This window comes from Eublepharis macularius, chromosome 11, assembly GCF_028583425.1.
Source record: "Eublepharis macularius isolate TG4126 chromosome 11, MPM_Emac_v1.0, whole genome shotgun sequence".
Classification (NCBI taxonomy): domain Eukaryota; kingdom Metazoa; phylum Chordata; class Lepidosauria; order Squamata; family Eublepharidae; genus Eublepharis; species Eublepharis macularius.
Genome location: NC_072800.1, coordinates 64,461,483 through 64,530,664, shown reverse-complemented (window position 1 = coordinate 64,530,664; position 69,182 = coordinate 64,461,483). Strand labels below are relative to the sequence as shown.

The window sequence follows — 69,182 nt, the reverse complement described above, 5'->3', positions numbered from 1 at the left end:
ATGCAGATAAGGATTGCTTAACTGTCTTTATGTGACGTTTATTAGAGTAATTAAATGAGTGAAATAAAGCAATAAATCATACCACTCCGCTCTCCCATAAACAAAATATTCATGATGACCCCACCCTCCTTTAAATATTTAGATAAGTTAACTGTTCATCTTGCAACACAAAAATGTTGTAGTCAGTGTCATCAGTGAAAAATGATGTGCCACAAAAAGACTTACAGTGCAATCCTAAGAACAGATACTCCAGTCCCAATGGGCTTAGACTGGAATAACTCTTTTTAGGATTGTGCAGTTACTTTATTGTTGCAAGTGTTTGTTACGCTTAGTTCTATTGCATAGGTACAGAGACTATACACTTAAGTATTTCATCTCTCAAAGACTTTGCTACATTGTTCTGGATATCAACATAAATAGGAGAACACTAAGTAGTGAAACACATTCTGATTTCTAACTGCTGTATGTTAACTAGATGTACTTGCATCTGTCCGACATCAAGAACAATTTTATGTATTATCTAAAATATTTATATAGCTGCCTTTCTCTTGAGCGTCTCAGGACCCCGGGCAATTAAACCCTGTGATTCTGCGCTTGATTTCAAGGGAACTTATTTTCCTTTTCTCTAAAATCCTTCATTTATTCCTACTTTCCTCTGAGCATCTGGGACTGTTGGAGGAGCAAAATGGAACAAAATGGCAGGAATCAACCTCTAGGGTTTGCTCCATGTTCAGGATCCAAACAACCATCATACTTGGAATTGGACAGAATGTGTTTCTCTCTGTCAGATGTAATTGTTTGCTTGAGACATTGTCTTCTCTTATTTTATTCTTTTATTTAAGCATCAAGCAAACAGTTGTTTACATCCATGAAGATGGAAATCCCATGTGCGTCTATTCTGTCCCATTCAGACTTTTTAAGTTCTTGACTCCCATTTCAAAGTGCAGTGTTGGCAAGAGAGCAAATGTTTGCTAACATTGCATGCACAGTAGCTAAGGGCTCCTTTTAAATGATGTGCTGGGCTTAAACTGTGACACAGATAAGTTCTATTCCAAATGTATTGTATTGAAATCAGAGCGTAGTGTCTGAAGGGGGCATGCAACTTTCCATGCCTAATGTTCTGACCTTTGTGCTTCGGCTTACTCTGTGCTGGATACTTTTGTGATGCAAGCTTTTTATGTCACGGCTTTCAAGGGACAAAGGTGCAAAAGTCCCATTTTGGTATGTTAAATTTACACATGCACTGAATATCAACATGGTGTTAATATTTATAAGATTTATTTATTACACATTAAAGATTTATATTCCATCTTTCCATTCCAGAGAATCCCCCCTCCCTCTCTCACTCTCTCTCGCACACACACACTCTCCATGAATCTACTAAAACATTTAACTCCTAAGACAGTCAGACCCAGTTTTAAGAAGGATCAGTAAAACAATCAGAATCTAGAATCTACTGCAATAAATTATAGCAGTATTTGTTTTGAAGTTTTAAGATGTGTGAAACAGTCTCCATACTGGAAGATTTGGCTTATGTTATGATGATAATTTCAGCAATCTAATACTATTACTGGGCTCAAACACTAGAAATGTGCATTTTTCAGTGCTTTTTGCTATTATTATCTTTGTGGACCACTCTGTCCTCTTACGAGAATGACCTAGTCATTCTACAGGGTCTACCTCAGCTAGCCTCCTGACTATTGCTGCCTGACTGTCACTGTTGTCTACTTCAGTTGATGCCAGACTAAAAGAAAGCAGATCCTCCTACACAGGGGTCATTTAGTAGAAAAAGAGCTGCAGGAACTTATTAGCATAACTCATTAGCATATGTCATGCCCCCTTGCCATCACCGGAAGTGTGTCATTAGCATAAATGATTTGCATATGTCACCCCCCCTGACCTCACCTATCCTGGCTGCTTTGGACCCAATCCTGGCCATTCAGAGCCGAAATTGGGCCCAAAATGGCAAAAAGGGGCTGAAAATGGCTGAAAAGGGGCCCAAAATGATCAGAATTGGGCCACTGCTGAGCGGGAGAGTGATCCACCACCCGTAAGAGGCCCGATCCTGGCCATTTTGGGACCAATCCTGGCTGTTTTAGGCCCAATCCTGGCCATTTTGGGCCTAATCCAGGCCAAAATCGGCCCCAAATGGCCAAAAATCAGGTGGGCGGGGCCACTTGACATGTGACCTCTTTGGAGAACTACCGGAACTGCATTCCTGCGCGTTCCTCCTCAAAATGAGCCCTGCTCCTACACCTATTCCTGGGAATGTCAGACAGAATGTGCAAATACCCTGGCATACTCTCAGAAACTCCCAGGGTTCCTGGATCCCAGTTTGAGAAATGCTCTTATGCAACTTTTCATGTGGCACAGTCTTGAAGGCATGTCATCTGATACTAGGCTTATTATGCAAACAGTGATTTCAAATGGTTTAGACTGGAGTAACTGCTTAGGATTACACTGAGAATCAAGTTCTGCTGAGTGTAGTTGGATTTAATACATGTAGGGGGCGTAGGACTGCAGTCTTCTTTTAGGTTACTTTTACAGCTCTGATACTGGACTCTGTGTGGTATACAAATTCTTTAGTTAAGAAATGGCCTCACATAATGTAGGGCTAGTCATTATTTATTTATTATTTATTTATTAGGCTTCTATCCCGTCCTTCCCACAAGTGGGCTCAGGGCGGGTTACAGCAATAAAACATATAGTCTACATTAAAACTACAGCATTTCCATAAAACATCACCCCCAGACAGCAACTTTATAACCCACCCCTGCCAGTAATACAGGGGGGGGGGTGGTAGGAGAAAGAAGGGGGAACAGGCCAATCAGTTTGAGTTGCAACTCATGGGGGGGGGCTCGATTATGAATTTCAAAGAAAAATGCAATAACTTACCATGCTGTTCTTTGGTTGTAATTGCATGCTTTATATTTCTTGCTTAGCTAGCAACCTAGGCAAGGGTTTCTATTTCACCTATAGAAAAAGTTTAGAGGAAGAGAGGAGACAGTTAACAGTTTTAAGGTATGGTCAGTAGGAGTATTACTAAGTATGATATGAAACGGACTATATAAGCTGGAATCTCACCTTTGCAGTGTGTTGATTTGCTTTCCGCTGACTGAGTGTAGGTGTGTACAGGTAGGGTGTGTGCAAAAAAAAAAAAGACCTTGATGAACAAATTCAAGTCCAGTCTGCCACTTCATTTGCAAGGTAAATATTTCCCTGCTTTTGATATATTTGAAGAAATGCTTGTTGTTTGGCTTAATGTGTTTAGTTCTCTTTTTGTTTGCCTTGATCTCAACTTATATTTGTGCTCCTTTCTGTTTACCTTAGTTGGCAAAACCTTCTACTTAAAAAAGGAATCTTTTTGCATAGTCAATGAAAACTTTCTGGTAAATGACATGAAACACTTGTGTCTCTTGCAGACAGAAAGATTTTGCAGTTGGACAAAGGAGAAAGTATTCTTAGGAAGTTTTTTCCCCTTAGCTTTCCACAAAACTTTGTTGTGAATTAGAGCTTGATCAAACTAGAAAATTTGGAACTACACTCTGCGTATCAAGGAAGGAAGGAGTGGGAGGAGTTGAGAGGGTGTAGGAACAAACTGCAAAAAAGCCCCCCTGCTTTAGTGTCTGTCACAGACAGAGGTTTGTCTTGATATGTGTATGCAGCCGGAGTTTAATTTCAACATATTTTCTCAGAGTGGTGAATTTGAAACTTGCAGCATATTCTTATTTCACCACACCTTTTAATTATGTAGTTTCATTTTGACAGTGTTTTTTTTAACAGCACAGTGGTTCCAAATGTATGTGAATGTTTTGTCTAGAGAGATTGTGAAGATTAGGGTTATAAACATCACTTAAAAAGAGGTAGCGTGGTGAGTAGTTTAACCAATGTTTTCTCTACTCCAGCCTCTACTGTCCAAACAGGCCCTAAGTGGCTTCTGAAAGCAGTAATTCCCAGATGAGGCTTGAGGTAAAAGAGGAAAAAATAGTAACTATTTGTCTGGGGTCTGAGGCTCAGCTCCCAGACTTACCGGAAGAAGGGTATGAGAGGCGGTTGGGGGACAGCCACCCAGCCACCCCAACTGGCACCCAGGATCAGAGCAGACCAACAACAGAAGGGGGGAAGGAGGCATCCCTGCCACAGGAGGGCAAAGAAGCGCCCAAGCCTCAGAGAGTCAGGCAAGGCAGGTGGAAGCCAGTTAGCCCCACCCTCTGGTGGGAAGGCAGGGGGCCGGGCAGGGAGAGTGAGGACCCCCAGGAGAGGAGTGGTGGATGGATGACTGCAGTGGATGACTGCGACCCCCACTGGACAAAGTAGCCTCAGTGAGTGATATTCCCTGGCCTCGCACCAAGAAGCAGATCTGGCGCTTCCTAGGGATACTGGGCTACTGTGGAAGGTTCGTCCCCCACTTTGTCTCCAAGGCTGCACCACTGACTGACTGAGGAGAGGGACTTCCAACATAGTGGGGTGGACGCTGGAGTGGGAAGCCGCCTTCCAGGAGGTACTGCCTCAGTGAGAACACCGTCCTCTGGAACCCAGACTTTGAACAGCCCTTTCAGCTCCATACAGATGCCTCAGAAACGGGCCTCGGAGTTGTCTTGACCCAGGAACAAGAGGAGGAGGAAGTCCTGATCCTTTTCCTTAGCCAGAAGCTACAGCCCCCAGAATGGTGCTACGCCACAGTGGAGAGGGAGGCACTGGCGGTCAAATGGGCTGTAGGGGCCCTGCAGTATTATCTGGCCAATAATCCATTCACGCTGTTGACCGACCACGCCTCCTTGCAGTGGATGCACAGGATGAAGGATCACAACCCAAGGGTCCTGAGATGGTACCTCTCACTCCTTCCCTTCAAGTTCTCCATCAAATATTGGGCAGGCATGCAGCACCTGGGTGCAGACTTTATGTCTAGACTCTTTGAGCCGGACCCCACAGACCCGAAGCTCACTCGCAGTGTGTGTGGGGGGGGTGTCTGGTGTCTGAGGCTCAGCTCTCGGACTTACCAGGAGAAGGGGATGAGAAACAGTTGGGGGACAGCCACCCAGCCACCCCACTGGCACCCAGGATCAGAGCAGACCAACAACAGAAGGGGGGAAGGAGGCATCCCCGCCACAGGACAGCAAAGAAGCGCCCAATCTTCAGAGAGTCAGGCAAGGAAGGTGGCAGCCAGCTATCCCCACCCTCTGGTGGGAAGGCCCTTGCCTGCTGGGCAGGGAGAGTGAGGACCCCCAGGAGGGGAGTAGACCTGAGAGAAGAAACGCAGGAAGCAAAAGCAGTCAGCCAGCAGCCTTACCAGACAGGGAGAAGAAGCAGCCAAGGCAGCACAGAGCCAGCCTGCAGACCAGCTAGAAGGCAGTAGCCTGGTCCAGCAGAAGCCAGGAGCAAAACAATCCCAGGTGAAACCGCCTGAGGCAATCTGCAAGAAAAGCTTGGCAGCCAGCCAAGGAGGCACAGGTGTACCTGCCCCAATCAGCCAGCAGAGCAAGTCCAGATGCAACTGCCTGAGTCAGCCAGGGCTGTGGATAGAGTGCAGGAGGTGGGTGTGGCTGACAGGTGGAGCAGGGAAGAGATGAAGGGCTAAAAGGGAAGTCCACCCACAGGGCATGGTGGGTTGTGTAGGAGCATGGTGGAGTTTGGAGAGAGTGAGAGAAAGAAGCTGGAAGAAGTAGGAGTGAGAGAGATGAAGAATAGGAGGCTGCACTGTCCCTGACGGCTTCCCAGAATCAAGGTCAGGCGTTCCAGCACCCAGCATAAAAGGGAAGTCCACCCACAGGGTGTGGTGGGTTGTGTAGGAGTATGGTGGCGACTGATGCTATTATTAACTTTCTAGGATAGAATAAGTTTGTAAGAGGCTTGAAATTATATTTTATGTATTCATTTAAAGCATTTCTTTGCTGCCTTTCCACCCAAATAGGGTCCTCAAGGTGGTGAACATCAAATCTTAGAACCCTTCAACAATAAAAACATTTAAAATAAAATATATAGGCAATTGTTCAATGAAAACATATAGTGAGAGAGAGAGCATTTGCTGGGATTAGAAAGTTATAAAGTTCCAGTTAACAAGGCAAGCAGCTTTCAGCCAAGCTTTTATCCCTGAGGTAAATCTATCGCCTTTCTACAACATTAGGATTCTCGCAGTTTAAGTGTGAACTCCTTCTAGGAGTACCAATTACTTAGCCTGCTTCCCAGAAAACCAGACTCTTATACAGGGCATTCTCCTCTTTTAAGTATTCACTGAAATTAGCATGCTTTGTTCCAAAAGCCAGGCTTGGAACATACAAAGTCTCATGAGAAAGGATTCCCCCCCTCATACTCTTCTAAAGGTACAATCCTTCGCTGAAAACATTCATTGTTTTATTCTGCTTAAATCAGGCTCTGAGACATAGAAAGTCTCCTGAGATAGAATGTCTCCAACCTGACACTCTGGAGATGCAAACCGTATCTGACAAGAGCTGACAGTGTAACAGATCTTCCTCTTTTGCTCCCCCCTTCTCATCTGGATCCTCATTGGGCCATCCATGGGCCTGGATCAGCTGTTGTTACCCACCCTGCTCCCCTGTGAAACAGACATGCAGGGGCTGGTGACTGACAGAAAGGAGCAGAATCTTTGCCCATCCATCTCATATACAATATAGCCACCTGATTCAGTGGGTTGAATCCAGTCAGCTTTTCCACTCAATCTCACTCAATTCTCATCCATACTATAGCCCTCATCTCACGTGGTTTTTGTAAATGCAGATTCCATGATTCTCAGTATAGCTTTTTAGGGTGGCCCAAGAGGATGCTGTTTTCTTTTTTCTGCTAGCAGATAAGTAGTTGGAGTAACAGAGTTAGGCAGGTCTATGTACTTTCCAGGCTCTTTGCCCTGATAGTTACTGCGTATGTGGTTGGCTTGTGTCAGTGTTGCCTTTCAAGGCTACAATAAGACCCCATGATCCAGAGTTTTCCAAGTAAGGAGACCAGAAGGTCACCAGTTTCATTTTCCTCCAGAGCCATGTAACTGGATTTGCATAGCACAATAGGAAGGTCAGGAGTGCTGATAGTTAATTTTCTGCTAGTGGTGCCCCTGGGATTCTAGTATAAGATCCCATTAGGTGCTTTGCTCACAGAGCTGTCAGACTCATGGAATTAGCCTGCAAGACTAAATAGAAAAACTGCCTACAGCAATGCAGTTTGTAAGGGTTTGTCTGTACTAATAGTTTATCTTGGAGCAGTGTTGTATGAAAAGCAATTTAAGCCACGACAGACCTGCAACGCAGACAGTGAAAACATTCTGGGAAATGACATATATAATTTGTCTCTCATGCAAACAGGAAAACTTTGCAGCAGTGCAAAAGTGTGGGTAGATGGAAATTCCAAATTAGAAACCATGTTGGTGGTTGAGCACTGTCACTCAGTTGGCCTGTCAAGATGATGCTCCTTGCATTTTGTGGTACCGTCTTTCTGAATTCACCCTGGCACAGAAAGTAGAGCATGATGTGTCTAGGTTAGTCCAATCACCTGGCTTCTTTCTGCATATTTCTAACAGTTTTTGCAACTGTACTAATCTAAAGCAAGTCTTCATTGTCTTATTTCAGTATGAGAGAAATGTAGAGATTTTCATTTGTCCAAAGAGACTACTCTTTATCAAATATCTTAGTGACAGTGGGCCAGATGTTATCCCTGTGTTCTTTGCACAGCTCACTTTACCCTGGTGGAAGCGGAAATGTGGATGAGGTTCAAGACAGATGTCCAAATATGTTGTAATCAGAGAAATAAAATTATGCCAGTATCAAGTGAGGTCGCCTTCAATATTTGGCTATAAACCTTAGGAAATAGTTACAGCTGCTCACCATTTTATTAAGGGAACAGGGATGTGGTAAAATGGAATTGTACAGAAAGGGTGCTTTTTATAAGGGAAATGGGACTGTAATTTTAATAGCCCATGAAAATTTGGGACAGTTTTTCCTCCTTCATGCTGGTTAACAGATGTATTATACTGTATTACATTGTTCTCTAATTGTGAAATCCAGTTTATTGTACATATTATACTGTCTGTATTTCTCTGTTCTTTAATTGCGTAATCTACATTATTTATTGTATATACTACAATGGTCTCTATTGCAATGTAGGGGTGTGCGTTTAGGGTTTCCTATTCAGATTTTTAACAGAAATCAAGCTGATTTGGAAAGATTCGGGGTTCCCAAATTAGCCCCAGCATTGCTGAGCCAATTTGGAAATCCCGAAGCAAAGCTTCCCGAAGCAATTGTATTGCTTCGGGAAGTTTCAGGCAAAGAGCAACACTTTTCTTGCTGCTTGCTGCTTGCTGATGGGAGGGGATTCCCCACTCATCAGCTGAAAAAAGCTCTTTAAATGCTGGCTGCTTTGGTCAGGAGAAGGATTCCCCTTTCATCAGCTGAAAAAAGCCCCTTAAATGCCAGAATTTAAAAGGCTGATGAGAGGGAATCCCCCTCCTGTCAGCTGAAAAAAGCGGCTGGCATTTGAAAGCAACACTTTTCTTCCTGTTTGCAAAGGGCAAGAAAAGTGCTGCTTTGAGCTTTGGGATTGCCGCTTCAGGATTTCAGTTATTCTGAATTGTTTTCCTGTTTCGGGTAAACCCAAAGCAGGAAACCTGAATATTTTTTGGGTGCACACCCCTATTGCAGTGTTTTTACAATTCTGCAGTCTACCTTGTGTCTCAATGAGAAATATGGATGATAAATGAAGAAAATAAATAAAACAATTGAGAATGTTTAGTTGAGTTTTCATGAAAATTAAAAAAAAGACCAACAACAGTTTTCTAGAGCCTGTTATATTTTTTCACACAACATGCTTCGTTGCTAGTAGGGAATAATGGAAAAATTGCCGATCTCAATCTTTACTTTGTTAAAACAAGAAAGTATGGCAAACAGATAGTTTTCAGTGGAAAGGTAAACGTTTTTTATTTTCAGTCAGTCATTGTGAGGGCAGGGAAATTAAATGAATGCAAATGGGGAGGTTATGCTGAATGCCCAGTTTGGACTCTCCTGCTAGGTTGCCACTATTTCAGAAACCAGTAGAGAGAAGAGCAGCTATGCAGAGAGACCTACTTTGGGAGTCTGTAAAATTGACCCCCTTTGTTCAATCTGCTTGAAACTTAGGTCTTTAGATTAGAGGAAGGACTGTGTTCTGTGCAAATGTAGCTCCATTGCCTTTATAAACAGCTGCCCCAGACCCTTGAACAGATTTCCCATCAAAAATAATGGTTCTGAAGCAAGTGGGACATGGATTTGACTTCTAAACTGGTAATATCCTATCTGGAAATAAGTGGCCATGATCTAAATTTCCCTCCGAAGTCTGGATCAGAAAGACTGAGAGGGAAAGAGACCTTGGGGTCATAGTGGATATTCCAAAAAAAGTGCAGAGGTAATAACTGTCTGGATACCAGTGCCAGGAGGCCACTTCAGGGGAAGGCCTCGGCTTCTCTGCCATGTTCGCAACTGGTTGGCCACAGTGTGAGACAGTATGCTGGACTACTGGTCTGATCAAGCAGGGCTGTTCTTAAGTTTATTCTCTTGCTTTCCCTAATACAAGGTGGATAGCCAGATCCCTTCATTTCATTACTTTCTTCCCACCTTAGTTCAACACTTCTTCATCAGCAAAGGAGGAAAAGAAAACAAGAAATCTGATGGCGTTACTGCCATCATACGAGCAACAAAGACAAAGGGAAACTGGTTCCTAAAACAGATTTTCTTTATAATGTTAAAAATATACATGGTATAAATTTTGGATGAACAGTGTTTGTACATAGTGATTTCCAGCAGTAAATATATTGTTCCATATGGGGAAAGAATCCAATACTACATGCAATAGTAAGCCATAGTGTGTAACACCAGTGAGTGGAACTATTAGCCTATTATTGATTTAGCTTGTGAGGATGAGTGTTTAAAAAACGTATATCCTACTTTTGTCCCTAATCAAGCCCCATCACAGCTTATTATATTTATCTCCCCTCTTCCGTTCTCACAACAACAATCTTGTGAAGCAGGTTAGGTTGAGAGATTGTGATGGGCCTAGGGTCACCTGGCAATTTTCCATGGTAGAGTGGAGATTCAAACCTAGTTGTCCCATGTTCTAGGTCTGACACTACGGCTATGCTATGCCAGATGACTTTATCATAACCTCATTAACTGGCTTTTCTCCACTGAAGTGCTCTCTAGCCTAAACCAAGGATTATGCTGTAATAAATTGATCATGTTGCAATCCTAAGCAGAGTTGCTCATCTCTAAGACAATTAAAGTGGACTTTTAAGGTGCCAAAAGCCTTCCTTTTTGTTTTGGCTTTTCTCTAGTTCCAGAGTTATTGTAACAAATACGCACAGAGAATTCTCTTATGGATTTATTGGAAATGGGAAGTTAGAAGTTCTACTTTCATCTGCAGCTGTGGATTGCATTTGTCATGAAAATCATATTCCACTGGCTGTCCATTTACTAGACCCCTATTTACTAGCCCCCCCCCCAAACACCACAAAGCTATAGCCAGCTTCAAATGTGACAAAATTTCTTCATAAAAAAGGGCTTTTATGCATGTGTAGATATTTCATATTTACATATTTTTGGATGCCATTGCCTGTAATGTAATGTTTGAAGTGCTTTTAATATTAATACAAAAATATACATCTGAAAAGGAACAGAACAGGGAGGGAAGTAATAATTCAAAATAATTGTTGCTATGGCCTGTTGGTTCATACTCATTCAGAGTTGACATACTTAATTTGAAAATCTGATGTTCAATTTCAAGACAGGGACAGGGACTTCCATAGTAACATATAATTAATTGAAAAAAACAATATGACCTTATACTAAAATTCATTTAAAATTAATAGTGTTTGATAATATTAAGATCACTTTATTGCTCTGGCACCTAGTGGTTTGGTTTAGAGTTCATGTTGGTCAGAAAGAATGAGGAGATCATTCAAATATCAGGGAAATGTTTATCTACCCCCACCAATTTGACTGGGGCTATTGTGTTTACCACTGTTGCAGCCCAGGAGGAGAGGACTATTGTGGGGAGAGTATCTCCCTCCCCTGACCCTTAAAACTCCTTTTGGCATATCGGAGATGCTGTGTATTGGTGTATTCTGGGAAAAGTAGTCCCAGGAGGCCTGACCGATAATGGCAGGCATGTGGTTGCCAGGCTGCAGACAGCAACCCCTAAGAGGAAATGCAGGACATCACCACACCATTCTTACATCAATTCCAGAAAAAAACAGGAAGTGACATGGCAGATATTCTAGCATTCTGCAAAAACTCTATAGTAAAACCATACAGTGGCTGCCATGTCATGTCAGGTTTTTACCAGAAGCAATGTAAGTGTTCCAGCATGCCACTGGTGCCCCATTTCCTCCCGCTGGTGCCACAAAGCGGGAGTCCTGGCAACCTTAAGGCACTGTGGAACTACATTGCTCAGCTTGCAGCAAGGTACAGTGCCCTGGATATATCAGAAAGTGGTGCCAGAGAAAAGAGATAACATTTCCCTACCTATATTGAGCAAACAGCCCCAGCCAAAACAGTAGGTGTGGGGAAGAGGGGGAAGAGATAATAACAAAAATAACCAAAAGGAATTGGATTAATAACAAATATAATGAAAATAAATACCTTTTGAAAAAATTTTAAAAAACTAAAAAAAAATTGTGCAAGATAGGTTTCTATGTTACCCAGAGCAGGTCAGAAATAGTTTATAATTGTTTTCTCCAACCCCAGAAATAGGAAGGAATATACATCCTCTGAGGCAGAATGGGAATTAGATGATAACAATTTAATTGATGCCGAGAATGGTGGTCTTTACAGAGTAATTATATAGTACATAGTTCTGAGTCATTTTTAAATGCGCCTCAGTTGGTCATTTTTAGCTATTTGCAATTATATACAAGTCACAGTACATTGACTAAAAGTTTACACAGAAGACCTGCTTAGGTTGTTGTATGGCTCGCAGACGTGTTTGGGTTTCCTCTCCCATCCCTGTCGAATTGCGGTGAGTGGTCTGTCTATACACGGAAGTATCAGAACAAACTTTATGACCAACACAATGCAAGGGATAATGAGAGAGAGGATGTAAGCAGCAGGAAGTCCCCATGGATACGAACGAACGTGCAAAAATCTCTTTCCACCATAGACGAGCGTATGGGCAGTGCACAAAACAAGTGTAAGATAGCCCAGATAAGACTGTGGGATGAAAAAGAGAAGAAATAGTTGTAAAATAGCCATTTATTTATTCATTATATTTTTCCTGCCTTCCTCCAAGGAGTTCAAAGTGTGCAATGGAAACGTTTTCTGTAAAAGCAGTAAGGCCCTTAAAAGAGGATTCCACAAGTGCCATCAATTATTCTCAATTGAGCTAGACTAAAATTTCCTGTTACAGGCCAGATCAAGTTTGAGGATGTCTTAGGCCAGCGATGGCGAACCTATGGCACGTGTGCCACAGCTGGCACGCAGAGCCCTCTCTGTGGGCACGAGAGCCAAGTCGCCGATCTCTAGGTCCAGGGCTCATTTGGAGGGGGAACGCCTGCAACGGTGTTCCAGTAGCTCTGAGCAGAGATCACATGGGTTTTGGCCCTGTCCACATGATTCCTTTTCCTCAAGGCTGCCTCCCTGCTGCCCGTCTCTTTAGCAGCAGGAAGTGGAGGCAGCAGCGAGGCTGCTAGGGCTGGCTTTCTAAAGAAGAGTAAGCTGCTTTGATTTAACTTGCTTTACTTTCAGTCGTGGCTCTTGAGAGAGAGAGAGAGAGAGAGAGAGAGAGAGAGAGAGAGAGAGAGAGATGTTAATTAGTTGGGACAACTGTATGAGTTGTTTTTTCTTAACTAAAACCTCAGTATTCAGGTTTAATTGCAGTGCTGGCACTTTGAAATAAATAAGTTGGTTTTGTGTTGCAGTTTGGGCACTCGGGCTCAAAAAAGTTCGCCATCACTGTCTTAGGCTGATAATCCTTACAATATCCTTCTGCAAGTTTCACCAATGTCAAGAATTGTGATGCATTAGTCAAAGGCTTTATTGTGCTGTTTGCTTACCAGGATAACTACTTATGCACTACAGTGTTTTTGAAGTTTACAACTGGAATCATATGAGCCAGACCTTCAGATAATTAGCCCTGCAGGGCACTGTGTTCCTTCTTTGCATAAGATAGGAAGACATGGCGTGAACAATAGCAAAAGATTGGCAGGAGACCTACATTTATTTAAATTATTTCCTATGCCAAAGGTGGCTTATGGCTTTTTTAAAAAAGAAAAACAATAATGAAACTTGTATAAAAATAAGATTTTAAACCCATAATTTATAGTAGCACAGGACATTTATTACCCAGAAAGCCTACTATCTATTATAAAAGAATTTAGAAAGATCCCTCAGTTTCCTCTAAGAATTTACCTTGTCCGCTGAAAAAGGAAATGGCTATGTTTATTTACACATTACACAATTTGGGCCTAGAGGCCCTAACTACCACCATTCCAACAGCCATATCACATCTACAGTTAGTTCCCCACTCACAGACTCTTCTAGGAGGCAGGTGGCCTCATCCCTCCAAATTAACCCGTTATTAACTGTATAATCCTTGTGTATACTACAACATCAAATTAATCTGCCATGAGCAAATAACCTTTACAAAATGCCCCCAGTTCAGAAGGCAGGAATAATAATGGAAGATTGTTCTAAAAACGGAAGCAACGGGAAGGCAGCTGATGTTCTAGGTGCAGGAACCAGGAGAAAAATCTTTGAAGATTACCTCAAAAATGGGTAAACTAAAGTTTGTGATAGCCTTTTTTTCCTCCCGCTAGCACTGGTTCCACTTCAATACCGTGTAAAATAAAATCAGCAGAAGTAAAAGAACCCTATCACTTTAGAGGCTGCAGTCCTGAGCACATTTAGTTGATGGGAGTAAGTCCTATTGAATTTGGTGGATCTTACTTCTGAGTAAATGTGCATAGGAACACAAGAAGAGACAACACTCTGACTTCAGGTACTTACCTGAACAAACCGAAACTCTCTCCAGTTGACACTGTTGCTGACGGAGGGCAAGGATGTAATTCCAAGCAGGACGAACAGGAAGAAACCCAAGATACCCAAAGCAACATAAGAGTCACTAATCCAGCCCTGAACAGTATTAAATGGATCTGTTTTGTTGTTAAATGCCTGAGGTGAGAAAAATTAAAAACAGGTTTTAATTGTAACCTAACCATAACCGGTCAAAAGATTATCTTGATACTTTTGCAAATTTATATCATCTTTGCCTTGAGAAGGATGGAAAACTGTACCCGATAGAGTTAATAGTTGATTGGGGTGAAAGGCTGAGCAACAAAGAGTTCTCCTCCATGGGGACTGAAACTGAAGGCTTGGCCACATTGGTTTCCATCAGTCATGGGTAATATACAATGGAGTACGGGAAGGTTGGATAAGATGATTTAGGTGGCGGCAGGAGAATTGTGTGCTGAGTACATATTTCAGTATGTACTGAAATGTCTTTAATACTCCAAAATAATGTAGTTAAGAATTCAGAAATGTTATTGTTATCTTTGCATTTAGAGGACATGGATAGAAAGGATAGAGTAATACTGTACTATATGATAACGGTGGCAAGAACTTTGTATGCACAATATTGGAAGAAAGAAGAAATACCGAAAACTGAAGAGTGGATACAAAGAGTGCTATATATGGCGGAAATGGACAAATTAACAAGGAAACTGAGAGAGCAAGATCCAAAGGAATTTTTTGAGGACTGGGGGAAATTGAAAAAATACTTAGAAAAAAGGTGGGATGTTAAAGGACAATTATGGTCTTTTGAGTGTTATTAAGTAAGATAAGATATAATGTAAATCTTTACCATTAAGTTTAAAATGACAATTAAGAGATAGTATTTGTAACAAGAAACGGGGGGTTGCAGTGCTGTTGGAAGTCAGCAGAGGAAAGGGGGTGGGGAGCGGGTGGGGAACACTATATCTTTAGGGGATAATTCGTGAGTAAGATGTAATAATATTATATATGTTATGTTAACCATCCAATAAAAATTTTAAAACGAGAATTGTGTGCTGAGCTATGACACTTCCAATAAAAAACCAGAAGTGACATAGAAATTGGGATCTTTATGATAAACAGTAGGTAAACTATAGAGTTTACCATAGCGTTTCTAACAAGTCCTAGAGCTATTCCATTTTTTTTTAACCAGAAGTGACATAGCACCACAGCTGGCATCATGCCCCCCATTTCTCCACCCCATGATGGCCTCAGACTCTGAAATGGATCTAAAAGGACTGGAAATGCCCCAAGGCCCCAGGATATAATCGGAAATATGCCAGGGCCTTGAGGCTTAGATGATTGCCATACCACTCCCATGTGGACTAGGCTTTCCTCATCATTTCCCTCAGAAGTCCCTGGGCAAGTAAGGCAACAGCAGAGAGAACACTATCCGCACAAAATGGGGTACATTACACATTGTGGCTTTTTATGTGGTTTCAGTAACAGCAGAGGTCACCCAGCAGCCCAGGGCTCTGTAAATAGGGCTGTCAAATATGGCTCCCTCTCCCCCACCTCCTGTTGCCTGCTGCCATTCTGATTGGTGGTAGGAGGGAAAAAAACAGAAGCATCATGTGTGGGGCTACATCATTTTTGATAAAAACCCAGAAGTGACATAGGGTAGCTCCAGGAATCACTGGAAACTATGTTTCCTATAAAGCTTTACCACCCTCAAGGCTGGTGATGAAATGAAAGAAAAGACAGCACAATGTCAGCTTACCTGTTGAAGAACATAAGAGTTAAGCCTCCATCTTACATAATAGCGTATAGGAATGACCAGTGTATACAAAACATGTAGGAAAGCAAAAGCCAAGGCAACCAGTCCGAGCTGTTTTCTACAGAGCATCCACTTGTCCAGCCAGTCTGGGAAGCGCCTGTATTTTGTCCCTCTGTATAATTGAAGGATAGCAGCAAAAATCCCGGGCAAGTAAACCAAAGCAAGTAGGATGAGTGCCACAATGGGGCAGACACGGTTTGGAATACTAATAGCTATGAAAAAGGAAAAGTCTTTGTTTTTCACAACATAATTGTAGACTATATCACGGATCACACTGTAGAAGAAGAAAAATGCACTGATGGCCAGAGACAGATAGATGGGGTATTTCCACATAGGGAACAGCTGCAGAGGGTAATCCTCAATTTCTTTTGTTGCTAAGAGAGATCCTTTATCCAGTGGCGTAAGGCCAAGGCTTCGAACAATATCCATCACTTTTTCTTTTGATTTGCTGTCATTACCACAGACAAACACCTGCAGCAAAAAAAATAAAAATAAAACAGAAATATTTAGTGTTATAGTATACCTAACTTGAACAAGAATCTTCTTGTTCTCATGATAAAATGGTTTCCATTTATTGTTGGCTCTTTGGAGCAGAAAATAAAAAAAATACCTTCAGACTTTTTATAGGTAATTAGACTGAAAGTCTAAAGTGACACAGTTCACAAGGTTATCATAAACAGTTTATGTAGAGAACTCTAGAAATATTTAGCACTGTATATGAGTGGAAATCTGAATTTGTAATGGAGCTTCCACTTTATCTCATGCTGCTGCTTTTTACATACACAGCCTGTAGGGCCACCATTTGTTTCCAGAGATATTCTTACCTGTCTGCTTGCATCCAGTGCACCCGACTGTAGAGCCCATGCGGACACTGAGTTAAATGCTTTTACCACTTTACTCTCTGGTATCAGCTGGGCAAGATATTCAGCATTGGTTTGAGGATACTGATTTATTTTGAGGTTGTTGCTAACGTCCACCAGCACTTTCCCACTGAGCATTTCCTTTAGGGTTTCGAGAAAGTTGTAACATGTCCTGTGGATTGCGAGGATGATGATGTCAGACATCTCTGCAGCTTCTGCGTGGGGTAACACTGTGGCTCCTGGAGGAATCAGACTGGAATCCTGAGGGTTTCGGCTTCCGAATACTATAGAATAGCCACACTGCATCATCTTCTGTCCTAGAGATCTTCCAAAATCTCCTGTTCCAAAAATACACACAGTCTGCTTCTTATTAGGTGCATCTTCAACAAGTGGGATCGGAGAGGAGGAGTACTTCTCCATTTTGGACAAAGATGAGGTTACCTGTTAGAGTACAAAGTACATATTAAAGCTCTTTTAAAAATTTTACTAAAAATAAAGGTATCTGGTAGCCTATTCCTCCACATGCACTGGTATTTGAAAAAGACCCCTCCCCCCCCCGCTTCATTCAAAAAATCATTTATCAGTGATTTACAGATTAGTATAGATGGACGAGATCCCAGGCTTACTTATATCTACAAGTCCTATTGGCAACCATGATGGCATCTGCCAAATAATACAGTGAAAGGTGGTTCCCTGGGTATTTGTTATGTGCAGGGCTTTTTTTCAGTGGGAATGCAGTGGAACGGAGTTCCAGCACCTCTTAAAAATGGTCACATGGCCGGTGGCCCCACCCCCTGATCTCCAGACAGAGGGGAGTTTAGACTGCCCTCTGTGCTGCCATGTGACCATTTTCGCCAAGGACAATTCAAATTTTAAAAAACTCCCCCCTTGTTCCAGCTGACCCAAAGTGACATCATTGTGCGGTCTTGAGTTCCACCACCTCTTTTCCCAGAAAAAAAGCCCTGGTTATGTGACACAATTTTATCAATAGACCTATCACATACTTTTTGCCCCTTGAAAATGCCAAATAAATTAAATACTGCAGTTCTGACAGTAGGTTTCTTCTTGGTTTCTTCTTCCAGGATGCAGAGAATGGATAGGTCTAATGGACAGATTTCATATAGGCACTTTCTTAAGCTGTTTTCTCCACTGTGTTGGTTGCTCAAATTATGTCTCAAGAGGGTTGCCTTCCAGGTGTCAGTCATGAACTTTTGTTCTCTGAAGAATTCCACACTCGGCTGTGACATCATCTCATTTAGCTGCACCCTGTGTGTGACCTGTGTCTTTTTTTCACCCCACCCCCACCCCAATGCGGGATGTACATCATGTGTACTGGTACAAAACCAGGAGGACCAAAAGAAGCCTGTAAAACATACATGTACGCACACACACACACACACACGAAAAGTGGTAAAAAGATTATGTGCTCTGCTCACTTACTTCATTATATTTTTAATACAAAGTTGTTTGGGCAGAAATTGCTGAAGTTCTATACTTCTAAACATCAAACACATATTTGACCCATTTGGGACAGCCAAGCATTCTTGAAAGTTATTCTGCAAAAGATATAACTAGACCTCTCCAAGGATACCATCTGAGGAGGGGTTGAAGAACATCTCCTTAGTGTTTGTGTTCAGTCTCTGAAAAGTGAGACAGAGTAGTATATTTGTCATGCTAGAATAACTTTCTAATGATTCTGGTGTCCTTGGAGACTCAAATGGAAGAAACTGCAGAATTCTCTTTTACAGATATTCCTGGGTTTCAGCACAAAACACGAGATGCTTGCGTTACATGACAAGTTGCTCAGAAGTTAATAAATTAATACATGCCCCCTTGTATTCCTTTTCATAAATGTCTTGATTTTGTTTGGAACAGGCTGTTAGCCATGTTAAAAGCAAGTATCTAGAACTGGAGTAGTGGTTTTTACAGACGCCTTGGGAATCTTGATCCCTAGAATCTTGGCTCAGACTCATTCATATTTACCCCATCTACTTCAATTTACTATGTTTCCTCTCTTCCCAAGGGGAGGCATAAAAACAAATAGTTTTATGTAAGAATATATTGCTCTGTGCTTGTGCAAGAAATGAAGGGATGCACAGCTCTAAGGATCTTATAAGTATTAACAGACATAATCAGTGTTTTTTTAAACATATTGAATCCATAACATGTATTTAGTCAATGTAAATTGCTTGCAAATATTCTTCAATGCTCCGCTAATGGTGCAATTCTAAATGAACAAATTGAGGAGGAAACTCCATTGAACATTACATGGGCCCTACTTCCAAGTAAAAATGCATAGATTTGCACTGAAAGTTACATTTGAATTTAGTGGAACTCATGTGAGAATGGCTATATTCAGCATGAATCCAATGATTTTTAATAGGTAACTTTAATGCAGCAGTATCATTTCTTTACAATAGTTTATTCTGTGTTGGTTTAGGGAAAATAAAAATTCTGAACTCACCCCCAGTTGGGAAGAGCTAGAAATTTAGGAGTGTGTAGACAGGATTTTCAACCACTAGGTGGCAGCATGACTTTATTTGGCTGTGCTATGGTTTAATGCGTCAACTTGGCTATATATTGCTTTTTAAAAACTGGATACTAAGGAAATATATTTGGTTCTCTTATGGGGAATAAACACTCTAGAAATACAATAAATAAGTAAAACAACATTTACTGTGCACTGTATTTTTTTACTAAGTATAGCTCTATCATCTCACTGTTTCTGCAAAAATGGGGGTAAAAAGGGCTGAAGATAGTGGCCAGGAATATGATGGTATTTTTTTTCTCAAGTGGTGAAGAAGTTGTGAGGTCTATCAAGAATGCAGTTCTGCCTCTTTTTTTCTGAAAGCTCCACTCAGATCTCCTGCAGCATTAAATGTTTGGCGTCCCCTCCCCGAACACATCCGAGCGTCTCTGTGTTTAGTTTTTTCTCTGTGATTCAGTGGGAGCTAAATGCAAGTGCTAAGTCTGGGTTTCAATGTGACACTGACTGAGACCAAACACATTGTGCATGCTGTGCTGTGAACATATCCCTGGAGACATCCAGATTTCCTAAGAGTTTGTGTTGTATTATTCTACATTTTTACCCACTGTTTAGGTAAGCGTGCCAGGATGGCATATTTTAGATCTCCAGTTGCATGGAGGCTTTTTCTTTGAAGTGGGCTGTGTGCTATTGATATTTAACCTGATGGTTATTTTTAATGATTATATATACTGGCAGCTACTGAAAGATAAGGGGGGTGGGATATGTTTTAAAAAGAACTATTAATCAGTCCATCTCACAATTGCTTAACCAGGTACATTTGCATTTTGACTTTCATCCAAGGACCTCGTTTCTGTGTTTCAGGCTCGCAGTAGCCCTGTGAAGGACAGCTTGAGAGAGGGCGATGATTGCCCAAGGCATGCCGTGAACTTGAGAGCTGAGTAGGCAATAGAAAATGTACTTTTTTAAACATCTAAAGCCATCACACTGACCATCATGCCTCTGGTGACTGTAAAATAAATGCATTGGATTGTGTTGTTGGTTTAGCACATTGGTATTACCCAGGCCGTCCTGTAGCCCAGTATTTGCCTGGTCATTTTAAATTAATATGTGATCCATCAACTCTGCAGTTTTTTACAATCTACAGCTCTCTTCTCTGCCCATTCTCTTCCAGTTTTTCTTTTCCTCTTGGATGCTGATTGAATAAAATGGGACTTAAACTTTTGAGTAGCCTGCTCAGGATTGTTCTCTTCACTACTTAAGCTAGGCTTATCATTTGCCCAGTGGCAGTGGGCAATCTCCCACACCTGTTCTTAGTCCCCCATTCTCAATAATTTGAAGAATGGGGGGGAAGGGAGGCATGGATGGTGAGTCTCCAAGGATGTCCTCCAATCGCTATAGTAATAACAAGTGAAGTCATATCCATTGACCCTCCACATCTTTCATGCCATTCTAGGAATTTCCCCAAACTCTATGGTAAAGACCAAAGAAACTGGGGAAATTGCTAAAGCACTTGATAGTATTGACCTACACTGTGTAACCCTCCTTGAGTCTCAGTGAGAAAGGCAGACTATAAATAACGTTGTTTTTTTTAAAATCGCCCAGAAATAATGTTGCATTCCCCTGCAACTACCCCCTTCCCAAGCATTCCACCCCCAATTTCCCAGCATTAGCTGTCAACCCTAAGTGACAACTTTGTTCTGGCTAGAATCTTTCCTTCTTTGGTACACATGTTCCTGAAGCCCAAGCTTTTTGCTAGATACCTCCCCCCACCCTCAGCCCTTTTGCTGGGAACAGCCTTGACTAGTGATCCCCTCTGCTTCTTGACTCTTCTTTTACAAAGAGCCATGCTCCTGTTCTAACTTCTAGCAGATGTGAGACAGTACCCCCAGCCACTCTGAAATACTAGGGCCGTTTCCACACATCCTTAAAGGGATGTGTGGCTTTCCCCCTTCACTCCACACGTGTCCGATTTCAAAATGGTAGAAGGCTGTTTGCCTTCTGTTTTGTCGGTGCCTTTGCCGAGAATGCATTTTCCTGTGGTTCCCAAAAAGGTGCCAACAAAATGGAAGCCAAACAGCCTGCTACTGTTTTGAAATCAAAGTCATGTGGAGTGAAGGGGGAAAGCTGGCAGCATTTGGTGAGTGGTCTGTCCCTTTAAGAACATGTGGAAATGGCCTAGGTCAGCCCAGCCAATCACTACAAAAAGCTACTCTATCACTACAAAAAGAATCCTCAGTATAATACAATACAGAGACTACTCCTTTCTAGTTTCCCTCTAAAAATGGAGGTCAATGTAGAGGAATGCCCCAGCATTGGTGTGTTGCCTATGACCACACCATAGCCCTGATGTATCATAAATTGTACGACACTTCCCAGGGATTAAATTCTGTACAAAGTATTTATGTGCTGGAGCAGCAAGTCTGGAAACTGGGAGTTAACTGATACATTGACATTAGGATAAATCTCTGTCTTAAACCCATTTCTCAGAGGGCGGATTGTATTTTATGAGCAGTCTGTCATTTTCTTCTGTTGCTGTCTGATAGATGAGTGACAGTGACAAATAAATGTCTTAAGGAGGGAGCTCAGTGCTGGCAGCTCAGTGTGCACGGCTCCTTCCAAATCTGTGCAGGCCAGTTAAGTTTGATAGGCTAGGTATGTGGAAGCTGAGGTCAAGCTAAACCAGCAGGTCAGCAGTGGGACAGTAAAACAGCAGTCGGACAAGAGAAGACTGTCCAGAATTTGAAACTGACCATACCTGAAAGGTTATTTATAGGGCTCAGTGATACATTCAGGTAATTTGAAACTTTGGATTTGTCTTATCCTACTCTTCATTATCTGGTGTTCTGATGAATAATGAATTGAACAGAATTCTCCCATATCGAGATGCAACCGGCATTTGGGAGGCCCTTGCTGAGCCATTGTGGCTGGGGCCAGAACTTTCACCCTGAAGACCAACCCTGATGGTACCACTGATAGGGCTTTCTGTCAGAAGATTATATTGGGAGTCAATTTGGGTTAAGTACCTCAGTGGTACAAATCCTATGGCTCCAGAATGTGGCTCAGTATGGAACCAAAGAAAGAAAATCAAATCGTGAAGTTAAGGCATGTTAAGGGTGTGTGTGTTAAATGTTAGAATACCCAGTATGTGAAGAGATCCAGAGGAGTCAGCCGTGTTAGTCTGTAGTAGCAAAATGGCAAAGAGTCCAGTAGCACCTTTAAGACTAACCAACTTTACTGTAGCATAAACTTTCAAGAACCACAGTTCTCTTCTGAAGAAGAGGTTAGTCTTAAAGGTGCTACTGGACTCTTTGCCAGTATGTGAAGGGCAGGCAAAGATTTTTATAAGACCAAATGGCTTACTGATGCTTTACAGAAAGGGAAATGATAGAGGTGAACCATCGCCAGTGATGCAAATGCCAACTATACCCAGATTTATATAGGATATATCCTGTCTGATTATACATCAGAAAAATACCTTATTTTTATTTTCAGGTATATTCAGACATCTAAAGAGGTATTAGGGATTCTTGGGAATACTGGTATCTGGGTCTAATATATTTCTGGAAATATTTGGGAATATACAGGGCTGGAATTTTAAGAATTCAAAGTCTATTCTTTTCCCCTTTAATGGGGTTGCCAGGCAACAGAATGGATGGGGGAAAGCATCACCTCATCAGGCCCGGAGGAGGTAGCTCCTGTCCAGCGTGAGCTATGTGCAGGGCCCATGAAAGCTGTGGGGCTGATTGGCTCCTGATGCCTTCTTCTTTTCTTCCCTCCTTTGTGGCAGCTGGGCCCTTTCCCAGTTGGCAACCCCTATAAGTAGGATGGAAACAGGAGTCTTGTTCAGAGGTCCTTAGAATTGGACCCCTCGGTTCCAATTTTTGTGTCATTTAGTTGAAAAATAGCCACTGCCTCTGCCCTGAAAAACATCCCGCATAGAAAATTATGGAACCCAATTAATTCTGGAATCCGGGAAAAATCCAAATCTGAATCTTGAAATGGTATAGAATCTGAATACCACAGCTTACCAGTATTTACCCCAAAATACAAATCTGAAAAATATCTTTTTTTTCAGCTGTACATCCCTCGATTTATGCAGTAAAACAACAAGCCAAGGTGTTCCTGTAATTGTGAGGCCAAGACTCCGCACTTAGTAAAAGGGAGATATTGGATCCCTCCTAATATTTCCTTTGAAGATTGGGATATCAAAATAAAATGTTGCATGCTTGTCTGGGAGACAATTCTACATTTTTAGGTTCAAGGAAGATGGGTACAATTTATTTTGCATGCAGGATCTACTTTGAGGAATGAACGGTGGTGTTTGCTTTGTAGTGTACACTGTAGTGTAATATCTCAAGTGATGCCTCTTGAATGCTGCACTTTACTAAACATTTAAGGCATATGCATGACCAAATATAATGGCAGTAGAAGTACTGGTAGATTTCCCCCCCTTTTTAATATTACTGTTGCTAATGGGAGAGATTCTCTGTGCACTTAGGCCCACTGTTCACATTCATTTTTTTCACATTCCTAATATGGATCTATTATGTGGCTCTTTGCCCCTCTTCACCCCACACCTCTCTGCTTTTTGTTATAAACACTTCTAAATGCAGTGCCATGTGGTAAGATTTGGCATTTATCGTGACCTGGAGAACTTTAGCTTTTAGCTTCTGTAGTGAAAAGGCATAGAAACACAAGTGACATTTTTGACAACTTTCAGAATAAAGAGGATGTCATAAGTTCAAGAAGACGAGAGCAATGTATACATGCCTTGTTCTGCCTCATACACTAAAAGTACATTGCTAGACATAAAAACAAAAGGCCTTCTCAAGTGCATCTTATTGAGTCTCATTTATCTAACAGAATTCTTACTTTCTCAGATACCTGTGTAGTTTTCCTAAGTGTGAAAATAAACAGCATTTTTATAATCTTTTTGGGATTGAATTTTAAATTACACAAATTTATCTTTTCCTTGTTCATACCTCATTTATCCTGTTTTTTCCCCTCTCAGTACCACTACATCAGGGAGATATATACCCAGCTAAAAAGGAAACAAAAAAGCGTGTCATGAATTGGAATGATGTTCTATTACAAAGCCCTCCAGAACATCACAAACAAATATCAAGAATGGGTAAAAAAAACCCAGAATTTTAACACAGCAAATTATCGCTGTAATTTATTTTTTAAGGAAATGAGGTTCTTTTTCTTGGGCAGATACTTTCAGCAGAAAGGTCTGTGCTGTGAGTTTTGACACAGCAGATAAAACGAATTGTTAGAGGAGATAAATCCTCCCATGGAGAACGCACAGCTATTCTGCTCTTCACATCTCCGCCTTTTATCAGGAGAACACTAAAACTGCCTGGAGCTTCTGCGGACGTATGAGGCAGAGGCCTAAAAAGATGTGCTTAATGTTGTCTAAATCATAACAAAGTACTGAGAGAGCTGCAAATCTTGCCACCTCAACCTGTTCCCATAAATACATAAGACCAGGCTTAAAAGTTGAGTCATTTCCTTTGCATTTTCAGGGTTGTTGAACTGTTCAGAGTTTAAAAGTATCAATTGTTAATCCAGTCCAGTCAAGTGCACAGTGAATTAGAAATGAGTCCATAAAATACTAGAAGTTTCTGAGGTGGAGCAGAGCTTTAAGAATAGAAGACTGATGGAGGAAAAAATAGATATACCTTTGACACTGGTAAAGCACGCTGCTGGCTTGTAAGGGATACAAAACAAATAATGAGGGTTTTTTGGATCAACTTCTCTTCATGTGACACTGGGCAAGCTTTTGCATTTCACAGAGGTCTTCATCAGGTGGATTGGTGGGCCAGACCTTGTTAAGTGCTGTTACTAATGTAGCCAGGCTCCTTTAATATCAGTGGCAACTACAGGTGTGCATAACATCAACATTCTTATGCACAAACAGATTGTATGGAAAGTAACAATTGACCTTCCAACAATTTTTTGCTGTGATAAGAGAAATTGCTTAAAACTGAGACTAGATAACAATATTTGATTTATATACCACCCTTCAAGACAACTTAATGTCCACTCAGTGTGGTTTACAAAGTGTGTTATCCTCTCAACAATCACCCTGTGAGGTGGGTGGGGTTGCAAGTTCGGAATTTTTATTTGTTTCATTATGCTGCAATTTGGGTATTTTTAAAATATAATTCTGAACTGAGTTTCTTATCTAGTGTGTTAGTCAATTAGTCAGTTTTATAGTTTTTAATATTTATGAGCAGTAACTATCCTCTTCTCTGCCAACTACAGGTACAGCTTTGTCAAAAGTCTGATTGGAGCTCAGTCCAAATCATACCCTGTAGTGTGAGCTGCAGCATAAGGCATCTTGAAGTTTCAGGACACTCTGCTCCACTTCTGCACAGAAAAAAAGTTTTCTATGGAGTGTGGTGGCTCAGCAAATCCTGCGCAAGAAGTAATTTCCTTGATGTTGCAACAGACCATTGTTGCCAGCTGTTGCTGGTAAAGTCTTGACAGCAAGGCTCTTGACACTGCCTGACGTAAGGCACTTGACAAGAAACATTTCTCCCTAGGACAGAAGGACTCATGCAGAGGGGTGAAGGCATCAAAACAAAATAGGAGTTGCTAGTCAAACTCAGGTCAAAATCACATGTGAACTGTAACGTGCAGGAAGGTGGAAAGGCAACTGTGAATCAAGCTTCCTGCATAGCCATCAATAGATCTAGAAAACTGATAAGGGTGTATTAAGAATTGCCTTTGTATTTTTCATGCTTATGTATCAGCAATAGGGGACCAGCCAAAAAGTTCTTTCAGCAGCACATTCAGGCTTAGGCCCAGTTGCAGCCGTAAGATTAGCGATCCCCTCCTGACCATGGTGAAAAGACATGGAATGTACTGCTGAACTCTGTGTTTTCTTCCTCCTCTCTGCAAAGTCCACTCTTTGGCTGCTTCCACACACGTTGGATAATCCACTTTCAATACTCTTTATTTGTAACTGATTTTCCATGTGTGGAACAAAAAATCCACTTCCAAAGGATTGCTAAAGTGCATTGAAAGTGCATTATTCAATGTGTGTGGAAATGGCCTTTGTCCAGAAACTGACTTGGGGCAGGAGGGGGTGAAGGCTGATTTTGTACCAGCCCCTCTAGAAATCTCTAATTCCCTTCTCTCCAGAATTTCAGAGGGCATTTTGGGCTGCTGTAGGAGAGGGAATCAGTGAAAATTCTCCCACCCTCCATACTTGTATGTAGGGAAATCCTAGGTGGGGGTCCAGCCATTAATTGTGTTAACACTGCATGTTCCTTGATTAGGCTTGACATTTATCCCACTTCGGCCATTTTCTGCAATTAGGAATTGATTCATTACTGTTTTGATTGGATCTTTCTGTATCTGCACCCCATGAGCCTCAAACCTCTCTTGTGATCCATTTTGTGCAACAGCTGTATCTGCCGCGGTCCCTTTCACTGAGATACTAAATGATCCAGAGCAGGTCTTTCTGTCAGAGCCGGATCTAGGGTTGCCAGCACCCAGGGCAACCCAAGTCCGGCTTTCCTTCTGAGCGTGCGCGCACAGCATGACATCATCATGCAGTGCCAGGAGGCGTGCCACCTGCGTGGCTAGCTGGCCACCCTGGCACACGGTGAGTAGCGGAGCTGGCAGTGGCAGCGCGGGCAGCTGAGCAGAGGGCTGGGAGGCCGCCCACGCCATTCGCCTGCCCTGCTGATGGGGCAGCCAGCTTGCTGCGCACTCCCTGTCCTGTGCCTGCAGCAAGCCAGCCGCCCCATCGGCAGGGCAGGCGAATGGCGCAAGTGGCCTCCCAGCCCTCTGCTCAGCCGCCCGCGCTGCTGCCGACACCGCCAACTCTGGCCTGCTCCTGGCAGCTGGCAGCCGCACCTGGCGCCCCCACCTTTAGCAGTACTGGGGGCAGACTACCCTTCCTGCCTCCCACTGTCAATCCGGCCCTGCTTTCTGTGCTACAACTTCATCTCCTGCCCCTCCTTTATAACTTTTGTTTACTTTTGTTGTGCATTTCATATGCATCTGAGGAGGTGAGGTCTGAGTTAGGATAACTTTTATTAGTCTTTAAGGTGTTACTACATTTCTATTTTATTCTTCTGTCCCTGGTTAGTGTTGACTTGTGTTAGCCACGATGGTCAGGCTTTATATAAGACTTTGGAACCATGGATAGTTCAGATGGAGGGCATTTTCACATGCCCAAAGCCTCCAGAAGATCATGTGAAACTCATGGCATGAAGTGCCTTCTTAGTGCAATTTCCCGGCACAATCCTCTTTAATGGCATGATTTCTGATGTCATCGCACCATTAAAGGGGATCATGCCGGAAAATTGTGCTAGGAAGATGCTTCATGCCATGAGTTTCGCATGATCTTCTGGAAGCTTACAGGTACATGTGAAAACGACCATAATTAATGTTGCTAATAGTGAAGGGAGGATTCAGATGGGGGAAGGAGAGCTTAAATTCCAACCATGCTACTAATCTCTCAGCCATAGTTAGAAAGTTGCGAACCACATCCTTTAGCAGTAAGTGAAAAGGGTTTGAAGTCTGTGTCATGGAAGTAATGCTGACATGATTTAACATTTTATATCCTTGCAAGACACCACACCAGTTCACTGGGAATCATGGACTTCAGCCCTATTAAATGGGGACAAAACCTGCTTTACATCTGAAAAGGAAGAATAGTTGTGTGTGAATTGCTTGGGCTTGTTTTTGCTTTCAGAAGACCTGTATTGCAGCTCTACGGTCTCCCGTAGAAGTGCATAGCCTCCACTGACTATGAAATCAAGGGTCCTTTTGCTGGTATTGTTCTTAAATAAGGCATGTCTCTATTAAACAAGTGGCAAGATATTGATGAAGGCCTCTTAACGTACAAAAGTAGTTCTAGCATTTTGAAAGTGAGACTGTAAGTTGGGACTGATCTTTCTAACTCCTTAAGAAGTTCTAAAGAGTTGTTTGAAAGAATATCTACTCAGAAGTAAATCCAGTTTCATTCAGTGGGGCTTACTTCCAGAAAGTGTTCTTGGGAAGTGCAGTGTTCCGGGATACTCTTGGGATTGCAGCCTAAATACGTCCCCCCTTCCTCCTCCTTTGATTTCTGAATGGCTCAGAAAACATGCTAGCAACCACTTTCCTTCTCAGGGCAGCAGCTGTTCCTTGCACACATAAAGGAAGACTTTTTAATATGTATATATACTTCTCCTGCTTCATTATTTCTGGAAATAATTCTCTGGCTTCTTCATGCATCTCTTAAGGCCTCAGAATAACATAGCCTCTTGTACTCGGAGATCAAAGACATTCTTCTGTGACAATCTGACAATTCACTGATGGGTAGAAACCAGGAGAGCCGACTTGGCTTTCTAGCTGGGGCTGAGATGATTAAGAAACAATAGGGCTTGTCTCTGAAGAGATCAGTCAGTAAGTGGTTGCACCTGGGTAACAAGTATTTCTAGAAAGGAAGGGAGAGGAGCAGCTGATTTCCAAGTGAGGAGCAGAGAGAAAAGAGCACTTAAGGGGATTAGTTGGATGGAGATGGAAGAGGCTGGTTTTTATCTAGGCCTAATTAAAATAGAGCCCTGAATCTACAAAGACAAATTGTGAGTTAAAATAGACTTCTGGTTTTATGATTATGTTTTGAACCATATGCACATACGAAGAGCCGGTTCACCAATGAAAGGGCCAGGCGTATAGACTCTCCATGCACAAAGTAGTGCTAATCCTCCTCAACTGCAAGTTGTGTGAGTGCAGAGTAGGCCCTGCCTGCCATAAAAAGTGATATATGGAAGCCACCGTCCCAATTTGTGATCTACCGCATGAATAGCTTATGCACAGACATCAACAGATCCAATTGTGCCTACTCCCTAGAAGAAATTAGGCTACCTGTGAGAGGAATGTATATCAGCAAGCATTCCCTCTCACAAAGGGTCAACTGCACCATGGTCTGGAAGTGGTGTGAAACAGCAGGAGTCTCATTTTACCAGTTCTTATTTAATCTTAAACCTTCACGTAATTGAAGTAAGGCCCTGCCTCTCTCTCAAGTCTTCTGCATGCAGTGCCTGATTTGAATGTGAGGCAAAATAATTTACCCCTGCAACTTTGCATGCCCCCAATATCTGATTTCAATGAGCCAAAGCAGGTAGGCATGCTTAGCATACCAGCACAACACCCACACAGCTACAGAGGTTTGGAGTGCTAAGGGCCAAAATAGACATTATGTGTGACATGAGTCAGGTTACAGGTGCCCAAGTCACATATTCATGTGGGGATTAACTTTTAAAAACCTCTCTATCGCTTTGCATGGCTCTAAATGCTGGGGGCAGGAGCAGAGGCTTTGGGCTTCATCCGTGGAATCACATCTGTAGGGCCAGTTTGCTCCTTCCCCGGCTCTTTGTGTACATCCTAATACATGTGGAACCTGACCTTGATAGCCCAGGTGAGCCTGATCTTGTCAGAGAAGCTAAGCAGGGTCAGCTGTGGTTAGTAATTGGATGGGAGACCTCCAATGAAGACCAGAGGCGGGCAATGGCAAACCACCTCTGATAGTCTCTTGCCATGAAAACCTCACCAGGGGTTGCCATAAGTCAAGTCTGACTTGAGAGCACTCTCCACCACCAGGACACATGGAGCCCGAGAAAGGGGGCAAACAGAGCCCTCCCCCGCGACTGTTTCTGCTGATGAAAATGGCACAGGAGGGAAACCTGAAACCCCTCCTTCCCCTCACAGTGTTCAGAGCTGTGCAAAGCAACAGAAAAGTTTTTAAAGGTTAGTCCTTGCATGGATGTGTGACTGAGAGTTGGGTTGGGTACCCATAACCCGATTTGTGTCCCACATAACATGTATTTTTGCCCTGAGTATGCCTAGCTGCTTTGCATGGGAAGCAGACCAGTTTAAGTGATATGATGGTTGCAAGGTAATGTGCCTTGGCAGCATTGTGTATGACATGGCTTTACTTGCGCTTAGAAACAGTGGAATTTCAGACTGCTGCTTACCTTCCCCTAACCTTGGAGAGAGATTCCTTACTTCTCTCCCAAACCAGAGGGCTTCAGAAGAGGTGTGTCCTTCTCTCACTTGCTGTGGTTTGGAAAAGTTAACGAATAGCTGGAATATTCTCTGGCTGTTGTTTCTTTTCACTATAAGCAGCCCAGCACTGGAGAACCCAGGTCAGCTCTTTATTATGCAAGCTGCAAAACAAATATCCCTATCCCAGTGCTTTTTTTCTAAAAAAATGTTTAGGGGTGCTCTCAGTTTGACTCAAGGAAATCACCATTTTATAGTTCAAATCGGAAAAAATAAATGCAGTTAATGGACAAAATTACCAAGAACATGCATTACCTCATATTGCACAGCTCACAATAACTTCCAGATTGGCATGAGGTTATGTTCACTAACATCTTCCCAACTCTTTGCGCAAAACGTACACAAATACACAAATTGGTCACTACCACCAGGGGTAGCAACAAGACTGACCAATTACTGTACTAGATTCCAACTACCAGAGCTCCAAGTGGCTTAGAGAAGACTTGTTTGTATTTGTCTGCACCCTAACGATCACCGATTATGCCAGCGATCTTGGTGGGGGGTTCGATGCTCAAAGACATTCCATTTTTTGTAAGACGAACAGCGCTCCAAGTGAGTTTAAATATAACTAAACATCTTTGTTGCCAACACATGCTACATAAAACTTAACAAATCACATAAATATCCATAATACGTTTGGAGTTGGTTTAGCGGGAATTCCAACATTTTAAATTTTTTACTTTCTCCCGTTAGAGTCACAAAATGTTTAGGGGTACACGTACCTCTGCGTCCCCCCAGAAAAAAAGCACTGTCCCTATCCCTCTTTGTGTGTCAGATGATTTTATCTCCCGGGAGCCATCTGGGACACTTAGAGAGATTCCAGGGAACAGGAATCTCTCTCTCTCTCTCTCTCTCTCTCTCTCTCTCTCTCTCTCTCTCTCTCTCTCTGTATATATGCATATGTGTTAACTTGTCCTGAGATCTGGGTAAGTCAATGATTGTTTGTTAGCTTTTTCCATCTTTTGTGGCAATGTACCGTCCTCTCCCCAGGACCCTTTGTACAAAGCAGAGTGTTTAAGGGAGGAGACTGGCGCAAGTTCCCTTTTTTGCATGACCATAAAATATGTAATCACTGTGGTGTTTCCTTGCAGAAGGGCCTATCAGTATGAGTCAATCCCGAGTAACAGAATATTGGGAGGCTCCTAAGGGACAATGTTCCTACAAGCAGGTCTCTGGTACATATTGTAACCACCCTCCCATGATAAATTAGGGATTCCTTTGGAAATGGCATCAAAGTTAAACATCCTGCAGGAGGGCAGAAGCCAGGATAAAAAACAATTCTTCCTACTTATTTAACAATTTCTTCAAAGAAACATCAGTGGAAGCGATTCTACGGATGCCCCAAAGAACTAGGTTCATTGCTCAGTTATTCTAACTGTTATCTAAACCCCTTTTTCTTTCAAAACAAATCCAATTTTCTGCCTTCCTGCAACTGATTATCCCATGGTTCCTTTCCAAGAAGTATAACATCTTCTTTGTGTGTAATATATGTAGAGTTTAAAGCAGTAGGTAATTAACTACCGAGGATATGAAACAAAAGATAAAAGTATTACTCGATAATTGTGAGTTGGAACAGAAAGAAATAGACTAAAATTAAGTAGAGGAATTCATATCCATGCCTGCAAATGCACAGAAGGCTCATTCACAGGGAACAGAAGGGTCACACTATATGTGGCATCTGCCCTGAGTTGGGCTGTGGTTCTCCACCCCAACTTATGGACAGATGTTACTCAGTTTGGTTCACAGGGCTTCCCACAACATGCCATGCTGCAATCACTGCATGTGGAGTCCCAGAACAGGGCAAACAGGGCCCTCCACAGCCAATTTAGCCTGGGGAACAAGTGCAGGGGCAGGGGGGGGAGCCTGAAGCCCCTCCTCCCCCTGCACTGCCCTCTCAAGACAAATTGGAGCCCAGAATGTTTCCTCTTATAAACTGGTCAGGGAATCCCAACCCCACTTGTGGCAGACATCATGTTTAGTTTGGCCCTCAGATGCTGGCTAGGGCCTCTGGCTGTCCAAGTGTTGCTGAAAAGACAGCTGCTGAATGCTGTAATGATCAGTATGGCAAGGGAATAAAGTCTGTATGGTCCTCGGCAGGACAAAATGAATGATGCCTGCAGTGGTACACAACTGGAACTCCCATCCCAGGGCCACAAACCAAGGGTTGGTCCCTGAAATTCTTTTCTGCAGAAAGTCCATTTGGGAACTATGTTTATGGCACTTTATATCAAGACAGCTCATCAGTCTAATCCATCATGGCTGCTCTTAGGTTCTTAAGGGTATCTTATGGCCGCATGCAGAAAGACTGACGTGGAACTGATTCGTATTTGTAATGGGAAAACCTACACTGTACAAAATGCCCCTCTTCTGCTTTCTCTCCCCAAAGAAAAACTATCAGATGTTAAATGTAAGCTTTCCATGAAAAAAAAATCTCTATGCAACTTTAAACCAACTTCAGTATATTCAGTGTTTTCACTACACCAGTGCACAAACAGCTGCTATGTTAAAAATGCCCCTTTCTATCATAAAGTAGTTTTGAAATAATGTCTCTAGTCAAGTGCTCCTTAGATTTATCAACTTGTTTTTCTAGTGCATGGAAGTGAGTGATTGTAAGCTTGCAATTGCTGGCAAATATTTTAGTATGCAGTTGGAATACTTTCTTTGTTGTTATTATTTCAAACTATTGTAAATCACCCCTATCATTCAATCTAGGTCCTTGGAAAGGTCGTCTTGTTTTTCTTTCTTTAAAATAATGTTGCTGTTTCTATTCTAATGCACCATTTTTGTTAGAAAAAAAGAATACAGTCTGAAAAATGTACATGCATATTTTAGGATTTTTTTTGCTATAGATATACAGGGAATACAAGATTTACAAACATCAAACCCAAAGAAGAGTACTTTCAACAATACCAAAGTGATACCTGGAGAAATGATGTGATAAACATTTAAGAATTAAAATTTGTACTGTGGAGTTGACTGAGATCCTTTTGCACAACAGCAAATTCACTAAAATGAGAAAATGTTGCTTTACATTTTCTGCCTCCATTTGACCCCCCTCTTAAAATGACCTAATGCAGCCAATGAGGAGGAGCAGGAGGTAGCCTCTGGCTGCTGCTGTTGAGTGGCAGTCAGTGGAGGAGAAACCCCCATCCTTACTAGCAGGTGTTGGAGATGATGGGAAGGTGGATCTGTGCTCTGCTGGCTAACCAGCAATGCCCAGCTGTGACCACCTGGTGATGCCCCAATGACACCCCACCCCCCGTCACCCAGTACTCCCCATCTCCTGGGTGCCTGTCAATGGTGGCAGTCAAGTACTGCCTCCTAGCCCATCTTGCCAACCTCATCAGTGGATTGAATGGGAGCCTCTCTAGTTTGCCAAGCTGGACATGCTAGTTTATGCTACCATCCTATGCCCGCTCATTGGGAGCATCCTATCTATTGAACAGCATGAATTGAATTGAATCATGCATCCGATTGGAATGCCGGGAAAGTAAATGAAGCATTGCTGAAGAAGGTGTCTGTCATTGCTAAGTTAATAGACCCCCCCCCTCATATCACATTAAAAAGTTTAATATCTGTTTTAAGTAGAAGATTATTATGTTAAATAGATGAAAAATGCCCATGGAATGAATTAGGGGAAATTCTATTTGCTAACTGCATTTTTTTTACTTCTTGTGGCATTGCAAACTGTTCTTTTGGTGTTCTGGACCCCAAACACCCAGTAGCCCCTTTTCAGATGGAAAAGTGAAGAGGAGGAGGGAGACTTCTAACTCTGTGCCCACCACAATTTCTCTGCTCCAAATTTTCCCTCCAGCAGCTTTTCCACAGCTGTAAAGGACTCGGCAGCTGCTTCATCCTGGAAGAGTTTTTTTCCCCTCCAGTCTCAAAAGGCCACTGGAGAATTATTCCATGCATGTATATATTCTAATATTTATAATTCAACTTTCCTTGCTGGTAGGGACCCAAAGCAAGTTACCACATCATTCCTCTCTTCCATTTTATCCTCACTGCAACCCTGTGAGATAGGCTAAAAGTATGTGATGGCCTGAGGTCACGCTGCTGCACATTTGAATGCAAACGCTGGAGCCGGCAAAGCGATTCCATTCCGTGTATCCATTTGAGGCTCGGGGAGGGGCTGCATTAAATCTGTGACTTACCTGACACACCCAGTCTTCTTCTGTGCTTCCCCCCTCCGTTCTTGAGCCCAGCTACAGCTGCAGTAGCATCTGGATGAAGGACCTGCAGAATCTTCCTGAGGCTTGGAATGGAGTGAGGAATTTGTTGGTCACTCTTGGACATTTATGAGCTGAGACGAGAGGCAGGAAAAGGAGGGGGAGTGGGGAAGATTGAGGATTTTGCAAGACTGTACCCATGAGGAAAAAACATTTCCCAGCAAGCGTTTTGGGGGAAAACCCAGCCTGCCATGGCATTTGCTGGGTGAGGTTCAGTTGCAGTTGCTTTCTCTTTTTTGCACTGGTGAGTGGCAGCCTTCTGTATGCTTGCCAGTTCCTCTGTTCTGGCTGCCGTCCTGTCTGAGGTTATGAGAGAGTCAGAGTCACTTTGCTGCTTTAGAGATGAGTGAAGAAATTGTTGCAACAGGATTGGCAGAATTAAGCCCCACCTGTGGTTTAGATGACAGGTGACGACTACTCTGTAGGAACACCCACCCATATATCGGGCTGGCTGCACTGAGTGACTCCTGCTGATGTTCCATTCACTCCCATTTCTCCAAGCAGTGAGAAGTTCCAGGAACGAAGGCTTATCAGGGTTGGGTTTCCTTGGAAGGAGAGAGTACTGTAGTCTTATGGTATAGAGAGGATTTCCTTGATTTACAAACAGAAAAGCAGAAGCATTTGATCCTGCACCCTCCCAGCGCTTCCTTTTACTCCTCTGCTGTGGCTGTCTGCTTCTCTACTTGACTGTCTCTTTGCCCAGTCTCCCACATCTTGACTCCTGCGCACGCAGCCTGTCTCCTCTCCCTTGCTGTTGGGGGCAGCGGGAGGTGGGATTATCTCCTCCAGTCCTGAAGGTTGTTGGGCAGAGCCATGAAGGCACATTGAGAGGCCATATCCACAGTCCTCAAGACACATCAGTAAGCCATCCCCTCCTTTTTGTCATGTCAGGTGAGTCACAATTAGGGGACACAAACAGCCCACCAATTCCAAGCAAACCCTCAGCTTGTTACTCTATTAATAATACCTGTATACCAGGCAAAAGGGATAGCCTTTATTCCAATAAAAGGGGTGAATGGCCTGTGGCCATGATACTACCATTGTTGTTATATAAACTCTAAATTCACACACACAGTGATCAGAGTATAGTGCAAGTGGTGTGAGCGCACATTGGATGCATTTTGAGCAGGCAGAAAAAAGTAAGCGCCCACATCCGCCATGCCCCCGACCACCCACGGGTTCCAGGGAGGGGGGCTGGCAACCCTATCTGAAGGGATACAGCTGTTTAAATTGTGTCCATAGTGTTAGGGAAGGTGGGTTCAGCTGTGCCATTTCCACACCCAGAAAAAAACCCTTAAGATGAGTCTTAAAGCAGCCTGGAAGAGGAGAGGCAGCTTTTCAATAATGGAAACAGCACAAGAGGAAGAGAAGAGCACCCACTTCCCCAGAGCTATGGCTGGGATTCAGATTACCCTTGCTGTTTTGGGGGGCCAGATTTACATATCTGGGGTTCCAGTTACGGAATTCTAGCTTTCTGTGTAGTTTGGCCCTGTTTTGGTATGTTAGCTTGAGTAGATGGTGAATTATTCTAGACAGCTTCCACCAAAATCCTTCTAAAATATTATTATAATCACCATTTGAAAGGATCAGATAAGAGTTGAAAATCTATAGTGGGATAAGAAGTCTTTTCAGATTCCTTTCCTCTAAAACAAACACACTCCTCAAGATATGCATTCTAGTGCAAAGGAAAGAAAGCACACAAATTCATAACAACAACAACAATAAAGAACACATTGCCTGTTGCTGTTGTTAGTATTATACTCCACACACCCTTTGCATTTTTATCAGCAATTATGAACAAGCAAATAATTTAGTTAACAAATTATCTTTTCAAGCAGATAAGCATTCACCTTTAGTGAAGGAGACAAATGTAGTGATGTTTACCAAGTAAGGAATTTTTAGTTGATTGATTAATAAATGACTTCTTTGCATACAATCAAAACATCAGTATAAGTGACTTCCTAAGATATATGAAAGAAATGAAATACAATTTACAGTTGAATAAACAGAAGCTACCTGAGAGCTAAAAAGAAAGATCATCATTAATATTCTGTTTTTTAAATTCCCCGTGACAGCGACTCACTGCATGCAAAACAGTCCCAAACGATAAGTGGTGGCTTACCTCGTAACCCCACCTGTTAAAATTGCCTTCCCTGATTAAAATTGGATTCTTCTGATTAATCATCCAAAGTTTTAAGTTGATTTACATGATGATTAAAGCTTACAACGCAAAAAGGAAATAATAAGCCAAAGATTTACATCGTTTACTCAGAGAAATTGGCCTCTTTATTTATTTATTTATTTATTTATTTATTTATTTATTTATTTATTTATTTATTTATTTATTTATTTATTTATTTATTTATTTATTTACTGGGCCAAATATTGATTGTTTAGATTTTAGAGACTTTTAGGGATTTCAGCCTTCTTTGCACATCCTGAGAGATCCAGTCATTTCTGGTTTGATTCTGCTTTACTTCTGGAAACACTTTCCAGTGGTGTGTGATCAGGCATTTCAGAAAGCTGATGCAACACAGAGAAGCATAAGAGTATGGAGCCCTATTGGTATGAATCCCACCTCTGCCATAATACATATCACCAGGGAAGTTTTTATATCAATTGGGGCAGAGAACCTGCTTTGCATGCCAAAGGTCCCAGATGTGATCTCTCACAACTTCAGTGAAAGGATCTTGGGGAGCAGATGCTGGGAAAGATCCCTTTCTGTCTGAGATCATTAAAAGACAACACAAAACAGGTAATGCTGCTGAGTCAGTATAAGGCGTCTTTATATTGCTCAATGCAACAGGTGACACTCCTGCATATTTATTTTGCAGAATTTCTAGGTGTTTTGACTTTGATCTCTAAATTTATACTCCATAGGACAGCTGGGTTCTAGGAGGCATCTACCAGGCATTGGAGGGAGGACTCCAGTTAGCCATCATGCCCATGACAATATTAGAAGGCTGTATTTCAAGTCAATGTTGCTCACTGTGCTTCAAAGGACTTTGTTTTAAATTGTGGAGGGAACCCTGTATAGACAGAGTTGGGTTAGGATGGTTCGGGATGGTGATGATTTATATAGCCCTTGACTATTAAGTGCTCTGCAGGGATTCAGTTAAAAGCAATCGATCCAGAGGTGTTAGCCATGTTATTTTGTTAGTCTGTAGCTGCAAAATAGTAAAGAGTCCAGTAGCACCTTTAAGACTAACCAACTTTATTGAGGCATAAGCTTTCGAGAACCACTGCTCTCTTCATCAGCATCTGACAAAGAGCACTGTGGTTCTCAAAAGCTAATGCCTCAATAAAGTTGGTTAGTCTTAAAGGTGCTACTGGACTTTTTACTAATCAAAAGCAAAGGGCTCAGGGCTTGCAATTCATTGCTGCAGAAGAGGGATAAAGGAGGAGAAGGGATGGGAGGGCTGTCAAGGAATGGTAGCATGCCGCACAGAGGTGAAAGTTGGGCAAGGAACGGTGGCACATAAATGTGCACAATATATGGAATGAGATGAGAAGAGTGAGAGAGGAATGGCGTGAGGAGCTTCGGCAGAGTTTCAGGAAAGATAGGCACCTGGAACAGAGAGATAAGGGCGATGACTGTGGCGGGGGGAAATATCTCCTTCACAAAAGCACTGCAAGGGACAAAATATAACTGTCGAAGGAGAAGCTGTTAGATGCCAGGAGTACATACCAGGGTGTTGGCAAGTTAAATAGGTTGACCTTGAATATTGTATGCCAACACTGTTGGAAAAATAATGGTTTTGAGGTGCACAAAATGTTGCTCCAAGCGACCCCCCAAAATACTTTTTTAAAAGGATATTTATGGCTGCTGGTGGCATTCCCTTTCTCTGCTGCAACTTGGATGCTAGTGTTTCTTCTTTTCCTTCTTTGTCACCTAATGGGAGCCACCCAGAGTTCAGGCTGTGAATATCACAGTATAAAGGTTCCACATAGCCATTTTGTTGTGTCACCGACTGAGGTCAAATGAAGCTGGATTACCCTTGTTTTATTCTTTTGTGAAGATGAACAGTAGCAGAAGTTACTACTTGTAACATCTCCCTTCTGGTATCCTAAAATGAGCCATCAAGGATACCCTCCAATTATGAGGCAATAAATAGGTTGAGGCTGGGATGGAAGAAAATTGCCTTTGGTGCTATTCATATCTTTCAGTTGTCATCATTTTCTGCCCAGATCTTCTCTCACATTTCCACAGATACAATTTAGGGAAGGCAGGAAGGGGCTTTTATATTTCCAGGTCTATATGATTATTTCAGGTGAATTCCTTGATCTGTAACCAATTTGCTAATTCTGCACTGAGTGATTGCACCGATAAACAACAGATGAGCCTGTGTACTAGGCACACATGCCAAAAGTGCAAATATTTTTGCTTCAAAAAGCATCTTCCTTAAAAAAAATTTTTTTCAGGAACTTTTCAGATAGGACAGAGTACAAAAAATAATTATAATACCGGAATCATTAAAATGAGATTGTATCACAAAGGCATGCATATAAACCAATTAATAAAAATATCATGGTAAAGTTTTACTAAGTAAATAACATAAAATGCAAGACTAAACCTATAACCATTATGCAAATTTGAAGGAAGCAAAAGGAAAAAAAATTAAAGCCCTTGACTTTTCCAATTAATTAGTGATAGTGTCTGCCCCCAAAGAATTCACCTTTGAAGACGATCTAACAATTTTAGGACTTTCATTATCATAGAACAAGAACATTAACCAATGAATTCCTCAGACTATGAACAACCTTTCATGCCTTGTAAATGGTAAGTAAATTTCTTCAGTAATACCCTTATGCAAATTTATGTAAATTTCTTTAGTAATGCACTGTCTTGTTCCAAGATTTAACTTAAGGCCTGTTTTTTTAAGTTTCTTGTCCTGAGCTACATAATTGCTGTAGTAATTTTTTAAAGGTTAGAACAAATACTTTTAAAGACTACTTTTAAAAAAAAAATCTTGGATCAATTTGAAAGTGATTTGGTATCTTTTTAAAGGCTGCTATCATATACAGGTATGAAAATGTGCTTCTGGCATGGCAGCAACAGCAAGCAGTATAGAAATGGGAACAGCATACCATTCCAACCCAATCACTGCTGCTGCTACTCCCACCCCTGCTTTTCTCTTTTTGCCCTGCCATACCCCATTTTGAAAGTGGAGCATAGCTCGGTCCTCTGTGTCCCCCCCCCAATAGTGGCAAGAGAGGAAGAGTCCACATGGACCCTCCACAGATTCCCCTTTAAACTGAAGAAAAACAGATTTTTCCCCTTCAGGATTAAAAGGGAAAGCCCCAGGAATACCGTAACTTAGGACCAAGCTACAAGTGATGCCTGACGCAGGTTGGACACTTGTCAGCTTCCCTCAAGTTTTGATGGGAAATGTAGGTGTCCTGGTCTTGCAGCTTGGCTCTCCGACTGCTGTCCAATGGAATTTTCAACTGTCACTTGTCCAACATTCCGCCAAGCTGCCTACATTTCCCATCAAAACTTGAGGGAAGCTGACAAGTGTCCAACCTGTGTCATTTGTCACTTGTAGCTTGGCCCTGAGTTCCAATATAACTTACCCGGCTCTCCATTCAATAACTACTATTTTCTCTCTTTCTGAGACAATACATTTGGAAGCTCGTATAAAAATCTTCTACCCTTAATTATATTATAGTATCAGTGCCATTTCTTTAATTTTTTTTCAATTTTTTTTAAACTAGGAAAAAAAGTTGTGGCGAAATAGCCTAAGCACTTGGCATGTCTTACATCTAGTTAACAGTTAAGTGGCTAATATTTACTTTATGTTCTGTTCTGAACATTTGCATTTAGTTTTCATTTTAACAGGGAGCATCCAGGTGACCCTGGGGTTCATTGTTTGTCTTACAGTAATTAGTTGGAGCTGTAATTTAGATCTCCCCAGTTGCTGAAGTTTGAGTTACTTTAAAAATTTGGATATGCTTTTAATTTGCAGTCACATTTCCCCATTTCTTCTAACTAAGGATATTGTGTAATTCATGTTGTATTATACATTAGAATTATGACCATCTATAAGCACAGAACCTGCCGTTCTTTGCCTGTTCAGTAAACCCCAGCTGATTCCTAGTTTGCAGATCACACTACGTCTTCAGGTTCTTGTTTTGAGTCAAACATCTGTGCTCTTGAGTTGGATTCATTTTGAAGTTTGGTCCAAGAGCACAAGAAACATAAAAAAACATCTGTTAACTTGTTCCTTAAAGCAATACCCTCTGGAGATTGCATCGACTTCCAAAATTTCAAAGTATCTTCTTTAAAAAGGAGAATAAAGGAAAACATAGCATTGTAGAACAACCTTTACTGGTAGGCACAATCACCACCAGTAGGCACAAAACCTTTTCCATTTTCAAATGTTAATATTAGCCTTTTGTGATGTGATGGAAGTTTGAATGCCTGTAGCTGAAGCATCTTGTATGGAATTCATTAGTATGGAAGACACTGGGGCAGGGAGGGAAATTCCACAAGCAAACACACTGCACAAATTGTTAACGTTGTTAAAAAACATCAGTGGCTAGACATCTGAGACTACTGTGTGCTGGGGTTCTGATGGTACAGATGGTTTCAGTTTGCAATGTGGTATGGACAAAGTACTATTTATTGCTAATTTTGGTTGATTTGCTGTATTTTTATTATTGACAGCCAGCATGGCATAGTGATTAGAGTGCTGGGCTACATTCTAGGGGACTCTGGTTTAAATCCCCGTTCTACCACAAAACCTTGCTGAGTGACCAGTCACACCCTCTCAGCCTAATCTTCCTCATAGGGTTGTTTGTGAGGATGAAATGGACCCACAAAAAATGATGTAAGCTACTTTGGGTCTTTATTGTAGAGAAAGTCAAGGTATAATTTTAATTCCTGTAGTATGTTTTTCATTTGATGAGGAGGAGCTGTATTGGCGAATTTTGTTTCAAACAGTTGTAGGGCTACAAATACCTAATAACAGATAATAATACAGATATATTTATTATAACATAAGGAGCCACTGTGGTGTAGTGGTTAGAGGTTTGAACTGAGATCGGGGAGATCCAAGTTCAAATCCCCATGCAACCTGGCCTGTCTCACAGGATCATTTTGAGGGCCCAGTGAGAAAGGAGAATCATATATAACTCAGCTCCTTGAAAGTAGGAAAATATGATAAAAGTTATAAGACTTACAGAGGTAAGGATGTCAGATCATGCATGAGATTAATGCCTCTAATTTCTGTGTGACTGAATCTTGGAAGTTAACATTTCTGGGAATCACGGTAAAACCAATCAAATAGGCTCTGAAAATTGTTAGCCGTTGTCATATGGGTTGTATTCTTTACAGTTACGCTACATGAAACTGATGGGTTAGCAACTCGCAATGATTTTACCCACATCGAAAATTATTGTGGGCATCAAAATGAAAGGAATGATCTTATTTTTTTGTTTGTCTTAAAGTGTACTAGGTCAATCAAAATTCAGAGTTTGTTTCCAGCATTATTTCCATGATATTCGTAACAAAGAGTTTCCACAGTGGTGCATCCATTATCTGTCACTGACCACCTTAGGTCATTCATTTAATTATGCAACTACCAATGATGTGTACCAGAGATAACATTGTTATGTAAATGATCAAATCACTTCAGCTTTTGATTTGACCCTTGAACATATAATGAAATAAGAGCTATGGGGTTACTACCCAGCATAAGTTATGGTGCTACTCTGTTGGACCCATGTGACAGATACCAGTATTTTCTAGAAATATGATTATCTTTGCTTGACCTAAAGATAAGTTTAAAAAGGTTCTTTTATTTCTCTGTAAAGTTATGGATTTGTGAAAGGAAGTAATGTAAAAAGGGAGGAAGGCCATTTTTCAAATCAACTTCCTAAAGTTGCAGTCCTACAACACTAACTAGGGACAAAGTTGCTAGGATACTTCTTCATTGTGCAAGTGTTAGAATTCTTCAATGATTGGGGCCATCTATTTCCATCGGAACACAGCCAAGTCACGCACCTGGGGTCCGACTGGGAGGAGTGGCCGCGGAATGGTATGTAACCCTTCACGACATGGTAGCCCCCAAGCTGTTTGACCTACAAGCCTTCATTTAAGCCTTACGAGCCCAATATGAGGACTGATCAAACAAAGGTACAAGGCTACAAGTGCCTATATACCAATGCCCGAAGTATGGGTAATAAGAAGGCCGAGTTTGAGCTTCTCTTGCAAACAGAGGGCTATGATATAGTAGGAATTACTGAGACTTGGTGGGATGATTCCCATTAGTGGAATGTGGTAGTGGATGGGTACAAGTTGTTCAAGAAAAACTGGAAGAGTAGAAGAGGAGGCGAAGTGGCAGTGTGTGTGAGGAGAGGGCTTGATTGCCCCCTCAGTCAGAATGAAAGGCAGAAACAGTATTTGGATTCTAAAATGGGCCGCTTTATTAAAATTACAACAATTAAACATAAACTACGGCAAGGGCCTAACTAGCAGTAAAGGTCAGGCCCTGGGGTCACTCCTGGACCCCGCCCTGACCTGTCTGGGTGAGACACCCGCTGCCCCGGGTGCGAGCCATCCATGGTATGGCTGGGACCCGGCCTGGCCAGGCAAAGTGGTTCACCCCTGTAAAGCTCCCCCACCCGGCCGTACGGCAGCGAGGGGAGACTGGCTTGTCCAGGGGTTCCCCACCCAGGGCGTCTGTCCTCGCAACTGGGCCGTACAGCAGCCAGCCGCTCCTGACAGACCCCAATTCCCCAACAATAGGGAGGTGCCAAGTGTGCTCACCGGCCCGTTCAAATTTCCCCCTAACGTAAATCCTGCCACCAGGGAATTATCTCAGTCCCACCATGCCAATTACCTTCCTCTTCTCACAGTGCAAGGTAGGCGAAAAACCTCCATTCCCAAGTGCCAATCAGGGACAAGGAGAGAAAAATTCCTACCTGGCCCAAAAAGGTGACCGGCTAATCCTGCACTGCAATAGGGTGAGGTGGGTGGGCTGAGCACGAGGCCCAACTGAAGGCAGTGGGGCGGAGAAGCCAGCTAAGGCTACAGACTCCACCCCCAATGCTAAGCCCTGGATGCCAGGGTGTGCCTTCTGCTTTCCTCCTTCCAAGGAGGCAAAGAGCTGCCACCGGCCTGAGTGGCTGTTGCCACTGTCTGGGATGGCTGAATTGTCAGCAAGTTCTGGAGAATGTGGTTGACAGCCTGGTGGAAAGTAAATGGGTGGAAATAAGGGGAGGAAGGACAAAGGGTATTGTTGCTGGAGTCTGCTACAGACCACCTGACCAGGGAGAGGAAATAGATGCTGCCCTCCTTTAACAGATTGGTAGAGTATCCAGACATCAGAACCTTATAATTATGGTGACTTCAACTTCCCTGATGTGTGCTGGGAGACAAGCTCAGCAAGCAACAAGACTCAAAGCGACAACTTCCTGATCTGCCTGGCTGATAACTTCCTTTTTCAAATGGTGAAGGAAACTACAAGGGGCTTGGCCATACTAGACTTAATATTAACCAACAGGGAAGAATTGGTAGATGGGGTGAAGGTGGTGGTGGTGGGGGAAGTGACCTTGTCCTCCTTGAATTCCAGTTGCTGTGGGGGGCCAAGAATGTTCGTAACCAGACTCATAGGTTAGATTTTCGTAGGGCCGACTTCAATGAACTTGGAGGCTTGATGAGAGTCATTCCGTGGGGGAGTGTGCTGGAAGAGGAAGGAGCGAGTGAAGGGTAGGCTCTTCTCAAACATGAGCTTTTGCAAGCTCAATCCCTCACTATTCCAGGAAGATGGAAACATGGTAAGGGCCGATTCCAGATGACTAACCTTAAGTCGCTTCATGCCGCCCTCTTCCGGATTGCGACGGGGAAAATACGAAATATCGCGTTTCCTCGCGCGAGTTTTGCGCGACGACGCAAAACTGTCATCTGGAATCGGCCAAGGGCTCCAAGAAACTGATGTGGATGAAGAGCTCCAGAATATGCTAAGGGAGAAAAAGGAAATGTTCAGGAAATGGAGAGGACAGACCTCTAAAGAGGAATATATGAGGGTTACTAGGTACTGCAGATCAGCCATCAGAGAAGCCAAAGTTCAGTATGATATGTGAGAAGCAAACACAAGGTAAAAGAGGCAATTTGGTTTGCTGTTGGGAGTGGAAGAAGAAACTCTGATGGAGGACAGAGAAAAAGCAGACAGGCTTAATGACTTTTTTGGCTTTGTTTTCTCCCTGAAGAACTTGAGCCCATCTAGAGATGGTAGTAGACATGACAGGACACCTGGGGGGCTAGTTGATATTGACAGAGACGTTGTGGAGAGGCACCTGGCTGCACTGGACGAATACATATCCCCTGGGCCAGATGGTGTGCACCCAAGAATGCTAAGTTTCTAGAGAACTTGCAGAGCCTCTGTCCATCATCTTCAAGTCCTCCTGAAGGACTGGGGATGTGCCACAAGATTGGAGAAGAGTGAATGTTATCCCTCAGTCTGGGGACTGAGCCCTACAAGGAAAGGCTGAGGGCCTTGGGAATGTTTAGTTTGGAGAAAAGGAGATTGAGGGGGGGCATGATTACTCTCTTTAAATATTTGAAAGGCTGTCATTTGGAGGCGGGCAAGGAGCTGTTCCAGTTGGTAGCAGAGGATAGGATTTGAAGCAAGGAGCTTAAATTACATGCAGAAAGGTACCAGCTGGATATTAGGAAAAACTTTCACGGTCAGAGTAGTTCAAAGGTGGAATCAGCTGCCTAGGGAGGTGGTGAGCTCCCCTTCACGGGCAGTTTTCAAGAAGAGGCTGGATGAATATTTGTCAGGGATGCTTTAGGCTCATCCTGTAATGGGCAGGGGGTTGGACTAGAAGGTCTGCATGGCCCCTTCCAACTCTGTGATTCTGTGATAATTACATCATAGATTATATTTTCTTTTGAAACAATAGGTTGTCTTAATTTTCCATAATGGATCCCTTCCTAGGAACATTTGGCCATGAACTAAAAGTTATCTTGCCCAAAAAACAAAAACAAAAAACCTTCTATCTTTCTTTTCCTAGTTTACTTAAGAAGGAAATAACTGAAAAAATAACAAATGAATTGCAGCATATAAATATTTTCTTTTTACAGAGGTCAAAAGAACATGAGTAACATTTGAAGCTTTTAATACAAATTCTGCCCTATTCATATTGATTAAGAAAAGGTTTTTTGGCTTGTGGAATTGGCTTTTGGTATAATTGTTTTGGACTAATGCCTCTGTGAGTAACAGTGAAATTGCATACCACCTGTTGGCATCTTAGGCTGTGCCTGTGTTTTGAGTTTATTTGTGTGTGTGTGGCTGCCTGTGCTCTGGAGACTTAGGGGGGGCAAGGCATGGTGAAAAGCTCTCTGGTAAAACCCACAGAGATCAGGAATATTCCTAGAGTGTTGCTAGTATCACTTCTGGGTTTCAGCTCAAACTGAAGTCAATATATTGCCAACCTCCTGCGTCCCATACCCCACACTACTCAGTTGAGAGCACATAGGAATGGGGGAGCATCAGTTGGCAAATGGCAAGCCTACACGTAGCACATCTAATGCCCACTGTTTATATACACACATACATGCTACTTTTCTAGCGGTCACTATGGAATCAGTGAAAACTGGACAGCCTTTCCCATATTTCATTGTGTGGGTGGGTAGGTCTGGATTATGGCATGATGAGGCAGTTTCAGAGGCCCCATGTAATAAAAACAATACTTTATTTTTATTGTTTATATTGTTAATCTTCCAGAAGGAACACAGACAATATATAAAAAGGGAAGCTTTATTTTTGCATACCTGCAAAGGCATAAAGAAAAAAAATTATAATCTAACTTTATTTCTTATTTAGAGGCCCCTTGTATTGTGAAACCCCAGATGGGAGTTTTCATAGCTTATTCCTATACCTGGCTGTGTGTATGTGTGTGTCTTCATAGACTGTGAATGGTCAGAGGTTCACACCTGGGACTTGAGCTGTGCTGGAGTGATGTGCACAGAGCGCTAATGCACAGGCCTATGTGTCACTGAGCTTTCAATAATAGTTAATTATAGGGAATATGGGTTTTTTTTAACCTTGGCAACACATCCTCTTCAATTTCGCTTCCCATCCCCTGTACTGATAATAACCAAGTTGCTTATCTATCCTGTTCTTTTTGCTATTTGTTATGATTCATTTCAATTTTAAAATAATTACCCATCATGTGAGGCAGAACATTTTTGTTTTCCTTCAAAACACATTTTCCCTCACAACAAGGACAAGACTAGAACATGGTGGAGGAATATGATCGTTTCATTAGCTGTTATGTTAATTTATTTTAATTATTTTTAGCGGCACTCTCAGTTGAAAGGCTGCTGAAGTGGTTTATAGCGGGTAAAAATGATTGCAAAATTAAAAATATATGAGCCCCATTACATTTGATATACTCTATCCAATTTAGTAAATGTTTCATGAGCATTATTATTATTTTATTGCTAATGGATTGTTAATATATTTTAAAACCACTGAAGCCTAAATTCTGGTGCTGCTCTGTATAACTTTGACTGATCAAGCTGATTCCATGCTTGCTTGCTACTTTTGAGGGATCAGGCAAAAGAATTCTCCCAAGGGCTTGCTGATCTCTGACTGGCCTGTCCTCCCAATGCTTCTCTATGTATTCTTGGTGGGCCCTGACGCTGTGCTACTGCTTTTAATCACATTCTGCTTTTATTTGATTGGAGTTCTATCCAAACAGATGGTATGTGGCTTTTATTGGAGCTTATGCTGCTGCCTACTGAAACTGATTTTTAGATTTATGCTGTTTTAAGTTGGTCTAAAGTCTATTTATACCTGGAAATGAACCAGAAGAAATGTGATCGATAGTTTGATTGTTGTGACACTTTATCTAGATTCTCCGCTGATAACTTCTCTCTTAACTCTTTTCACTTAGAAGGCAAGTTTTCCTGCAGTTCTAGTGCCTGTCAGTGGCATTTGAGAGGGGAAAGACAATCAGGTGGAAATGCAGGATCTGCTTCAGTCAGCATTCTTTTTCCAGCAGTAGCAACCCAGATTCCACCTCCAACCATTTAAATCTTACCTAGGGAAGTTACCTCCAGCATGTAAAAAGTGTAGGACTGCTCCACTCAGAGTCAGAGAGATCAAGGGTCTACCCATCTTCCCTTGCTACTATCCTATCCGTTTGGAAGGTATCCTGTTGGGAGAGCTCAGTCAAATGTTAGAAAATAAAGCTTTGAACTCATTGAGTTCATTTGTGGCTACATAGGCTATCATAGGACATTTTGGCTATTTATTTAAGGTGGGTGTTATAGTAATGTTGTACTGAGTTAAGATGGCCAAATAAAACAAAGAATATCTATGGGGTTTGTGGGCAGGCACGGAATGGTTAATAATTCAGAAGGTCAGGCCTAGCAGTGGGTGGAGAGGAAGATACTGAAATAGCACATTATAGCAACATTATGGAAATAGACCAGGAATTATGTTTCCCACGTGGATCCTTCGTAACACTGAGCCTTAAGATTATATCATGCTGTACTTCCTGTTATTGCCTAAGGTTCATCTGTGAGTGATAACATTTTGTAAAAGATGCATAGTTTCAGAATTTAATTTGTGGCTGAGACTATTTAGACTTACTTGCTTGCTCATGCATTCTCTCTTTAAAAATCCACCACAACAATGGGCATTATAGATTTGTATCAAATGTGCATTTTAAACCACAGTGCAGGATTCATTGCTTTTCACGGATGCCAAGGAAGGAAGGAAGGTTCAGATCACATATCAAGCTGCAGGAAATAATTCCATCTGTAGGTGGACGCTAGGTTTAAAAATGACTTGAAAATAGTATATGAGAGGCATTTTTTCCCCATGAAGTACATAATATGTTTGTTTTGTCCTCTGGTCAAATGGGTTTTGCAGGTTTTTGAAACATTTCAAAAACCTACAGCTCAGCAACCATTTTCCAGAGGCAAAACCAAGATGAGTGTAGATTCTGGCCTGAAATGGCACCTAATTTCACTGCTGGTAACAACCAGCCAACAGTCCTTTTCAGCAGTTTGAAAACAGTAGCTTTCACTCTTTAACAGTGGCAATCATGCTGCTGTTTTAATCTGTTTTTTTAAACCTAAAGATATGAGAATAAGATCACTGCCCTTGCTTGATTTTAGTGTGATCACAACAAGGCCGAATCCACATTACCTCCGCGCGGCGCTAAATGTCCGCGAAACACCCGGAAGTATAGCGTCTTTCAAGCGCGATTTCTGAAATCGCGCTTGAAAGACTCTATACTTCCGGGTGTTTCGCGGACATTTAGCGCAACACCGGGATGCGCGAAGGTAATGTGGATTCGGCCCAACACACAGCCAATTAGATTTGGCTCAGTAATGACTAGAGATCACTGCCCTTGCTTGATTTTAGTGTGATCACAACAACACACAGCCAATTAGATTTGGCTCAGTAATGACTAGAGATGGGCACGAACTAAAATACGAACCAAAATTAAGCACAAACTAGGCTGGTTCGTGGTTCGCGAACCAGCGGTTTGTCAAATCCCATTTCTGATGAACCGCCACGAACTTTAGGCTGGTTTGTTTGGTTCGGTTTTTGGTTCGTCACTGCAGACAGCCTGGTGGCAATCAATCAGTTTCCTAGGCAACGGGAGATGGACTTCCTGCAGACCTTCTGCTGACCTGGAAGTGACCTTCTGCTGACCCAGAAGTGACGATTTTCTGACCTGGATGTGACGTTTTCACGAACCAAACAAACCAGTTCATGAACCAGAGGCAGGTTCGTGAAAGTTAGTGAAATTTGACAAACCACGAACCACATGGTTTGGTTTTTTTCCAGTTCGTGCCCATCTCTAGTAATGATACCTGAAACCAATATTGGAAGTTTTATATTTAGGTTTCTTGGTTTGAAACTATAGTTATGTAAGACGTTTATAGTAACACTGGAGAGTTATTTAGGCAGAAGCGTTTAGACCCCTAAAACATGCATTAATTAGTCTTCAGACATATCATAGAAAGATACAGCATACAGTTTTATTGAAGTAGATTCCTTCCATAGCAATATCTTGTAGTAAGGGAAAGATCCTAGTCTAAAGAGTTACATTCCCTAATTCTAAACCATGGTCTGAAAGTATAGGCAGCGAGTTGTAAGTCTGTGGGAAAGCGACCTTCATGGCGGAGCATGGAAGCTTACATCTTTCTCCTTGAAAGGCCATGAGGCAAGAGAGAGATTCTCCCAAGAGGCATAGAGACAAGGAGGAGGAGTCAGGAGGTGTACAAAAGAGTGGAAGATTGCTAGAGTTACACAAACATATAAGGAGACATGCAGTGCCCCCCAATGTCCAAGGCATGCTGAGTTGCCTATTCCAACAGCCAATAGGGGCAGTGTTCCTTGTTATTGACTACTTCTTTATTTACTTCATCTATATCCCGCTTTTCTCCCCTATGGAGACCCAAAGTGGCTTATAACATTCACACACCTCCATTTTATTCTCACAACAACTCTGTGAGGTAGGTTTGGCTAAGAGTGTGTGACTGTCCCAAGGTCACCCAGGAAGCTTCTGTGGCAAAACAGAGATTCAAACCCAGCTCTCCCAGATTTTAGTCCAGTAAGCTGGAAGTTTTCAATTTCAATGGGAATTTTAGGCGTGCATTTTCAGAGGTTCAGCTGTGGCTTTTTGGCTCAGGCCTGAAGGGTACACACTTTCAGTCCTTGAAAAACTATTTTCTTTTTCCAGTCTTAGTGGTGAGTTGTTTAACCCCTGTCAATCATCCCTTCATAAGAAATGGTATAAATTAGTAGGTGTAATTGCTGTCATATAGTTGTCTCTCTCTGGATGTAGTAGTATAAATCATTTGTTTAAAATTATGAAATCCATTGCTATCAAACTGAAACTGTTGATATTAGTAAACTGCATTGAATATAGTTGGTAGTAACATTTTAGGAGCACTGGAATATAAGATCTTTTGATTCAACTGTTCGGCTGATTCTAAAATTTAGATTTAGAGAGCCAGTTTGGTGTAGTGGTTAAGAGCACAGGACTCTAATCTGGAGAGCCGGGTTTGATTCCCCACTCCTCCACGAAGCCAGCTGGGTGACCTTGGGCGAGTCACAGTTCTCTGGAGCTCTCTCAGCCCCACCCACCTCACAGGGTGATTGTTGTGGGGTAATAATAACACTTTGTAAACCTCTCTGAGTAGGCATTAAGTTGTCCAGAAGGGCGGTATATAAATCGAATGTTGTTGTTGTTGTTGTTGTTGTTGTTGTTGTTGTTAGATACGAATTTCCACTTATTTATAAATGAGGTGAGCGTCTTAATAGTATGCTGAAGAAAGTGTGAATAATTCAGCAGTGTGTGTAGGCTGTAAAATTCAGGGTTAGTTGAGCATGTGATTGTGCATACAGGAACAAAATTTATCATTATAGCCCTACAATCTAGAAAGTATTTTTCCCATGAAAATGTTACACTTGCCTAATAAAAGCCCGCACTGTGTTTATCTCTGTTGGCAATGCAAACTAAAGGGATAAAATAAGCATAGTTAAGTCATATATTACTAGCAAAGATGAACAGGACTCTCAGGCAGACATACACATACTTAATCCAATAGATTAACCACTATATCACGGTGCTTTATGAGGGATTTAATAGCAATTGTTTTTCATCCTGATTGGATGATAGCAATTTTAGAGAATTCACTTAAATCGTACCTTTTCTTTTGCATAGACTGAAAATATTTCTTTTAGTGGTATTCTACATGTTCCAACACGTTCCTGTACTGTAGGCGATGGGCAATGGGGCAAATGGTACAGATTCTGTTCCCATCCCCTTCCTTTCAGACTGCTGATCTCTTGTGTATGGGTAGCTATTGGCTCAGAACAACAGGTTACAGGCACACCATTTGCCCCAATGAGGAAATAACAACTTCAGGGTTAGGCAACTGACATCATGAATTTGGTGCAACAGAGGCATTCTTGTTACCCTAGAACCTTTACACTCCTAGGGCTTATGAAGACAAAGTATAGGCAGACTTCCATCTTGGATCAAACCAAAGAATTATGATATGAATTGTGCAATAAAATGCCATCTCATAATAAGACAGCCAGATTCTCATGAAAATTGTCATACTTAGAGTTGCTAACATCCAGGCATCCTGGAATTAAAAGTGATCTCTAGAGTACAGAGATCAGTTCTCCTGGAGCAAGTACTTTGGAGAGTACAATCTATGGCATTATACTCTGCTGAGGTCCCTCCCCTCCCCAAACTCTCCTCTTCCTTGTCTCTACCCCCAAATCTCCAGGAATTTCTCAACCTGGAGCTGGCAACCCTAGTCACACCCCTTCATCAAGAAGGGACCTCAATGGGGTATGTGACTCCATGGGATCTCCCCACAGCCAACCAAATACACAACCAGTGTTGGTGGAATAATAATTTATACAAAAAATGTCCACAATAATACCTGCCTGCCACATAAAGCAATCAAGTCCTTGAGCAGTGACAATACTTTTGTTTCCTGCCCTACTAGCGCCCGCTTGGAATAACTAAGCATCACTGTTCCCATTAGTGGGAGAAAAAGGCATGCATTTTGAGGATAAAAAGGATCATACTGGGCAGTATACGAATCCTCCTTCTCCTTCCTCTTGACTTTCCTCCCTGATCTCTCTTTCATTTTTGTCACAGCTACACTCTTTCTGCCCTTTCTCTCTGTTGGAGCCTCAGCTGTGCCCTTTCTGCCAACAATGTACCCTCCTTGGGCAACCAGTCCCTTGGCACCGTGCTGTCTACAATTCCCTTCCTTCCAACCTTCTGCTTTGAAATTCCCCTTGGAGCTCACGCTGCTCTCTTATGCCTCCCCCAACCCCTTTCCCAGTTATGATTCTTCTCTCCCATGCCTGTTCAATCAGTCTGACTCTTTCCCAGCTCTCACAGCAATACCTTCCCTTCCCTCTGCACTTTCTCTTCCATCTCCCCGGGAACCCTGTACACACACACTCACAGGTGGACACATCTAGTTAACAAGTCCACTAGGAATTATCTAAGTGCCCTTCCATGCATTCCACATCTTGTGTAAGAACATAAGAACATAAGAACATAAGCAAAGCCATGTTGGATCAGGCCAGTGGCCCATCCAGTCCAACATTCTGTCACACACAGTGGCTAGAAATCCAGTGCCATCTAAAGGACTGTCAGTGAGGCCAGGACACCAGATGCCCTCCCACTGCCTTCCTTCCAGCACCAAGACAACAGAGCACCACCTCCCCACAAAGAGAATACCATCTATCTCCTGTGGCTAATAGCCACTGATGGACCTCTGCTCCATATATTTGTCCAGTCCCCTCTTGAAGCTGGCAATGCTTGTAGCTGCCACCACCTCCTGTGGCAACGAATTCCATGTGTTTATCACCCTTTGTGTAAAGTAGTATTTTCTTCTATCTGTTCTAACCCGACTGCTCAATAATTTCATAGAGTGCCCATGAGTGTAACTTTGATTTCATTAAATTGATTGTTGAAATTGGCTTCTTTTTCTTGCCTTTCTCTTTACAGCCATACCCAATAAAGAATAATTAATCAACCCCCCTTTCTCATCTTTCCCTAATATCGTCTTAAGTATTTACTTTCCCACAGGTAGGATCCCCAGACCTGCATTTGTGAGGTGTACATGTGATGGCCATGCATATACATTCTTCCTCTTGTTTCCCAAATGGCAATACATTTCTCCTGCTCCCAATGGCTACTTAAAAAAATAATTAATTAAAGAGTCTTGGATCGTCTGTGTATCATCTAGTTGGCCGTTGAGACTTGTAATCTCTTATACCACTGTTAGCACAGAGAACTACTGCATCTCATGCAGAAAGTCTCAAATGAATACTGGTTGGTCTTGATGTTCAAATTTTTCTGAATGGCTGGGCTTCATATGTGTTGGGGCTCAGTTAATAATAGGGCCAAGTATTGCTGAATTTATGTAAAGTAGCTGGCAACTCTATACCTGGATGGTGGCAATAAAATCTAGTTATCAGTTTAAAAAATGCAGACTCCACCTGCCCACTCCCCCATTCTGAATCAAAGGAGAAGCTGCAGATTGGTGCAAATCGTGTCTCATTAAATCAGGGGCAGTATTATACAAGTGAACTTCAATCACCAACCCATCTTCTTTCCCTACTGCTTCCACTCTCTCCTTTATGCCCTCCTGCACATTCTTTTTCTTGTGGAAGTCCACAGTTTGCTATTACCTCCAAACTGACCAACTATCACTTGAGCTTGCCCTCCCACACCAGAGCTGGAAACCACAATTCAACTGTAGTTTCCAATTCTGGTATGGAAGGCAGGCCCAAATTAGTTTGTGTGTTAGGGTCTATTTATTTATTCACTGGTTACACTTTCAGCTTGCTTTTCTCCCTCCCAGGGAGAACTCTGGTTTGCCATGAAAGGAAGGGAACCAGAGCATGCAAAGGGGAGAGAGAAGAAAAGAGGTTGGCTTGGCAATACACAGTAAACAATAGAAATGTCATCTTTTCCTGAGCAACCACAGCTAGTCCCCAGACATTTTAGGGAAAGCCAACAGAATAACTTGAGAACGTTGCATCTTAACTGCAGTGAGACATTTTAACATAGCATTGTTTTGCTCACTGTCACTTAAAAATGTTTTCAAGATATCAAGTTTTCCCATGAACTGAAGCATCTCTAGAATGGGTCAACTCCTTTATCAGTGTCATGACTGCACTTAGCCTTTTATTATCTGTTTCTTTTAGTCAAAGAAGTGTTTTTTAAAGCATAAACTTTTCAACATTTTTTGTTGTTACTGGTCAAATGTTATGACATGCTCTGGGCCAGACATGGAACTGGGAAATCATAAACAGCACATTTCCAGTAGAGGAACTCGCTCCCCCACCCCACCCAATCTGCAAAGCATTGCCCTCAAGTTTAAACAAAACATTAACAAGGGTTCATTGTACTGTGCCACAACTTGAATGTTACTTCATATACTTCCATATGCTTCATTTCGCTTCATATGCTTCCATATGCTTCATTAGCGACTGCAACAGATGCTACAAATACTAATACTATATTACTATATTATGCACAAAAAAGTTCTATGTGGAACCTATCCAATCAGTGGAGCGTGGCAGTGTTGTGTCTGATCCCTAGATCCGGGGCTGTAACTAAACTTCTTTACTAGGTAAAGATGCAATATTTTGAGATGTAGCCAGGACCAGGAGTAAGCTCATTTACTGAACAATGGAATTCTGAATCATTTTGTTTGGCAAACAGAACTCTGTTCAAGCAATCGAGGTGAGCCCAGTATTTGCTCCATTGGGGATGGCAGAATGGAAGAAAGTGACAGGCATGGTTTGTGCCTATAATTGCTTCCTAGACCTTTGCCAGCTGCATTTGAGGTAAATGTCTGAGGTATTCACAATACTGCAGGGAGTGGCCTGCTCCTAGTGTGTCTGACAAAGTACCACTAGGCTTGCTGGGATGGGGCATCCCCTGCTCCTGGCTCCCATTGCCATGCCAGTGAGATAATTTTTTAAACAAAATTGCTGTTGGTATGGCATCACTCCACTCTAGGAATTACCAGAACCTCTCTGATAAAACCATAGTTTCAAGTGACTCCTAGAATGGAGTGACGTCACTTCTGGGTTTTTCCTGGAAGTGACGTAACACTGTTGTGCTGGTGATGCCTTCCTGTCTGCTTCCCAGACTCTTGCTGGTTGCCAGCTTCTGACTGACAACCTTAAGTATAACTCTAATCCTCCCCCTCGTTTACTGTCCTGTGATGGACAGAGCCACGTTCATCTCCTTTTTCATATTTCTCAATCCCCTTTGTACCCTGTTGATCAGCGAAAGCCAGAAATGGCCAGTCACAGAATCTTTAGCGGGAGAAGCAGGGAGAGGAGCAAAGGAAAAAAGAAAGCATCTATTAAGTTTGTGATTTTGGCCCAAAGTGATTTCAGCCAGGCAGTGATTTCAGCTCATGAGAATATCTTTATTGCAAATACAATTAATAATCATGCTTCCGAAAGAGCCAGATATATACACCCAAACTACACCCTTTCAGTGACCCACCAATAGAAACACATGCAACTAGGATCCCTCATTTGCATGCCCTGAATACAACACAACTTGTTTACCAAACAGCAATTGGCCCGCATCCCAGAGAATCGATTGGCTGCTGCTAATTTACTACCCAATAGAATTTCAGACCTGAGGAGCCTAGCTTTACCTGAAGCTAGCCCAATACATAACAGAGCCTTTTAACTGCTGTTTGAGAGCGGAACTACAAGTGACAAAAAGCACAGGTTGGACACTTGTCAGATTCCCTCAAGTTTTGATGGGAAATGTAGGCATCCTAGTCTTGCAGCTTGGCTCTCTGACTGCTATCCAATGGACTTTTCAACTGTAACTTGTCCAACATTCCGCCAAGCTGCCTACATTTCCCATCAAAACTTGAGGGAAGCTGACAAGTGTCCAACCTGTGCCTTTTGTCACTTGTAGTTCCGCTCTGAGTCAGAGAGGGTTTAGAGGTTTCTTAGGCAGGTGCAGGATCTTGCTCTGTCACCAGAGTACATGTGGAAGTAGGCTGTTGATGCTTGTCACACAGTTTTTCAAGATGAGGCAGGCTGCGGTCTGTGACTTAAAAAGGCTTGCAAGTAATATAAAAGGTTAGGAAGAAAGTTACCACTTTCAAAGTCCAAAGCAGACTGGCAGTTATCGGCATTTTCTCCGCTCTGACACTATATATTTATTCTATTAAGAAAGTTTTTCTCTATATCTTTATCACTCAATAGGTTACATTTTTATACTATGGGTCATGAACATCTCCAGTTTCCTTTCCCCTCACTGTAAAATAAACCTTTTTCTTATTGTGTTCAATCTCTGCTCTTCTCCATGGTATTAAGAGAAGAAAAGGTTATAACTGGGTTTTACCAAAGCAGGAGGGAGGGCACTATAGGAACACCATCAGAATTTACCTCATGGGTGGCTAAGAGTAAATAATGCCAAGCACTAATAGTCCAGTAAATAAAGATGTCTTTGGCCTCTTTCCAGAGGAGTTAGCCATGTTAGTCTGTAGTAGCAAAATAGAAAAGAGTCCAGTAGCACCTTAAAGACTAACCAACTTTACTGTAGCATAAGCTTTCGAGAACCACAGTTCTCTTCGTCAGATGCATTGATGCATCTGATAAAGAGAACTGTGGTTCTCGAAAGCTTATGCTACAGTAAAGTTGGTTAGTCTTTAAGGTGCTACTGGACTCTTTTCTATTTAGGCTACATAAGAGACTTTCCGCCAAAAATATTTTAGTGCCCACTTCCGCCATCCCAACTCATCTCATACCCGTTTAAGCATCCTGCCAGGCTCACAGTCACAGTAGCTGAAGGGCTTTGTTTTCTGATCAGAAATTTTCATAGACTGAAAGCAAAGTCCCATTAAAAAAAAAGACATTGCCATGTCACAAATTAAAATCCAGAGTTCTTAGGAGGAGTGAAATTGTACTAAAGGTAAGATACTGGCCCCACCTGAGATTACAGCTCCACCCAGGGGTATATTTTGCTTCTTTGCTGTAGGTTGGCATTAATTATGTTAAGTCTTTAAGCAATATTTACCTTGCTGTTATTGAGTCAAGTCTTTGTGAGAACTTGTACTGACTGTACTTTGGCTGCAGACCTTCTGAGCACCATGACATGCAGAACAACAATGGGGAACTAAAACCTGCTTAACAAACATCATGATGGATGCTACTTTGGCAAGTACAGTACAGCTCAGCTGAATATTTTGCCAGAATTAATAACTGAGCAAGGGAGGTCCCGAGAGTTAGAACTGAGTAAAGGATTTATGGTGGTGAATGAGCAGTGGATTTATGGAACTGTTGCATCTCTCTTGCTCTAGAAACATACAGGACATTCTCTAAGCCCTTGTTTAGATTGTGCAACAACTGAATTGCTGTAGCTATTGTTTGACTACTTTTCATCCACAGGCTTATGCAAGTCAAGTTTAGAGCATATCCATCTAGGAACATCCTGCACGCCCATTTTTCTCCCCAGAAGTGGTCTCAGAAATAAAGGTATGATATATAGTGGGTTTCACACTCTTAACTTATCCATGTATAAACTGGCACTTATGCACAGCCTAGAGTTTCTTTGCTGTGAGGAAAAGTATTGGATCTGGGTAGACTCTTTATTAACTTGTAGCTTGTTTTGTTGTTGAATACAGAAGGCAAAAATGAACAAAAATACAAAACCCTGGCTCTGAAGGTCCTGTGTTATAGTGTTCTTAATTTTTATCAGATCAGCAAATAATGGCAATATTTGAGTTTGTTTCAAATGTGACTTCTGTTTACTCAGAAGAAACAAGGAAAGTATTGTTTCTCAACGGTTGCATATAGAGAATAATTAAAAATATTCAGCGGCAGAGGCAAAAAGAATTCATGTTGTTTCTATATTTGTGCTTTTCATTATTGTACAGTAATTTTCTTCTGTGGACTAAGATTTTAAAATATAAAATTAAAATGCAGAAGAAAATAAAAGTTTCCAAAGTAGTTGCAAGTAAAATAGGGATCTTTTTGAGATAGTCTTGAATTAGATAAAATAAAAGTGATGTGGAAAGAATAAGGCCCTAAGAAAGGTGTGCCTGTTATGCAAGATGCAGGGATCTGCATGTCTTCCGTGTAATGATAGGATGACTTGTGGCTTCCTGCCATGCTTTTCTTTTTCAGTTTATCTTGATGTTCTACATTTAAATGGGTTGTTCTCTGTTGAAAGGCCAATTAATGTGGCCATTTTTAAGGCTGTGGGAATTTGGACTGGATATAGTGAACTCATATATCTTAATGGATAGACTTCTAGCATTCCACTATTTGGGGCAGAAATCATTTTTACAGCTGACAATAAATCTGACATCATATGATAACATTTAGGAATAGCACAATCATTAACCCACCACAAAAACTGGTAGCTTGGTGTATTTGTAACATGGTTTTCCTCTGGGGGCAACAGGGTACAGGACATAGCCATCTAGGATCCTGGGTATAAATCTGGGTCCTGTTTGCCTAGAAGGTTTTTCTGAACCAGTAAGGAAGACATAGATGAACTGACACATGGATAATAGTGCCTTAGTAAACAGTTTAAGTCATTTTTATTGAGCTATTAATACATTGTTAAGGCTCTGTTGGCTCTGTCTGGTCCAGTTGTGGACCATTTCTGTACACTCTCTTTGTCAGATGCTGACAGGGTCCTGGTCCTGAGAAACCAACAACTTGCTCCTTGCATCCTTGCCTTTCCTGATTGGTGACAGCCTGCAGGGAGGTGGTGGTAGACACCTTGAGGGAAATTTTAACTTGGCCCTCACTCAGAGTTGTTTCCCTAGCTCCTTGAAGGAGGCTATAGTTAGACCTTTATTGAAAAAACCCTCCTAGGTAAAAAAGAACTAGCTAATTACCGCCCAATATCTAATTTACCATTCATGGAGAGAGAAGTTGCTGAACAGCTCCAGGCCTTTCTGGCTGAGACTTCTGTGCTTGACCCTTTCCAGTCTGGCTTCAGGCCTGGGTCTGGGACTGAGACAGTGCTCTTAGCCCTGGGTGATGACCTCTGCCTCAATTAGATATAGGTGGTTCAGCACTGCTGATATTGTTAGATCTGTCAGCCACTTTTGACACAGTTGATCATTTGATCCTGGTCAACTGCCTGGCCTTGCCTTCAAGGTACTGCCTTAGCATTCCTCCAGGGATGTTCTCAGAGGGTTGCCAATGGAGACAAAAGGTCCTCCAAGCAGTCACTGGTGTGTGGTGTTCCGCAGGGTGCGATCTTGTCCCCAGTGTTCTGCAATATTTACCTGTGCCCTCTGCTGTTGAGTGTAACTAATATGCTGATAGAAACCACCTCTTTCTCCTGCTGAATAAGCAGCCTGAGGCAGCTTTCTCAGATCTGGCCCAGTGCCTGGATGCCATGGTCAGATGGTTAAGAAAGATCTGGCTGAAACTGAATCCATTTAGATGGAAGTTATATGATTGGGGAAGACTGGGCCTCTGGAGGGGGTGCAGCTACTGGCTCCTGATGGGGTTCTGTTATCTTTGGTGGGTTCCATGAAGAGCCTGGGGGTTGGTTGGATACCTTGCTTTTCCTTGGACAAGGAAGGTCAGCATTCTACCATTCATACCTTGCTTTTCCTTGGACAAGCAAGGTCAGCATTCTACCATCTTTGCTGAGCTTGCCAGCTAGCCCCCTACCTGTCCTGGCTGGATTTGGCCACAGTGATTCACACCATGGTCACCTCCCGGTTAGACCACTGTAATTCACTCTACACAGGGCTGCCCTTGAAGATGCTTCAGAAACTACAGGTTATCATCCTGACCAATTCATCACAGTCTGTCCATATGCAGCCTATGTTACAACAGCTGCACTGGGTTCCAGTTGGTTTCTGGATCAAATTCAAGGTGCTGGTTTTAATCTTTAAAGCCCTAGATGGTCAGGGACCATCATACCTGTAGGAGTAGCTCTCTCAGTATGATTCCCCCACAATGTCTGCATTCTTCATCTCATGGCTTATTGGTGGTGCTCGGACCTGAAGTGGTTCATATCTCTTCCACTAGGTTGAGGCTTTCTCTGTGGTGGCCCCATCATGGTGGAATACTCTGTCTGACAATATGCGTGCCTTGAGGGATCTATCTAGCTTCCTCAGGATATGCAAGGCAGAATTGTTTCAGCAATCTTTTAAGTAGCTGTAATATATCATGGAATCTTTGCCACCTGGTTGGTTTTTTTTTTTTACTATTGGTTGTATTTATGGGACTTTTTAATTGTAATAATGTTTTTAGTTTTAATATATATAAATGTATTGTTGTTTTTCATTGTTTTTAATGTTGTAAACCACTTTGGATCTCATTCGAGGAGGGAGAGGCAGTATAAGAACCAACCAACCAAGCAACAGTTTTAAAGATGAGCCACATTGGTGGGGTTGCTGAAGGCTCTGGGGTATGTGTGGTTTTGTGTGTGTGCATATGTGAGAGGAAGGAGCTAAAGGAAGAAGGTGGCTTAATGGATGGGGCATCCTGTGGGTGCCATGATATCTGCCAATACCTTTCCTAGAAAACACCGAGTGCTTTAGAAAATGGGTGGAGCTGGATGGGGCTTTTGGTCAGCGCAGCTTCTGATTGGCCACTGAAGATCTGATTGGCTGTGCAGGTCTTAAAAAATGTTACTTTGGCAGCACCTGTCACCACAACTAAAATCTTCACTGTGTTACTGAAGGTAAGCTGTATGTATGCAAGAAAATAGTTTTAAATAATATTTTCATTTTAAAAAGCATCCTGCTAAGCAGAGCATCTGCTTGATATGTTGAAGAATTAATATTAGAGTTATGGAGACTCTCACTGACTGACACATTTTGTGATTGGCTCTGCTTCCTGTGGCAGCCATTTTGTGGCTGTGCCCACAACCCTGTGTTAGAATTCCAAAGATGCCTGCAAGTTGATAAAGGTTGAGGACCCCTGAACTAGGGTTTGGAAGACCTCTTTTAAGGCCAGATTCTTCAGGACCTCATTACGTTAAATTTTATGAACCCACAAAAGCATAGTAAGGTTCAGAACTTGAATGCTTTCCTTTTTTTTTTGAAAATTTTTTTATTTTTAATATCTAAAACAGAAACCTACAGAAAAAAAACTACAAAAGTACAACGGAAGGGGGAAAGGGAAAGAAGAAAGAAAAAGGGAAAGAGGGCTAGAAAAGGGGGGGAGGTAATATACAAACAATAAACACTACACTACAATGGTTGTTGTGGGTTTTCCGGGCTGTATTGCCGTGGTCTTGGCATTGTAGTTCCTGACGTTTCGCCAGCAGCTGTGGCTGGCATCTTCAGAGGTGTGAAGGGGCTGCTGGCGAAACGTCAGGAACTACAATGCCAAGACCACGGCAATACAGCCCGGAAAACCCACAACAACCATCGTTCTCCGGCCGTGAAAGCCTTCGACAATACTACACTACAATGTTTTCCCTTCATACTGCCATAGTTAAAAATTTAAACCTTCATAAAGTAATGATGGAGTGGTTGACCTTACAAAATACAAATTACAGCCCATATTAAATCTTCTTCCCCCCCCTGGGCCTCGGACGCAGTTCTCTCTGAGCAGCTGCAGCCACTGCGCTCGTTAGAACTTGAATGCTTTCCTGAGCTCATGTTCTCTGTGCCCTAAATTGTGAATGGCCTATTTTGAATGTCTTTTTCTGATCCAATGTGGGTTCAAGAGTATGGATGGGTGGGCCAAGACATGGCTGACAGGTAAGCAGCTATGGTTAAGGCCTGGGTGGGAAAGATTTCCAAAGAACCCTAGGAATGTATGCTATCTTAAGTTCTGTGTGGGAAGAAAGACAGGATATAAACAAACAAAAGTTAGGCAAGATGCTTGGATTCTGGAGTGCATTATTCAATAAGGAGGACTATAAAATGTTACTATTTTGTAGACGAAGCACAGCTTCAGCATGTGTTTTGCTAACAGATGTACTACTATTCAACTTTTCCCTCTTGACTGATCTACTATTTAACTCCTCCCTTATGCAACTATCATTTCTTCATTGACTTGGAAAGCAAGATAAGGAAGGAGGTATGTGCTAATGGATATACAGCAAACACTTCCTGCTTTTGCCCTCATTGCTGTAAATGTGGTGGTTACAGGGGAAAAGGAATTGCAGGTTATAAACAAAAAACATTTTGCAGGTTCGAGATTATACTGATCCTTGGTGATACCTACTTAATCTTCCTAGGCAGAGTTTAGAGATGGAATTGGGAGCCTCTTTGTTAGATCACCTCTAGGTGGCATTACAGTACTATGTAGCAATCACGAAATAGCCTGCACATTTAAGTAATCATTAAATTTTTACCAAGGGTATAATGTGCTCAAAGGGCTTCCACCTAAGCCCTTCATGGGCAATCACGGAATATCAATTACCAGCATGTGTGGAGTGGTCATTGTGTTAACAGTAATGTACATATTTTTAAAAGTATGAGAAAATTATTGAGCATTAATAATTGAGCCTCAAGTAACCATGCTTTCAAATATTAATAGATCTTTCATTCATTTTTAAATATACAAAGGCATAGTGCATATCTTTCTATAGGGATTTTTTGGGTGGGGGCATAGAATATTTATAGCAGTTATATTTGAATTAGAAAAATGCAAAAAGGGGATATCAAAATAGCTAAGTCTCTTTTTTTTTTTGCTTTGGTAACCTCTTGTGACCTTTTCATATTTTAAACAGTACATTTAAGTTTGAAGGGAAAGAAAATACATGGTGACCTTTCCCATATGCCCTTCTGGTCCTACTTATTCCAAAAGACTCGGGTTGTAACACTGAGACCTCAGAATCAGCATTTGCTCTCTGGAGAGATTATGGCCATTGTACTCACGCCTATCCCCTCATTTTCAGATGAGACCCAAGAGACAAAGAAGACCATGCCCTATTCAAATAAGAAATAAACCAAGCTCAGACAAAGTTGGCACAGCTATCTAGAAATGTATGGTCAGTTGGCACTAACTGGGATGACACAATCAACTAAATCTCAGTCAAAGACAGGGATAAGTACAACACAACAGACAGAAGCCTCATGTTTCCATTGCAGTGAGTCTCTGGCATAGTCATCTGCTGGATCGTAATTAGAGTTGGGCACGATCGGCATTACGATAGAAAAATACCCACAATAATGGCGTTCGCGCGATCGGGACCCGGCGGATCGGTGCCGTCCACGGCAACTGATCCACCGCTCGGGGGGGGGGGCTTCATCGGGGCTTGATCGGGGCCATTGGGATCTGATTGGGGATCCAGACAATCAGGCGCCAGTAATCTATTCCCAGGGCAACAGAGCCAGGGGAATGCCTGAGCTGTGTTTGCCCTCCTTCTGTCACCCTGGAAACCCGAATGGAAGCCTAGCTTTCCTTGATTAGCAGGGCTTCCTTCCAACCACGGAGCAGCAACACACTCTCCAGTTGAGAGAAGAGACCCAGGGGAGGGAGGGGGAAGGGGGTGTTCTGTAGCCATGGGCACTCCAAACGTTGGCTGTTTTTCTGTCTGTCACTCTCTGTTTTTAACTTGCTTTTAAAACACTGTATTTTGTGGGAAAACCTCATTCACGGCTCTGTGTGTGTGTTTAAAATATGCTTTTGGAAGACTGGCTGCTTGCTTTTAAAATTGGGTGGGGAGGAATGGAGGATTCTGTCCCTGCTTTTTTTAAAAGCTGGCTGGAACATGTTGACGGGGTGTCTCTCTCTCTCTATTTGGAGAGGCAGGGACGGGTTAAAAACTCCCCCCTCTGCTCTAAGTGTGTGTGTGTGTGTGTGTGTGTGTGTGTGTGTGTGTGTGTGTGTGTGTGTGTGAGAACGTCCCTTCCCTGAGAGGAGGCAGCTTGTCGTCAGGTTAAAAACTTCCTTCCCTGCTCTAAGTGTGTGTGTGTGTGTGTGAACATCCCCTGCCTGAGGGGAGGTGGCTCATCACCACCTCCCTGTGCCCGCCAGGCCCGGCGGTCACCACCACCACCCACCTTCCCACATAGCTGGGAACAGCGGGGCGCCCCTCCACTTTGGCCTCCCCGATCCCCGATCCACGGATCGGAAATGGGAGATGACCAGTGTGGATCGGTGATTTGGGGTCATTGCCAGCGCCGATCCCCGATCAGCTTGATCGGTAATTTTTTTTGAATCGTGCCCACCTCTAATCGTAATAGTGATTTGTTAGATCTTTGTGCCCAAAATATCACACGTTATTGGAACACCTTTGCATTATATGGCATTTTCTATGTATTTTGAGTACTGACTCCCAGTGCAATCCTAAAGAGAGATACACACTTCTGGAATTTCAGTGGACTTAACAGAGTTGCCAGTTCCAGTTCAGGAAATTCCTGGAGATTTGAGGGTGATGGCTGGAGAGAGTAGAGGTTGGTGAGAGGAAGAAGTTCAGTAGTGATGTGATATCACAGAGTCCACCCCATGCAGCTGCCATTTCCTCCAAGGGAACTGTAAACTGGAGGTTGCCCAGGATAACAACAGGTTCCACCTTGAGTTTGGCAACTGTAATTTAGAAGGGTATAACTCTGATTAGAATGGCATAGTTGGAGCATTAGAGAGTTGCTGAGCATTCCCCTTGCTTCACACTTGTACCCTATGTGCCCCTTTCTTCTATTTCTTCTTTTACACACAGCCATTTCTTCTCTCTTACAAAATCTGGCTGTTGTACTTGTTTCTACTGTACTTGTTTAAATCATCTAGGTGTTAGGGTTGCCAGGTCCCCTTACCCTCCCAGTGTGTGTGTGTGTGTGTGGGGGGGTCAACCTAGCACTTATTTTGGTGTCCTCCTTGTGTACGCATGCATGCTCCCAGCAGGCATGATGATGTCACTTCCAGAAGTGACATCATTGTGCTGGGTGGCATGCTCCTGTGCTTCACAGAAGCCTAATAAAAAAAACCCACAACTAATATAACAGTTTCTGTACAAGCCACAGCAGATATTCTGAAAAACATAGCTGGGCAAAGGAATCAATGAGGAGGGATTTGAAGGGAAAAGTCTGAGAAGGAAGTCCTTTTGAAACATGAGAATGTGGTTGTTACAAAAAGAACATTCTAAGGAAGAAAGGTGACCTTAATTGTGACTGGTGATAGGTGAACTCTCCTGCTTAATTCAGGAAAGGTTCAGTACTTACAACTTTTCTGAGTCGTAGAAAAACTCATCTGTTTCTGAGCATTTTCTCAGTTTGAAATTCTTGGCCTTTGTAATTCAGTAGCAGCTGCTCTTTCTTTCCTATATCATTATGGAGTGAGTTTAAACATACAATTACACAATGAGATAACATCTCATTTAACTAATTTTAACTTTTCATTTGTTTACATATTTAAGAAGTTGGATGGGAAAGTAAAAAACTTCTTTAAAAATCAACAGCTCTTGAATTGCTTCCTTTCCCCCTCATGCCTAGGATTTTGTGTGGAAGAGTGGGGCTGATTTTGATATAATATTGGTGAGGCAGAACTTCCCCTTGCGATTTTATATGCTGCCATGGAAGGCACCTATATCTGTACTGTTAACACACCTGTACAACATCCACTTAGATCTCTGGTGTGCTCATGCTCTGTACAGTAAAAATCCTAAGAACACTTTTGTGGTAGTAATTAGACAAGGGCACGAACTGCATTACAAACCAAAAAACCCCACAAACCGCCTGACCATCTGTTCATGAACTGGCAATTTGTGAGGGTCCATGGCCAACGAACCAGCGTTTGTTGGAAGCCCGGTTCGTTGCGTTCGCCCTTGGAAACGGAGCTGGGGGAATGCCTGAACTCTGTCTGCACTCCTTCTGTCACCCTGGAAACCCAAATTGAAGCCCAGTTTACCTTGATTGGCAGGTCTTCCTTCCAACCATGGAACTGCAAATTGGTTACAATTGATTACATGGGAGAAGACACCCGGGGGAGGGAGGGGGAAGGGGGGTGTTCTGTAGCCATGGGCACTCCAATCTCATCCCTGCAAACCCTGATAGGCAGTTCTGACGGCCAACCCCTTGTACACTGGGCCAACATCAACTGGTGGCTCTAATTGTATTGAATGGGAGTTTCCTGGGGGCCTTGGATTGGAGAGGGTATAACTCCAAGATCCCTATTGCAATCTTGACCAAACTTGGATGCTGGCTGGAGGAGAGCCTGCTAAACACTCCCTTGAAATATGGGCTCTCTAAGTCCAACGGGGGCTGTTCTGATGCCCACAAACCATGAACCTCAAACTGGTTCATCAGCGGGAAATGTTAGTTTTGGTTCGTTAGTTAGGGTTCGTCCGTGGCACCGAATCACAAACCGCTGGTTCATTAAATTTTTTTGGTTTGTGCCCGTGTAGTAGTAATTCCTATTGCATATATATGAGTAGGATTCTGAGAAGATTAGAATTGCCAATCTCTAGGTGGGTCCTGGAGATTTCCTGGAATTACAACTGATCTCCAGGTGACAGAGATTACTTCCCCAGGAGAAAACGGCTGCTTTGGAGGGTGGACTGTATAGCATTATACCATACTGAGGTCCTTGCCACCTGCAAACCCGGTCTTCTGCAGACTCCATCCCTCAAGTCTCCAGGAATTTTCCAATCCAGAGCTGGCAACTCTAGGGTAGACCTGTTTAAGAGACCAATCCAAAACCAGTCTTCTCAGAAGTAAGTCCCCATTTTACTCAGTGTTGCTTACTGTCAGGAGAGTGTTGCTTTCAGTGAAATCCTAAGCAGAGTTACTCCAGTCTAAGCCCATTAGACTGAAGTAACTCTGTTTAGGATTTCACTGTTAGTCCCAGGAAACTGTTCCAGTTGATCTTCTGTGGTAGCAGCTCAGTTTAAACAAGATATACAGTATATGCAAAATCACATGAACAAGCTCTTCTGTCTTGCTACAGTCACATTTAAAATTAGGCTCTAGTTTATGGATACTAGCGTACTGGTTCGAACTCCAGTAGTTCTCGTTCTATATCTCATTAAGCAGGAGGAGCACACCCGCTGCACACTGGCCCAGGTGGGGTTGCCTCCTGGGCTTGTTGCCTGCACCCCCCCACCAGCCAGGTGAGTAGTGGCAGGGGCAAAGACTGAGAGTGGGGGGGGGATCCCTCACCCCAACTGGGGGACCTGGCAGCCCTATCCTCACCGTAGAGAAATGTATTTATTTTATTTTGTTGAATTTTATATTCCGCTCTCCCTACAAGCAGGCTTAGAGCACATAACAACAATAGAAATACATTGAGAGATAAAACAACAGTAATAAAACAAGATAAAACCAATATTACAGTTCAATTAAAACAGCAAGATATAATTCCTTTATGAAGTCTAACTGAATATCACAAACTAGTGAGATAGCTTCCAAGTTTCACACAACTTTTAGTCAGTTTGTATGTTCAACAATGGAACAGGTCCAATCAATTTTTCTGCTGGTGAAAAATGGAGAAGAGAACATCTCAAACACCTATCCCTGCCAACACTGAGCTGAAAATCATGGGATCTTATCGGGAATAGTGCCTCCCCTCCTCCTAATTCTGAGTGCTGATCACAGCCACTTCAACAATCAAACAGGTAGGATGCATTCCTTTTGCTTGTGAAAGTTCTTCCTTTCCCAAAGGTCTCTGCTTTCCAGTCTCTGGGTTCATTCAGGGGTGTACCCACACTCAAGTTATGAATTCCACACTCATCTTAAATTAAGAAGTGTTTGCAAAAAGCATGAAGCACTCTTACACAGGCAACAGACATTAAAATAAGAAAACCATAATATTGCTACATAATAAAATCTGGCTATCTAAAACTTGAGAGCTAGCTATCTAGGCATTTCTGTTTGGCATCCATTATTGCTTATATTTCCTGTCTGTTAGGGTTGCCAGGTCCTTTGACTCCCCTGATGGGAGACTGGGAGGGGCAAGTAAAAAAGAAAAAAAATGTCTTCCTGGGAAAAGGCTTAGTGGATTTCTTGGGATATTCATATAGAGGTCCCCTGTAGCCATGTCAGTGAAAAGGAAAATCCAGAAACAAAACCTTGTAGTACTTTTATTAAGAACAACAAAAATTAAATAAAACAGTATAGAAGCTTTCAGGTTCTCCAAAACTCTTAATTAGGTTTGATATAAAATAGTTTGGATAGGGGGATAGGCTTTCCAAGTCCCCTCACCCTCTGGGGGGAGACCTGGCACTAACCTTTTGGCAGTCTTTGCATGTGCACATGGTGAACACGCGCTCCTGGGCTACGTGGTGATGTCACTTCCAGGATGCGATGTCATCACGCTGGCCATGTGATGCATGGGGAGTGCACCTGTGCTCCGCATCAGCCCAAACTGCCCTGAATCAGGCTGGCACGATTACCTGCTGGCCAGGTAAGCAAGGGTTGGGGTAGAGGGTGGCTGGGGGCTGGAAACCCTAGAGGGGGGATAGGAGGAAAGAAGAAAAAGGGTCAGAAGAGAAAAAAAACCCAACCATGATATTAAGCCCTTTTGTCTGCATTCCTGTTCGGCTGGGTGCATCTGGTATCAGATTGCACCTTTGGCCTTGAGAAGAAGCAGCTTCTAATGGCAGATGTCTGCCTAACAAACCAGCATACTTGGGTCTCTTAAAAGGCAGAGGGGAAAGTAGTACTCCTAATATTATCAGTACTGGAGATGATTATTAGGTGATACACTAGGTACAGAGTCAGTGGAATCCAAGCTAGGTACTTTTACTGAATTGTAGAGGAAGGGCAAGCCACCCTGTATGCTTACTTGCTTCTTTTTCAAGGTAGTTTTTCTCTACCTGAAGAATGGTCTGTAGATGATGATTCAGGAATTCCTTAGCAAACTACTTGAGTTTGTTTGTGTAAACTGCACTGGCTCTCAGACTGTAGCAAAGCATGCTGGGACAAAGAAACAATGGCTGCTTTTCCTTTTAGAAAATATAAAAAGCCAGCAGTTATTTGGAAATGCCTCAAGTGGTTAGCTATAAAGTAAAGAGCTGAAGGAAAGTATTTCCACTGTAGTATGTTTTCATTTATATATACATTATTCTTAGAACAGATGATTTGCAAGACTAATAAAAGCAATTTTAATACATATAGCATGATTAATCATAAGGTAACATTTTGTTTCAAGGATATATTCACTCACCGTGACGTGTGTATCTCATTGGGTTATTTGTCAAATGTGTAAATGCATTCCAAATAGAATTTCCTGCTTTGGTTCAATGTACACCCTCATTCATTGCTGACATTCATGTACAAGGTAAATATTTGAATTATGTGGGGGATAGAAGTAG

The 69,182-nt window shown here is 42.3% G+C and overlaps 1 protein-coding gene across 4 annotated transcripts; it reads right to left on the bottom strand.

The window, feature by feature from the left end:
* Positions 1–9,690: 9,690 nt before the first annotated feature.
* On the bottom strand, positions 9,691–34,743 carry STEAP4 (STEAP4 metalloreductase). 4 transcript variants are annotated; one of them, XM_054991411.1, is made up of 6 exons: positions 34,365–34,743; positions 22,810–22,953; positions 16,617–17,093; positions 15,736–16,263; positions 13,974–14,138; positions 9,691–12,179 (listed from the first exon to the last, which is right to left on the bottom strand). In XM_054991411.1, exons 2-6 carry the CDS (start codon positions 22,864–22,866, stop codon positions 11,910–11,912), a joined length of 1,497 nt encoding a protein of 498 aa, XP_054847386.1. In that variant the 5' UTR covers positions 22,867–22,953; positions 34,365–34,743; the 3' UTR covers positions 9,691–11,909. The 4 variants fall into 4 exon arrangements, with proteins under 4 accessions (XP_054847386.1, XP_054847385.1, XP_054847388.1 ...); XM_054991410.1 differs by lacking the exon at positions 34,365–34,743 and adding an exon at positions 24,123–24,181; XM_054991413.1 differs by lacking the exon at positions 22,810–22,953 and having other exon boundaries at positions 34,365–34,742.
* Positions 34,744–69,182: the final 34,439 nt, after the last annotated feature.

What these genes read in the sequence shown, in the direction of transcription:
- STEAP4 (XM_054991411.1), bottom strand. Translation starts at nt 22,866, where the DNA reads ATGGGCCCTGCACATAGCTCACGCTGGACAGGAGCTACCTCCTCCGGG. An exon ending in CCTCCTCCGGGCCTGATGAG is followed by an intron (nt 17,094 to 22,809) that starts GTGATGCTTTCC and finishes GTACTCTAACAG; the next exon opens with GTAACCTCATCTTTGTCCAA. An exon ending in CACTGGATGCAAGCAGACAG is followed by an intron (nt 16,264 to 16,616) that starts GTAAGAATATCT and finishes TTTTTGCTGCAG; the next exon opens with GTGTTTGTCTGTGGTAATGA.